Below are 53078 nucleotides of genomic sequence, written 5' to 3'. Positions count from 1 at the left end.
TCTGTCTCTCTCTCTCTGTCTCTCTGTCTCTCTCTCTGTCTCTCTGTCTCTCTCTCTGTATCTCTACTTGTCTCTTTGTCTCGATGAATGAGAAAAGGCTGATTATTAGGGGATTTTTAATTTGATGTGTATTTTCCTAAAATGCCTTACTGCTAAGGTGCGTTTTCTGCCCCAAACAAAAATTTGCCTAATTATGTGCTGGATGTCTATCTCAAGAGATGATGATGATGATAAAAAGACCAGCGAATCTGCTCATGCCCATGTTCATCCCTGATGTGTCTTATTTCATTGCTGTGGGAAGGAGACTGTCTGATATAGAATGACTTGCCTAGGATTTCAGTTGTTCATGGGAGAAGTGACAGCTGAAGACACCTCCCTCATACCATTTGTGATTTATTTAGTGAAAGAGAAGTTTTTTATCATCAAGTTAGGGTTGAAATATTATGTGAAAAGCAAATATTACTAAACAGCCAAAGCATGTCTGTGTTTTTGTTTCCACACATATTCTGTAGGTTAAGGTGAATAAGACATGAACTAGAAATCCTTTTATGAATTAGAGAGGCTGGAGAGACAGAGGACAGTAGTGCCAGCAAGGAGGGAAGAGAGGAAGCAGAAATGTGGATGAATGATCAGCTCAATTTCCTTCATAGCAAGGGAAACAGAACATCAGGAAACCCACGAAAACAGTGTAAACAGTGCTTTAGGGTCATAGGAAAAGAACTCCTTGTGAATCTTGCATAGGTTTTTATTTAGCACAGGTAATCATTTCATTGGAGAGAGAGGCCTCATTTCTAGAAAAGCACAGGAAATACCCCCTTACATATATAGTATATGTAGAGTTCGTTTTCCGGGTATTATAGCAATTTGGGAAGAAAAAGTCTCTTTAGAAACTTCCATAGTATTTGACTGTGCATAATTTAATGGTTCATGTTGATAATGAGGAGCAGAACATACATAGATTGACAGAGGACAGCCATATGTGTCAGATACCCAAGTATAGACAGAGTAGTGTAGAAAGCTTTAGAGAGAATAAGCACCGTATTTGTGGGAAAAATTTAGAAGGTCAGGGAAGTGTAATTTTGTCTGTGCCATTCTGTCTTTTTTGCAAATTGAGTGAAGGATTGAGACTCCAGTATGGAGAGGGAGTTCTCCTTGTCCTGCTGAGCAGTGTAGAGTTCTCCGCTTCTGGCCTGCCACCAATTGGTCAAATCTGAGAGTAAGTCAGTAAAGACATCTAGGATTACTGAAAGTAAGGAGGGAATAGAAGGAACAGAGGAAGCAGAGTATTAGCTGTGACCTCAGGTAGAGTTTCCTGAAAGAGTATTTTATTGAAATTCATACAAGATGTCAAGAGGTACTGTGGTAGGTGTACTGGGAAAAATTCTTCTACCTTGCATGCAACTGTTCCATATTTAATTTCCTGAACAGATTCAACTGTATTTCTGTGGTAAAATGAAAATACTACTTTTCATTTGGTTCTGGTCTGTTAGTTCACACTGGAGTACCAGAGCAAAGAGCTAGAGGGAACAGAGGAGCTGGAGATGGAGCTGTAGCTCAAATGGCAAACATGATCCTACATGAACACAGTCATGGTTTTAGTATGCAGCCTTGTCGAAAAGTTTCATTTCCTCTGTATGTTCCAAATCAATTGTTTGTGTCTTATTTTATTTTTTAGAGATAGCACAACGTTAACTGCAATTGCAGTTTGTGACCCAACCATTAACATTTGGTAAGTTGTATTATCTCTCATCTGAGTGTAAATTCATTTGTAGTGTGAATTTATTACACAATCTACATGACAGCTTCTTAGTGTCCTCCTGTAATCATTTTGTTTGTATTGAAAGTAAAAGAAAATGATAGAGTCAGTTAGCACATACTTGGTCATGGTCTGCTATGAAGTGAAAAGTAGCAAGCATATCTTTATTTACCTATTATCAGGGCCTTCATGCCACTTGCACTGAGCCAATGGAGGTAAGAATCCCAATCAGGAGCAATGAGGTAGTCTCGGTGTTTCTGAGGTGAAAAGAGCCGGTGGGCCTCTTTCATACTTCAGAAATGTGATATTTGGACTCTCAGTTCTGATGACAGTCCACGTGTGGACTCTCTTTTGGTGAGAAGCAGTTAAGAAAACAACAAGTTAATGTAAGTACGGAGGGGGTAGAGCAGACTTGGAAAGTTGAAAATCAGATTGCATAAAGGATTGAGTTCCTCTGTAGTGAGTTGTATGTACAATGAAAGTACATGATACCAATAAACATTGTGTTAGCTTTACTAAGAAAGGAAATTTCTTTACTTGTGCACTAAAGCTTTCTTTTGAAGAGATAAAAATGTAAGTTTCCACAGAAATTAATTTCCTTTCTGGGTAATAGTAGAATTCCTCTGTTTATTTAGCTAAGTATGGAAAAATTTAAATTCTACAAATTCACTAGTGTTTGGGTAACTTGCTACCTTGAGTAAGACTATGAATGTACATGGTATTTGACTGTATATAATTTAATTCTCTAGCTTGGATAAAAATGATTCAACAGAATTTGGGACAGAAGAATTCAAGCAAAGGTCAGATATCTATCAATAGAAAAACGTACATAAATATATATGTTATGAAACAGACTGATCATTTCTGGGTAGTTTCCAAATACTTTCAGTGTACTTCTGTCTGTCATATTACTCCTTTTCATTTTGATGAGTAAATGAGAAAGGTGTTGCACAAAGTGTTTTGCTATTTTAGGGAGCAGTGCAGGAAAACCCCCTAAACCCTGCACATTGCCAGTGTATGAGAACCTACTACAATTGGTTATGCTCCTTTTTTCTGACGGCAATGACATACAATTCTATGTATTTATTTCCTGCCATAACAATTTCTTCACAGGTGAAGAAATACAAGTGTCAGTTCAAAGTGGCTATACAACTTTGTTTGATCTGTTCCGTAGTTTTTGGGCTATGTCTGATTCTTTGATGGGTATTCCCTTTCCCTAGGTCTGGACCTTAATTTTTACATATACCTTTCATTGTGCACTTAATGCCAACTTTTAAATGCTGTGGTTCTAAGTTTTGTGTAACTATAAACACTGTCTGGGTACCATTTACATTGGATAATCAGATGACTCGGTGACATTATGACAAGGTCCTTACTACTCACATCTGTGAATACATGGTTCATGAATAAATGTACATTTTCAATGAAAGAACTATGACACAGAGAGTTAGAGAGAGAGAGTCCATACGTATGTGGCTGAAGGACGGTACTCTGATATCCCTTCAAGTCAGGGCTCCAGGAATGTTTTCCTTTCTTACTTATCACTGAGGCTCTGCTTCTTGATACACACGTGCAGCACACCATTTTGCTGATTCATTGGAGATGGCCTACCACAGAAAGGATTTTCTACCCTGGATGGCGTCATCTTGCCATCCTCTGGTGGTCTTCCCCCCACATCCACCACACCCCTGGAAAACAGAATCACATCTGTGAACAAAAGGCTTGCACATCCATCTCGAGTTCTGGTGAAAGACTAAGTGAAAGTGTCATTAAACAGGCAAGCCTAGGCATGAAGGCTCACCAGGCCATGACTAAAGGTGTAGCAAGGACAGGGATCTGAGTTGAGACTTCAGTACTGGATGAAGGTTTGGCAGAGACAGAAGAGCTAGAGACATAGTACATTTGACAGATGACCTGTGTAGCACACACAAGGACACAAGAAGCATCAGAAAAATGCATCACTTCTTCCTACATTGTCCGATTTAATTTCTGTATGTTTCAATATATCCACAGTGAGGACAGCAGCTTAACCAAAGTTGTTGTTCATTCAGATGAAGAAATCAAGAGGGGGTGGGTTGACTAATTTTAAATTTTATTTTATTTTTGATTGTTGGGGTAATGCATAGAGGGGTTACAATTATATCTGCCAGATAGTAGATGCATTACTTCTCACACAATGATACCCCTTCTCATGTTATTGTGCCCATGTGCCTTCCCCCTCCCAATCATCTTGTTTTTTCTACTTCCTTTTTCTATTTCAAACAAGGAAATAAACGTATATACTGTGTGCCAGGTTACAAAGCCAGATACAGTAACAATATGAGATTAAACATAAGGGGAAAAAAAGAGAAGAGAAATAACATAGTACATTAAGAACAGCAATCACACAAGATAAAGCTCTTGTTTCCATATCCTAGAGTTCCTTTCATTTAGTGTGAGTTGAGTTTTTGGTCGTCTAAATGATAAACCATTTTGGACAATGATGAATTTTCACAGTACACAGGACTACCTATCCATATCGCATGGAATCATGATACATTTTGAAACTAAGGAGAAATGATAGAGCAGATCATAAGACAGTGGCTCATGGAGTGCTGTGAAGTCAAGAACTAGCACCCAGAATCCTGAGATTATCACAGAGCCTATGAGCTACTCACCAGAAGCCCAGGGACCTGGCAATCCCTTTCTGAAACCTAAAGGTAGTCCCAGGTGTCTGAAGGGCACAAGAGGAAGAAGCAATTCACACTGAATGGGAGTCCTGCTTTTAGACTGCTCTCCCTTGTCCCTAACTGAGGGGCAGGAAATAGAGCTGGGAGTGGAAGGCAAGTGGCATGCGGAAATTAGATATAACTCTTGAGTCCCTTTGAATTGAGTTGGGTGCAAATAGGTGAGGCTGTTATCCACCAGGTTAGGAAGATTTATTTGTTTATAGTGTTATTAAACCTTGATAAAAATCATCTTTTGCAGGTGTAAACGTTTAATTTCTGCAAAAAGCCTCACTTCAGTTTCTTTGCATGTGTGGATACTGAAGATACCTAATAAGTAGAGAAATGTGGAGACAGATTTCTGATGTTCAGGGAGAGTTTTCCAGCACTAGAAAATGACATCAACCAAGTTTCTACCTCATCTCGATATTGTATGCCTGGGAATCTTTCTAATTTTATTTGGACAAAACAGAAATATATTAAGATATGTTTCATGTCCCCATTGTGATTGAGATCCTGCAAAAACACCAGCACAATCTAAAGGGCATTTCACAATCCTTGGACACACACTACCAAATCCCCACCATTGACTACTCTTCTGTCTTACATATCTAGAACATCAACTTGAGCTACCACATGAAAATTAGTGCATTTTGCAATAGAATCATTTATTTTTCTATTTGCTTGAAGTAATTTTTACTTTCTTTCTTGGTTTATCAGACCTCTGATTGATCAAGTACTTATCAATTTACTTTCATGTCTTATCAAAATCCCTAAAGTCTTTGGGATATTTGTAGCTCTGTCTTTATAAAAATAAAAGATACATAGAGCCTATAATCCTAGCTACTGAGGAGGCTGAGAACTGTGGATCGTGGTTCTGAGTCAGCCCTGGCACTAAAGACCTTGAGACTCCTACCTCCCATTAAGTACCAGAAAAAAACAGAAGCAGTGCTGGGGCTCAAGAAGTAGAGTGGTAGCTCTGAGCTGAAGAGCTCAGGGACAATGCCCAGGCTCAGAGTTCAAGCCCCTTGAATGAAAAAATATCAGATATACTTTTGATTTCATTTTTTCAGCTTCTTGAGATCTGGTTATTAGCATATAATCTTCTGATAGAATATATATTCTTCAGCTAGAGGAACAGGTGATGAAGAGAATTTTTTCTAGTCAGTATGTCAGCTGCACTTCACAAGATGTTACAAATGCAGTCAACCAAAGGATAGAATCCTTTCTGGAACAAAGAGGTGGAGGTCTAAATAGTAATATCGGTAGGAAACTCTATGAGATTCTTATCCAGTTAACTTCCTGAAACCCAGAAGTATGGCTCAAGTGGTAGAGTACCCGTCTTAATAGAGAAAGCTAAGGGGGAGCACCCAGGCCCTAAGAGGAAGCCCAATAGTACCTGCACATCAACACAGTAAGAAAGAGAAAGAAGGAAATCCACCTCCCTAGCAGAGAAAGTCACAGGCTTGTTGTGAATGGATGGAAAGAGATATTCCAAGAATGGCACCCAAAAGGAAGCAAATGTAAATGTACTCCTATCTGGCAAAGAAAACTTGAAAGTATTACAACATGAAAGTCATTTCATTTGGCTAAAGGCACTGCAATTATTAATAACAAAATCCTACTAAGACTCAATGCACCCAATTTGGCGCAACAGACAGTGCTGAACATAAATGAGTAGATGGATCCCAACCATGTTGGATCCTTTCCAAAGAATCCGCAAGAAACCAGATTCAACTGATTGCCAAGAGCCAAAGGCAGCACATATCTGCAGAATATTCCACACAACAGTCCCAGAATATGTATCATCCCAGCAACCCCCAAGCTTTCTCCAAAGGAAATAATATTTAGAGCCTGGAGGCAGCATTATTCTTTTTCCCTTTCCCTTTCTCTAATACTCCTCTACAGTAATTATTCAAAGAGATTTCTTGGCAGAAATCTTAACAATTGCACATAAGAAATGTCAATGTACTCTTTCCTATCATACAATGGTGGGATTCAACTGGAAATAGCAAGATAAACTGCAGAAAATATTGAAATAGATAGAAATCTAACCAAACACTGTGAATGGTTAATGGGTTATTAAAGAAAGAAAGAAGGGATTTGTAATCAAGTCTACAAAAACCATTAGAGAGTCTGACTATGACGTTTGGTTTCATTCTATAGGGACACCTCAACTTATACCACAACCAAACTTGACGAAACAAACAACAATGAAGGGTAAGGTCTAAATATACATATACTCTCATCTATGTGCATCTATGCATAATTAAATGTGTATAAGTACAGTCACACATGAAAGGATAGTCATTGAAATGAAAGTGTTTAGGATTACAGAACTTTATTTTAGGTATTGATGACACTGCAGGGCCTTTGTTATTTTTCTAAGATTCTTGGGCTGTAATATCTCTAGATCACTTTCTAAAATCTTAGGTGTTTTCAAGAAGAAATATCAACAATTCTTCTTGTTCCTAATTTAGTGTGGTGGCCAAAAGAAATTTAGTGTTTTGTTGTAAGATTCAGCAGGTTAATCGTTCTGGTGACTCCGTTGTTTCTAGTTAGAGGATAAAACAAGTTAAAGGTGGTCTGTCTGTAAGTCTGTCTGTCTGTCTGTCTGTCTATGTGTCTGGCTCGCTCTCTCTCTCTCTTTCTCACACACTGTCTCTCTCTGTCTCTCTGTCTCTCTCTGTCTCTGTCTGTCTGTCTGACTGTCTGTCTGTCTGTCTGTCTCTCTCTCTCTCTCTCTCTTTCTCTCTCTCTCTCTCAATGAATGAGTAAACGCTGATTATTAGGGGCTTTTTAATTTGTTATGTATTTTCCTAAAATGCTTACTGATAAGGTGCGTTTTTGGCCCCAATCAAAAATTTGCCTAATTATGTGCTGGATGTCTATCTCAAGAGATGATGATGATGATGAAAAGACCAGCAAATCTGTTCATGCCCATGTTCATCCTTGATGTGTCTCATTTCATTGCTGTGAGAAGGAGGCTGGCTAAAATAGAATGACTTACCTAGGTTTTCAGATGTTCATGGGAGACGTGACAGCTGAAGACAGCTCCTCATAGGATTTGTGATTTATTTAGTGAATGAGAAGTCTTTTACCATCAAGTAAGGGTTGGAATTTTATGTGAAAGGCAAATATTACTAAATAGCCAAAGCATGTCTGTGTGTTAGTTTCCACATATATTCTGTAGTTTAAGGTGAATAACTCATGAAGTACCAATCCTATTATGAATCAGAGAGGCTGGACAGACAGAGGAAGCAAGGAAGGGAGAGAGGAAGCAGAAATGTAGATGAATGATCAGCTCAATTTCCTTCATAGCAAGGGAAACGGAACATCAGGAAACCCACGAAAACAGTGTAAACAGTGCTTTAGGGTCATAGGAAAAGAACTCCTTGTGAATCTTGCATAAGTTTTTATTTAGCACAGGTAGTCATTTCATTGGAGAGAGAGGCCTCATTTCTAGGAAATACCCCTTTACATATATAGAGTATGTAGAGTTCGTTTTCTGGGTATTATAGCAATTTGAGAAGAAAAGTCTCTTTAGGAACTTCCATAGTATTTGACTGTGCATAAATTAATGGTTCATTTTGATAATGAGAAGCAGAATACACATAGATTGACAGATGAGAGCCATTTGTTGTCAGATACTCAAATGTAGACAGACTTGTGTAGAAAGCTGTACAGAGACTAAGTACCATGTTTGTGGGAACCCCTTGGAAGGTCAAGGAAGTGAAATTTTTCTGTGCCATTCCGTGTTTTCACAAATTGGGTAAAGAATTGAGGCTCCTGTAAGGAGAGGGAATTCTCAATGTCCTGGTGAACAATGAAGTGTTCTCTGTTTCTGGCCTGCCACCCCTTGGTCCAATCTGAGAGTAAGTCAGTAAAAACATCTAGGATTACTGAAAGTAAGGAGGGAATAGAAGGAACAGAGGAAGCAGAATATTAGCTGTGATCTCAGGTTGAGTTCCCTTGAAGTGTATTGTATTGAAATTCATACAAGATGTCAAGAGGTACTGTGGTAGGGGTACTGGGAAAAATTCTCTACCTTGCATGAAACCGGTCCATATTTAATTTCCTGAACAGATTCAACTGTATTTCTGTGGTAAAAGGAAAATACTGCTTTTCATTTGGTTCTGGTCTGTTAGTTCACACCGGAGTACCAGAGCAAAGAGCTAGAGGGAACAGAGGAGCTGGAGATGGAGCTGTAGCTGAAGTGGCAGAACCTGTTCCTAGGATGAACGCAGTTATGGTTTTAGTACCCAGCCTTGTAGAAAAGGTTTGATTTCCTCTACAGTTTCCAACTCAATTTTCTGTGTCTTTTTTTTTTTACTTCACTTTTTAGGGATGACACAACGTTAACCGCCATTGCGGTTTGTGAATCGAGCATTAACATTTGGTGAGTTATCTGTCATCTGAATGTAAATTCATTTGTAGTGTGAGTTTAGTACACAGTCTATATGACAGCTGATCGTTGTCTTCATTATTCCTCCTCCTGTATTGAAACTAAATAGAAAATGACAGCATCTGGCAGCAGATACTTGGTCATGGTCTACTGTGAATTCAAACATAGCAACCGTATCTTTCTTTACCTATTCTCTACCTTATTTACTTATTGCCTACATGCAACTTTTACTGAGCCAATGGAGGTAAGAATCACAGTCAGGCACATTGAGGTGGTCTCCGTGTTTCTGAGGTGAAAGAGCTGGTGGGCCTCTTTCATTCTCCAGAAATCTGATACTTGGACAGGCCCACTGACAGTTATGATGAGAGTCCAGCTTCTAGGCTGTTGTTCCTTGTCCTTTGGTGAGAAGCAGTTAAGAATACAGCCAAGTATGTGAAAAGAAGGAGGGAGAAGAGCAGACTTAGAAAGCTGAAAATCAGATTGTATAGTGGATTGATTTCTTCTGAAGTGAGTTACATGTACAAATGAACTAACACATACCAATAAACAGTGTGTTAGGTTTACTAAGAGAGAAAAATTATTTGTCCATGTATAAAAGCTTTCTTTTGTAGAGGTAAAAATATAAGTTCCTGCATACGAATTTCTTTCTAGGGAAAAAAATAGAAATACCTTGTTCATTTAGCTAAATATGTAAAAGTTTCAATTTCTTCAAATTTGTCAGTGTTAGATTAACTTACTACCTTGAGTAAAAAGGTAAAACTATTATTGCCATGGTATTTGACTGTATATAATTTAATTCTCTTTAGCTTGGATAAGAATGACCCAACAGAATTTGGGACAGCAGAATTCAAGCAAAGGTCAGATATCTATAAATAGAAAAACATACATAAATATATATGTTATGAAACAGACTGATCATTTCTGGGTAGTTTCCAAATATTGTCAGTGTACCTTCTGTCTGTCCTATTACTCCTTTTCATTTTGATGAGTAAATGAGAAATGAGTTGCACAAAATGTTTTGCTATTTTAGGGAGCAGTGAAGGAAAACTCCTAAACCCCCCCACCCACATTGCCAGTGTATGAGATCCTACTACAACTGGTTGTGTTCCTTTGGTTTGGTGGTAATGACATACAATCCTTTGCATTTATTTCGTACCATAACAGTTTCTTCACAGGTGAAGAAATACAAGTGTCAGATCAAAGTGACTACAAGTTTGTTCGTGTCTTTCCATATTTTGTTGACTATGTCCAGTTCTTTGATGGGTATACTCTTTCTCTATATCTATTCTTTTCATTGCGAACTTCATGCCAAGTTTTCAAAACTGTGGTTGTAAGGTTTGTGACACTGTGAATACTTTATGGACACCATTTATATTGTATAGACAGATGACTCCACGGCGTTATGACAAGCTCCTTACTGCTCACACCTGTGAATACAGGGTTTGTGAATAAATTTATGTTTGCAATGAAAGAGCTAGGAGACTAAGAGAGAGAGTGTGTGTCCACACGTGTGCGGTAGTGGGGCTCCAAATCAGGTTTCCAGGATTAATCTGTTTTCTTGCTTATCATTGGGCCTCTGCTTCTTGATCCACACATGAAGTGCACCCTTTTGTTGATTCCGTGGAGATGTACTTCTGCAGAAAGGAATACCCTGGATGGCTTTCTATTGCTATCCTGTCTTATTTGCCCCGTCTGTAAACCAAAGGTCTGCACATCTATCTAAAATTCTGTTGAAAGCCTAATGGGAAGGGTCATTGATCAGGCAAGCCTAGGCATGAAGGATCAACATGCCATGATCATGGGAGTAGCAAGGACAGTGCTCTGAGTTCTGACCTCAGGAAAAGAAGGGTTGACAGAGACAGAAGACCTAGACACATAGTACATTTGACAGACCACCTGTGTAGAAAAACAAGGCCACAGTTTTCTAATCAGGTAGTGTTAGAACATTGTATCATTTCCTCCCACATTTTCCCACTTAATTTTTTTATGTTTTGATATGTCCACAACAAGGACAGCAACTTAACAACTGTTATTGTTCCTTCAAATGAAGACATAAGTAGTGTGCGAGCTGATTTTTTTTTTTGGTCGTGACAAGGTATAGAGGGGTTACACTTACATTCGTCAGGTAATAGGAAGATTACTTGTCACAAACTGATTCCTCTTTTTCATATTTTTCCCCATTTCTTTTCCCCACCCCTCCCAATCATCTTGTCTTCCCTCCTTTCCTTTCCTATTTCAAATAACCAAATAAGAATATATACAATATACCAGATAATAAAGTCAGATACAGTCCCAATAGGAAATTAACCATAAAGAGGAAAAAGGAAAAGAGAAATAACATAGTACCTTGAAAACAACAATCACACAAAATAAAGCTCTTGGTTCCATTTTTTAAAGTTCCTTTCATTTAGTGTAAATTGATTTTTTTGTCATCAAGTGATAAATCAGAATTGGACAGTGGTCACTTTTGAGGATACAGAGGACTACCTATGAATATCATATGTAATCCAGGTGTGTTTTGAAACTAAGCAGGATATGAAGAGCAGATCAAAAGAGAGTGGTTCATGGAGTGCTGTGATGTCAAGAACTAGCACCTAGAATCCCTAGGTGCCTGTCAGCTACTCACAATGAGCCAAGGTCGCAGGGAATCCTTTTCGGAAACAAAAAGGTACTCTCATTTGTCTGTAGTTCCCAGGAGGTAAGACACTGATAAAACACCAGCACAATGCAAGGGACATTTCACAATCCCTCTACCCACACTGGCAACGCCTTATCTCTGACTACTATTCCATCTTACACATCTGGAATATCAGCTTTACTACCATATCAAAGTTAGTGTGTTTTGCAATAGTATCAATTTTTTCCCATTTCCTTTATGTAAGTTAAACTTTCTTTCTTGGTTTATCAGTCCTCTGATAGATCAATTACTTATCAGTTAACTTTCATATCTAATATAATCTCTAATACCTTTAGTATTTTTGTAGCTCTATGTCCTTAAATAAGATACACTGCTGCTGTCATTCTGGCCACTCAGCAGGCAGAGATCTGAGGATCACAGTTCAAAACCAGCCCTGGCCTGTGAGACTCTGTGAGTCTCTTACCTCCAATTAACCACTAGCAAAACCATAAGTGGTGCTGTGACTCTAGGGACAGGGTAGTAGTAGTCTTGAGCTGAAGAGCTCACGGAAAGAGCCCAGGCCTAGTGTTGAAGCCACATGAATTGAAAAAAGTAAGATACACTTTTGATTTCAATTTTGTTTTTCGATTTCTTCAGACTTCGTTAGTAGCTCAGCACATGAACTTCTGATAGAATATATATTCTTCAGCTAAAAGATGAAATGTTTTCAAGTGTCTTCTAAACAAATTTGGACTGTAGTAAACTTTGATATTTTTTGATTGATATTTTTTGTCTAACTGATCTTTCCTTACTAGCAATGGATAGAATACATCTAATGTCATTCAAGTGTATGTCTCCTTGAAGATTTCATGCTGTTGGTTTTATGGAAGAGCAGTTTCCTGCACTATATACCTATATTGTTACAATGACTATTCATGGTTGTTGTTTTTTTGTCGGTCCTGGGGCTTGAACTCAAGGCCTGGGCAATGTGCTTGGACTTTCTCAAGGCTAGAGCTCTTCCACTTAAACCATAACACCATTTCTGGCTTTTTTCTATGTACATGGTACAGAGGAATTGAAACCGAGTCTTCCTGCATGCTTGGCCAGCACTTTACCAGTAGGCTAACCTCCCTTCCCCCCCTTTTAATACACTTATTTGAAATAGAGAAGAGGAGGGGGAAAACAAGATGGGGTTTCTATTTTTGTTAGTTTTATATATTTTAACCTGAGTTCTCCATAAAGAAAGTCTAGAGACAAGAACTTATGACTAATTTCCTTCTTTGGGAATAACACCTCAGAAAAGCAGAAATCAGGAGATATCTATGCTGCCATGGTTGTTTATTTGATATAGTTCACAAAATTTCCTGCCAGTCTTGATACTTTTCCACTGTTTACTGCGCTTTTCTTTTAACTGTGTAAGAAGAATTTTCTGTCATTGCTTACATTTGATTGTTTTCCAGAAATAAATTCCTCCATTCCATACTCACTCATGAAATGCGTGTTTAGTGGGCAGTGTATCATTGAGTCAAGGTTAAATTCATTATATTTAAACCATTAAAACCATTGGCATCTTTCATTAAAGAGATTAGTCCGTATCACCCAAATTCTGCTTGATCATAAGGGACATATTGCTCACATTTCTTTTTCTTTACTGTATCCTTGTTTCTTTCCTCCTTTGTTGTTTGGAGAAAGTGTAGAGAAAGTTTTATTCTCTTCTTTGTGTATCTGGCCTATCAATTTACTCTTTACTACTGGCAGTAGTTAACTTAATGAGCAACAGGAAGCATATGGTTAAAAGACTTAATAATCAGTAAAATCTGTGTGGGTGCAGAATTTATACTCTAACTTTCCAAGTGATACATGCCTTCATGTGCATATATGGTAATACTAAGAAACTGTTGTTAAGTGAGGGACAGTTCCACTATTAGTAATCATTAACAACATACTTTCATTCGAATCAAACTGATGACCTAGCTTCATTTATCTACTGATTTTAATTACTTATATGAATACTGAAGTATGAAGTATCAGCGTTATAGCAGTAGAGAAAATTGATCACTTCATGTATAAAGTAGGTAGCTATTTGACTTAAAATGTATAGTATAGTTGTGCCTTATGACGAGACTTTCTTATCCTGGAAGAAGTGTCTGTAGAATGTTATGTGGGATCTAGCATTGAAATGTGAGTTCAAATCTAGGAAGACTCTCTGAATATATATATATATATATATATATATATATATATCCACACATATTTCTAAAGGCAGCATGAAGGAAAGAAATATATTTGTGCGTACACCAACAGATGTCAAAATGTGAAATAAGAAGTATGGGAAGCAAGTAAGACACAGGCATGACAGCCCAGCTACTGAGAGACAAATGCACATCTTTCTTCCTTCTTTATAACAACTAGGGTAAGAGAGGAATAGGTCATGAGGAGAATTTCTTCTAGTCATTATGTCAGCTACACTTCCCAAGATGTTACAAATGCAGTCAACCAAAGGATAGAATCCTTTCTGGAACAAAGCAGTGGCATTCTAAATAGGAATATCGGCAGGAAACCCTATGAGATTCTTATCCAGTTTACTTCCCGAAAGCCAGAAGTATGGCTCAAATGGTAGAGTATTCATCTTAATAGACAAAGCTATAGTAGAACACCCAGGCCCTAAGAGGAAACCCAATAGTACCTGCAGAGAAACATAATAAGAAAGAGAAAGAAGGAAGTCCACCTCCCTAGCAGAGACAGTCACATGCTTGATGTGAATGGATGGAAAGAGATATTCCAAGAATGGCACCCAAAAGGAAGCAAATGTAAATGTACTCCTATCTGGCAAAGAAAACTTGAAAGTATTACAACATGAAAGTCATTTCATTTTGCTAAAGACACTGTAATGATTAACAACAAAAAGGCAACTGATCCTCAATGCACCCAATTTGACACAACAGACATCGCTGAACATAAATGAGTTGATGGATCCCAACCATGTTCGATCCTTTCCAAAGAATCCGCAAGAAACCAGATTTAACTGAAGACCCAGAGCCAAAGGTAGCACATATCTGCAGAATATTCCATCCAGCAGTCCCAGAATAAGTATCATCCAGGCAACCCCAAGCTTTCCCCAAAGGAAATAATATTTAGAGCATAGAGGCAGCATTATTCTCTTTTTTCTTTTCCTTTCTCTAATACTCCTCCGTAGTAATTATTCAAAGAGGTTTCTTGGCAGAGTCTAAAGGAAGTCTTAACAGGACATATAAGAAAAGATAATATTACCATGTGCTATCATACTATGGTGGAATTCAACTAGAAATAGACATGGAAGTAAAGAATAGAAGAAATTAAAATACGTAGAAATGGAACATAAATCTGAATGTTTAATAGGTTATGGAAGAAAGAAAGGAGGGACATGTAATCAAATGTAGAAAATCATTGGAGCCTCTGACTATATATTTTGGTTTCATTCTTTAGCGATATTTTATCTGATACCTCAACTGAACTTGACAAAGGAACCAACAATGAAGGGAAAGGTCCAAATAAACATACAATGTCACCCATGTGTATTTATGCATATTTACATGTATGTAAGTACAGTCATCCATGAAAGGACAGTCACAGAAAAGAAAGTAATTGAGATTAGGGACCTGTAAGTATAGATGACAATTGGAGGTCTTTGATATTTTTCTAATTTACTTTGGCCATAATATCAGTAGTTCCTTTCTAAAATGTTAGCTATTTCTAAGAAGAAATATCAAGAATGTTTCTTGTTCCTAATCTATTTTAATGGCCAAAAACAATTTAATGTTTTGCTGTAAGATTTAGCAGGTTAAGAAACTTCTTTCTATTGAATTTGTTTTCTCTAGCTGGAGGATGGTTATCTCCATCTCCCTCTCTCTCTTCCTCCCTCTCTCCCTCCCTCCGTTCCTCCAGAATGAATGAGTAAAGGCTGGTCATTACTGGGTTTTAATTTAATATGCATTATCCAAAAATGCCTTACTTCTAAGTTCACGTTCAGGCCTAAACAAAAATTTGCACAGTTATGTGCTGGATGTCTATTTCAAGAGATGGTGATGAAAAGACCAGAGAATCTTTTCATGCCGTATTCATCCCTGATGTGTCTCCTTCAATTGCTGTGGGAAGGAGACTGGTTAAAATATAATGACTAGGATATCAGATGTTCATGGGAGACGTGACAGCTGAAGACACCTCCCTCATACCATTTGTGATTTATTTAGGGGATGAGAAGGCTTTTACCATCAAGTGAGGGTTAGAATTTTATGTGAATGTGAAATGCTACTAAATAGTAAAAGCATGTCTGTGCGATCATTCCAACATATATTCTGGATATTAATGCGAAAAACTCATGAAATACAAATCCTTTTTATCACTCAGAGAGGCTGGATGGATAGAGAACAATAGTGCCAGCATGGAGGGAAGAGAGAAAGCAGAAATGTAGGTGGTAGATCAGCTTGATTAATTCCATAGCAAGGGAAATGGAAGATAAGGAAACCCATAAAAACAGTGATACCAGTGGTTTAGGAAAAGAATATTTCAGTCTTGCATAAGTGGTTGTTTAGCACAGGTGAACATTTCATTGACATGAGAGGCCATATTTTTAGGAAAGCACACGAAATACACCCTTGCATATACAGTATATGTAGAGTTAGTTTTCAGGCAGTTATAGCTATTTGGGGAGAAAAAGTAGGTTTTGGAATTCTCACAGTATTTGACTGTGTGCAATTAAATTATTGATGTTGATAATAACTAGCAGGATTCACATGGATGCACACAAGACAGCCCTAAGTGGTCAGATACCCAAATGTCGACAGACTTCTGTAGAAAGCTGTACAGAGACTAAGCACCATATTTGTGGGAACCATTTGGAAGGTCAGGGAAGTGCAATTTTTTGTGCCATTCTTTCTTTTTGCAAATTGGGCAAAGGATTGAGACTCCAGATGAGAGGGAGTTCTCTCTTCCTGGTTAGCAGTGGAGAGTTCTCTGCTTCTGGCCTGCCACCCATTGGTACTCTCTGCAAGTAAGTCAGTAAAGACATCCACGATTGTTGAAAATAAGAAGGGAATAGAAGGAACAGAGGAAGCAGAATATTGGCTGTGACCTCCGGGTTGAGCTCCCTTGAATTGCATTGCATTGAAAGTCATACAAGATGGCATTAGGTACTGTGGTAGGGGGAACAATTCTTCTATCTTGTGTGAAAACTTTACTTTTCTAAGTTCCATGTTTAAGTTCCTGAAGAGATTCAAATCCATTCTAGTGTAAAATGGAAATACTGCTTTTCATTTAAATACAGGTCTCCTACTTCACACCATAGTACCAGAGCAAATAGCTAGAGGGAACAGAAGAGCTGGAGATGGCGATGTAGCTCAAGTGGCAGAGCATGTTCCTCAGATGAACACAGTTATGGTTTTAGTACACAGCCTTGTAGAAACAGTTTGATTTCTTCTAAATGTTCCAACTGATTTTCTGGGGCTGATTTTATATTATTTTATTTTTTAGAGATGACACAGCATTAACTGCCATTGCAGATTGTGACCCAAGCATTAACATTTGGTGAGTTGAATTTTCTGTCATCTGAGTGTAAATTCACTTCTAGGGTGAGGTTAGTACCCAATCTATATGACAGCTGATCAGTGTCCTCATGTATCCTTCTCTTGTATTGAAACTAAATTGAAAATGATAGCGTCAGGCAGCAGATACTTGGTCATGGTATACTGTGAAGTAAAACATAGTAACCGTATCCTTATTTACCTATTCTCTACCTTATTTACCTATTTCCTACATGCAACTTATACTGAGACAATGGAGGAGAGAGTCCCAGTCAGGAACAATGAGGTGGTCTCAGTGTTTCTGAGGTGAAAATGTTGGTGGGCCTCTTTCCTTCTCTAGAAATCTGGTACTTAGTAGACAGGCTCATTTTCAGGTCTGATGAGAGTCCAGCTTTTAGGCTGCAGTTTCTTGTCTTTTGGTGAGAAGCAGTTAAGAAATCAGCCAAGTTAGTGACAGGAAGGAGAGAGAAGAGCAGACTTAGAAACCTGAAAATCAGATTGTATAATGGATTGAGTTCTTCTGAAGTGAGTTGCATGTACAATTAAACTACATGATACCAATAATCAGTGTGTTAGGTTTAGTAAGAGAGAAAAATTCTTTGACCGTCCATAAAAGCTTTCTTTTGAAGTGATAAATATGTAAAAGTTTCCATTTCTACAAATTTGGTAGTGTTATGTTAACTTACTACCTTAAGTACAAAAGTAAAACTATGATTGCACTTGGTATTTGACTGTATATAATTTAATGCTCTTTAGCTTGGATAAAAATGATCCAGCAGAATTTGGGACAGAAGAATTCAAGCAAAGTTCAGATATAGACATATAGGTCAACGTGTATAAGTATATGTTAGGAAACATATTGATCATTTCTGGGAAATTTCCAAGTATTGTCAGTGTATCTTCTGTCTATCATATTATTCCTTTTTCATTTTGATGAATAAATGAGAAATGAGTTGCACAAAAGTGTTTTGCTATTGTAGGGAGCAGTGTATTAGGTTTACTAAGAGAGAAAAATTCTTTGACCATGCATAAAAGATTTCTTTTGAAATGATAAAATGTAACTCCCCTATGCCAAATTAAATTCCTTTGTTCATTTAGCTAAATATGTAAAAGTTTTGATTTCTACAAATTTGTTAGTCTTAGATTAACTTACTACACTGAGTGAAAACGTAAAACTATGATTGCACATGGTATTTGATTATCTATAATTTAATTCTCTTTAGCTTGGATAAAAATGACCCACCAGATCTTGGGATGGAAGAATTCAAGCAAAGGTCAGATATCTACAAGTAGATAAACATACATAAATATAAATGTTATGAAACAGATTGATCATTTCTGGGTAGTTTCCAAATATTGTCAGTGTACCTTCTGTCTGTCAGATTGCCCCTTTTCCATTTTGATGAGTAAATGAGAAATGAGTTGCACAAAAGTGTTTTGCTATTGTAGGGAGCAGTGAAGGGAAACTCCTAAAACCCCCCACATTGCCAGTGTATGGGATCCTACTACAACTGGTGGTGTTACTTTGGTCTGATGACAAAGACACAGAATCCTATGCATTTATTTCCTGCCATAACAATTTCTTCACAGGTGAAGAAATACAAGTGTCAGATCGAAGTGGCTACATGTTTGTTCGGTCCTTTCCATATTCTGTTGGCTATGTCCAGTTCTTTGATGGTTATAGACTTCCTGTAGGCCTAGACCTTAAATTATACATATTATTTTCATTGTGCACTAATGCCAACTTTTCAAAACTGTGGTTGTTAGGTTTGTGACAGTGCGAGTACTTTATGGGCACCATTTCTATTGGATAGACAGATGGCTCCACAGCATTATGTCAAGCTCCTTACTGCTCACATCTGTGAATACAGGGTTTGTGAATAAATTTATGTTTACAATGAAAGAGGTAGGAGACAGAGAGAGATAGATCAATCATGTCCACATGTGTGTGGCAGAGTGGCAATATTCGGATACTATGGCTTCAAGTCAGGGCTCCAGGAATATTTTACTTTCTTGTTTATCACTGTATCTCTTCTTCCTCATTCACACATGCAATGCATTTTGCTCATTCAGTGGAGATGGACTTCTGCCAGAAGGAATACTCTGGAAGGCTTCATATTGCTATCCTCTGCTCTTCACCCCACTGTAGACAGAATCACACCTGTGAACCCAAGTCTACACATCCATCTACCATTCTGGTGAAATCCTAAGGGGAAGTGTCATTGAACAGGCAAGCCTTAGGTAGGAGGGATCACCATGCCATCACCATAGGAGGTGCAAGGACAGGGCTCTGAGTTCAGAGTTCAGTACTGGAGAGAAGTTTTGGCAGAGACAGAGGAGATAGAGGCATAGTACATTTGACAGAGCATCTGTGTAGCATGCACAAGCTATAGTTTTCTAACCTAATATTGTTATAAATACAACATTCCTTCCCACATTGTCCTACTTAGTTTTTATATGTTTCAATTTGTCCACAGCAAAAACAGCAACTTAACCACGGTTGTTGTTCATTCAAACAAAGACATCAGTACTGCGTGAGTTAATTTTTTTTTTATTTTGGGGATGATGTATAGAGTGCTTACACTTATTTTCCCCAGAGAGTAGGTGAATTTCTTCTCACACATTGACAGGCCTATTTATGTTTTCATCCCATTTCCCTTCCCCTAGACCTTTCCAATCAACTTGCTTTATCCCCTCCCTCTCCTATTTCAAATAAACATATGTAATATTCCAGGTAACTTTTCAGATACAATAACAATATGAGATTAACAATTAAGGGGGAAAAGGAAAAGAGAAATAACATACTACATTAAGAACAACAATCACACAAGTTAAAGCTCTTGTTTCTGTATTCTAGAGTTTTTTTTCATTTACTGTAAGTTGATTCATTTTTCATCTAATTGATAAATCGTTTTGGAAAATGATGGCTTTTCAGAGCACATAGGACTGCCTGTTCATATCACACAAAATCATGACATGTTTTCAAACTAAGTAGAAAATGATAGAGCAGATCAAAAGACAGTGGTTCTCAGTGTGCTGTGAAGACAAATCCTAGCACCCAAAACCCTTAGATTAGCATTTCTCATTATAGACCCAAATTGTCACCATACCATGAGCAAAGGAGTAGCAAGGACAGGGCTCTGGGGTGAGATCTCAGTAGTGGCAGGAGTGGCAGGGACAAAAATGGTAGAGATGAAGCTCTGTTGGCAGCATTTTTGTGTTGCATTCACAAGACCTTAGTTTCCTAACTTAGTGTTCTGGAAAAAAATGCATGATTAATTCCCACATTTTCCCAGTTAATTATTGTGTGTTTTTAATATGTCCACAGTGAGGATAGTGGCTTAAGAGCTGTTATAGTTCATTCCAATGAAGACATCAGTAGTTGGTGAGTTGATTTTTTTTGTCATGTAAGTGATAACTCGTTTTGCACAATGATATCTTCAGGGTACATAAGCACTGCTTATCAATATTGAATGTAATCATGATGTGTTTTGAAACTCAATAGAAATGATAGAACCTGTCCAAAGACACTCGCTCATGGTGTGCTATGAAGGCAACGACTAGCACCCAAATTCTTAGATTATCACGGTGCCTGTCAGCTACTCCGAATGTGGCAAGGGACCTGGGAATCCTTTGCTGAAACCAAAAAGTAGGCCTAGCACCAGTAGCTAAGAGGTGATCCTTCCTTCTTTTGAATGCTTAAACCCTGAAAGGCCCACATTCATACTGAGGGGGAGCCTTACTTCTAGACTGCTTTTTCTTATTCCTATCTGAAGAGCAGGAGCAGCAGCAGGGAATATTAGATGATAATTAGATGATATGTAAGTCTTGAGTGCTTCTGAAGTGAGTTGAATGTGAACAAGAAGTCATTATCTATTAGAGTAGGTAGATTTGTTGGGTTATGGTATACTTTTCTTTCTCCCTCTCTCTCACTTTTTATTTTTTATTTTTTATTTTGGTAATTCATTGGCTTGAACTGGGTGCTGTCCCTAAGTTCTTACCTCAGGGCTATTAGTGCTCTACCGTTTGTGCCACAGCGCCACCTTGGGTTTTCTGGTGGTAAATTGGACAAAAGAGTCATGGATTTTCATGGCTGGGTTGGCTTTGAACCATGGTGCTCAGATCTCAGCCCCTGAGAGATTTGTGGATCACTTTCTTTTCTAATACCATTGAAGCGCTGGAGAAAGACTCAGTCATGACAATATGCTTCAAGTACATTGTTAACATTAGTAACATATTCCTCTAGAAAACATGATGTTTCCAACTTGTGAGTCTGTAATTGATTGGACCAAAGGAGCAGATCCTATGTGCAGAAAAGTAAAAGAAACAAAAATAGAGGCTACTGAGTCTGCACAGAACTGCATGTATAAGATCAAGATCATGCATGCATCCCTGATAGTTCAGAGCCCTGTCATTGTGAAATTAGTGTCTACAATGGCACTGTGTCTTGCTCTGCCACCATGCAAGACTTGTTCTTATCCAAGTCTGTTACACACTGAAAAGGCTAGACCTCGTGCCACACATAATATTAGAGCAAGGTAGATATTTATAATGATGGCAATAAAAAGTTGGCACAAGGAGTGGAGAACCTGGAACTTAACTAGGAAGAAAGAGGAAATTTGGACTGAGAAAACAGAGGGCCATTAGGGAGAAAACACAAAAAGCTAAGAGCACTGCTTTCACTTAGTTGTAAGTCATGAACATAAAGATTTTGTTCTATCTAATTGTCTCAGATTAAATTTTCCCTTCCCCTAATACTCACACTTATTTGCATGGAAAAGTGGTTGATAAGTTTCAAAGTGATGGATTGACATGGGAATAAATGTTCAATAGAGGGACTACACAAAAGTTCCTTGCTCAAAGTCACTCTGATGATTTCCCCAGCATGTGAATGGAGGACACTGAAGTTTTCAGATCAGAAATGAGTCTGTAGCTACTTTTTCTCATCTAACTGTAGTTACTTGGAAAAACTGGAGGTTTTGATTAGATGTGAGGAAGGTCATGGATAGTCGATGAGCCCGCCTTCCCCTTAGTGATTTGAGGCCAAATTTCTTTGGTGGCTTGGTGAGTAATGTGGTTGTTTTCTCTTTTGGAGATGACCTTGCACCTGTCCTCCTTAATGACACACTGAAGTAGAAACACACTCACTCCCAGAATGCCAGTCATGCTAACTGTCATTTTTGTGTCATCAAATGTATTTCTTCATGGTCTGAAACTGTAAGGTTGCATTTATTTCAAATCAACGTGAGAAGAGAACCAGTTATAGGGAAAACAGTGCATGAATGTAGGACCTGCATCAGAATTTGACCCAGAATTTGAACTCTTCCGTATTCATGTGATATGTTACCATAGGTGTTTTTGTTACTTTAGCACAACTGCATATGATCCTTGTCCAGCACCTGATGATGGCAATGTGACAGAAAGGTAAGATATAAACCAAGACAAGTGTAGAGGTGGAAGTTTATGTTCATATTATATATATATATATATATATATGTACAGACACATGTACTCATAAGTATGCACATACACATGGCTGGAGCTGAGCACTTGGACACAAAGAAACACCAACACCATGAAAGGACTGGTGGCAGGCGTGATGCAGCGCATGGCAGAAAGTAAAGATCCTGTGTTGGAACACCAATGCTGCTAGGAAAATGAAAGAAGCATACATCAGGAAGGGTCAGCCTGTCACACATGCCTCTCACATGGCTGTGTGGTGAGTGGAAGTTGGATGTGATCTCATTTAGAAGCCTGCTTGGGAAGGCACTTATCTCAAGCCGTATCATTTTTATTCTAATTAAATGGTGACCGAATTCACTTATCTTCTGATTTTAGCTACTAATATGTATGGTGTCATATGAAGTAGCAATATGACATGAGCAGTGAAAATCGATTGGTTCATATGTAATCAGTTTTTTGACTGAAAATTTATGCTAAAGAAAGAATCCTTTGTGGAGCAAAGTCGAGGATCACACATAAGCTCTTCTTTAACCAGTCCTAGGTCATCTTGTGAGCCTGTCTGCCTAATTCCACATTATGGTGAGATTTTTATGAATATGACGATACGTTTTCTTCCTATGGCATTTTGTCATCAGAGTCATGTAGTTTGGTTTCTCTTCAGATTGTATAAATCTTTCACTTTTTAATAAAGATACTTTTATAATACTATTTTCTGAGGTCCTCATTGCTAGCCTATAAAGTCCTATTGTAGTAAAAATAAGAAGTTCAACAATACATCTTTCGGCATTTTGCTGCTGTTGTTAATCCATGGTCTCAAGGTACTCTGAGCTCTCCTGGAATGATCTTTCTTCTCCTGCGTTCAGTGTGCATTGATTACAGGCATGCAGAACTATAACCAGGTTGAAATCTTCTGTCTTCACAGGCCTGATATGATCAATTAGAATCATTTTCTAGAACAGATGACATGGTAGATTGCTACGTGTAAAGTTTAGAAGATCAGCTTGCTAGTTAAACATTAATTATAACTAACTTGACCCAAACTGACATGGTTTCTTTTGCATTCCTTTCTATTCTTTAGCAAAACTGAAGTAGAACCCAAAAGAGTACCTACAAGTGGATTACCATTTAAAATGTAAGATAGAAAGTACAGTGTGTGTGTGTGTGTGTGTGTGTGTGTGTGTGTGTGTGTGTGTGTGTTTAAAGAAGCAAACACGGAGATCACTGTATTGGCATCCAAGTGTTCATAGATTTCTTTCAACACTGTTCTTAAAGTCTTCTCACAATTAAGATTTTTTTAAAGAATTATTCTTTATTTTTCAAAGAATTTTATTTTGAAAAGGTATACAGACTTGTTTGTTTGCCTCATATTCAGAACAAAAAGAGCCAGGGCCCCACCCACTGATGCTGGCTGAGATGGAAGTGTAGCATTCCTGCCATTCTTACTGGCCCACAGCAATGGGAGAAAAGCCTGCTGTCAGGAGCAATAGCTCCTTAGTGTTCTGAGGCATAGGCTTTCTCATGTTTTCTGGGGTTCTGTGTCTTCACACTTGGTTATTTTTAAATTAGCTGCACTGCTCCAGAAGCAATCAGAGGAACAATACTGGATCAAGTGTTGGGAATCCTCATCCAATCCATCTGCTCATCTGATTCGGGTTCTACAAAACTATGTTATTGCTGTTCTTTTACTCTCAGAAACACATATGAGTCTGGATCTAGTTTGGTAACTGCCCTCTAGAGGTCCACCTTCTGTAAGTTGGGAGGCATGTGCTTTAAGGTGACATTTTTAAGATAAATGTCCTTGTGAGCCATGTGCCCTTTGGTGAAGGGCAATTCCTCTGGAGAAAGGCTGCAAGGTTCTCCTTCAGGATCCTGTCTTCGCCTTCTCTAGAATGTAAGGGAAAAACTTCTCTATCATTGTGAGTCAATACTGCAAGCAGCTGCTAAGGACATAACGGATTCTCTCCATCTCCATTTGACGTATACTAACCTTCAGATCTCCCTTTTTGGCTCTTTTGAGATTTTCTTCCATGTGATCCAGCTGTTCTGTGACGCATTCTACAATTTCACACTTGCTTTCCAGAAGTTCAGGAGCAAAGTTTGCATCCTCCAGGCCTGCTCCAGCCTTTCCATGAGCTCTGCAAGAGTTAGGACCACCTCCTCACTGAGTCTTGCCCTATGAAATCCAGTTCCTCTGTCATCTTCTCTGAAACCAGGAGCCTCACCCCCCGCCATCCAACTCCCACACTCCTGCACCAAGATTTTGTTTTTAACTTTAGACTCTAGATATATTTATGGCTATTTTCCCCACATATTTTTTTTCTTTTTTCTTTTTTTTTAATTTTTAATTTTTTTATTGTAATTAGTAAAAGGGTTACATGATATTTTCCAGACAGAAGGTGCATTAATTCACATACATTGATACCCTTTCACATGTCTTGGTACCCGTATCCCTCCCCTCCCCCACACCCTCCACCCGTCTTGGTTTTCCCCCCTTCCCTATCAAATTTCAAATATCCAAATACAAATAAATTCAATAAATCAGATAACAAGGTGAGATACTATACCAATATGAGATAACCAAGGGACAGCAAAGGAGATGAGAGACAACATAGTACATTAAGGACAACAATCATTCATTATATGGCTTTTGTTTCACTATCCTGGAAGTCCTTTCAATTAGCTTCACATTATATGTTCTTATGTATCAAGATTTTGCTCTATTGCAAATCTCTGCTAGTAGAGCCCAAGGTTTCTACTGATTATGACGAATGATGGAAAACATTGAGCCTAAGTTCCTTTGAGTCTGGCTTACTTCACTTAATATGATTTTTTCTAAGTCTTTCCATTTCCTAACAAATGGGTTGATGTCATTTTTTCTGACAGCAGCATAGAATTCCATTGTGTACAAATACCACAACTTGTTGATCCACTCATCAACTGAGGGACATCTAGGTTGGTTCCATATCTTTGCTATGGTGAATAGTGCTGCAATGAACATGGTTGTGCTAGTGGGTTTAGTATGTCCTTGTTTCTGGGTGGTTGGGTAAATGCCAAGTAGTGGAATTGCTGGGTCATAGGGGAGTTCTATGTTTAGCCTTTTGAGGCACTGCCACACTGCTTTCCATAGTGGTTGAACGAGTTTGCACTCCCACCAACAGTGTAGTAGTGATCCCTCCTGGCCACATCCCCTCCAGCATCTGTTGTCATTCGTTTTCCTGATCTTGGCCATTCTAGCTGGAGTGAGGTGGAATCTTAGAGTTGTTTTGATTTGCATTTCTTTTATGACCAGAGATGTTGAGCGTTTCTTCATGTGTCTGAAGCACCTGTACCAACTAGAGTGGAGAAATAGAAGAAGAAAACGAAGTGACCAGATGCTGCCAGCAAACTGCCACTAGCGACACCTTACACTCAGTGTCGCTTGAAATAACTGAAGTTAGAGATAATTAAAGATTATCTTCTCATGGAAGAAGAATTTCTTAGAAATCATTAACAAAGGAAGCTATTAGAAGCAAAGCAAGAGGAGGAAAGATGGAAGGTGGATGACCTGGGGGGGACCCTGATGTCGGTAGGCACCTTGGAAGAGGATCACTGATGACATTTGTGCCATGGTGTCCACATCTGTGGGCTCTGAGCACTGTGTCAGCATCCTTTCCATCCTGGACAAGGCTGCTCAATCCTGCTCAATCACAAAGTGCATGCGGTGATAGAAATGCTAATGGATGACACGGTCCCCCTGGTCACAGTGATGAAGGTGGAGAGGCTCCCCAGGAGACATATGCAGATATGGGTGGCTTAGACAACCAAATCCAGTATATTAAGGAATCTGAGGAATTGCCTCTCACTCATCCTGAATATTATGAAGAGATTGGTATAAAACACCCATCATTCTCTATAGGCCACCTGGCACAGGTAAAACTGTTGGCTAAAGCAGTAGGAAATGAAACATTGGCCACTTTCTTGAGAGTGGTGGGCTCACAACTTATTCAAAAGCACCTAGGCAACGGGCCCCTACTTGTATGGGAATTGTTTCGAGTTGCAGAAGAACACAAACCATCCATTGTGTTTATTGATTAAATTGATGTCATTGGCACCAGAATGTAAGATTTGGACTCTGGAGGTGAGAGAGAAGTTCAGAGAACCATGTTGGTGCTGTTAAGCCACTTGAATCGTTTTGATTCAAGGGGGGATGTGAAAGTGATCATGGCCCCAAACCAGATAGAAACTTTGGATCCAGCACTGATCATACCAGGCTTCATTGACAGAAAGTTTGAGTTCCCCCTGCCAGATGAGAAAAAAAAAATAAGCTCACCTTCCACATTCATAAAAGCATGACTGTCCTGGCAGACAACGTGACTCTAGATGACTTGATCAGGGCAAAGATGATCTCTCTGGGGCCAACAATAAGGCAATCTGTACGGAAGCTGGGCTGATGGCCTTGAGGGAACACAGAATTAAAGTAACAAATGTAGACTTCAAAAAATCTAAAGAAAATCTTGTTTATTCAAAACAAGAAGGCACACCTGAGGGGCTCTATCTCTAGGAACCACAACTGCCTCAGGAAAGTGATGGGAGTTTTCCTGGCTCTCCACTGGGAAGCTATTAGTGCCTGCCCAGTGGAAACCATGGGTCAGATGATTTTACTAAAAATTCCCCTTTGTCTTAGGAAATGTGGCTTGTAGGTCTCACATCTGGCAATCTCTGTTGTCTATGCTGTGCAGCACTCTGCTTCCCAATAAAGTGCGTTTTTCAGAAAGAAAGATAGAAAGAAAAAAAGGAAGAAAGAAAGGAGGAAGGAAAGAAGGAAGGAAGGAAGGAAGGAAGGAAGGACAGAAAGGAAGAAAGGAAGGAAGAAAAGAAGAAAGAAAGAGAGAGAGAGAAAGAAGAAAGAAAGGAAGAAAGAAAGAAAGAAGGAAAGAAAGAAAGAAGGAAAGAGAGAAAGAAAAGATGCAAGAAACAAAGAACACATCAGCCTCCACCCTAGATCACTGAATTGGAAACTCTGGGATCTGTGAACCATGGTTGAAGCAGTTCTGCCAAATGAATCTTGTTGGACATGACCACACCTTTGTGTTTCTGAATGGAGGAGAAACACCAGCCAGTATGGTTGGGAAGTATTGCAACCTGTTCCCTGCCTGATATGCATGTACTAGCTGTAGGGAGCCTCTGTTACTAAAAGGAATAACACCAATGTACAAACAATCAAAGTTCATTTGGGGAAAAGATGAAAACCAAAATAGTCTATAAATCTGAATGAACTCGTTACTGTTTGTCCAGACAGTAATTTCTCAATCTTAGCATTACTGATATTTTGAGAAGATAGTTATTACTTGGGTAGGGAAGAGAGGACAAAAACATCCTATCATTCTTCCTAGATTCATATTTATTGTAGGGTGTTTAGTAGCAGTCCTAGATGTGATTAGCACCTGCATCCATTTGGTTGTGACCACCAAGTATGTCCATATGTTACCCAGTGTCCTCTGGGATGAGGGGTATAGCTGACTGACTGAGCACTAGAGCAGAACGTGGAGGCCATGGGGGTGGTGCAGAGCGATGTAACATATGTACACAGATTTAAACGTATGTATTGATGAACTCTTCTCTTTCTGAACTAAAAGTATGTATCTATAAATTTTTAGAATGATTGTATTCTTTCGGCTTCTGAGGCTGATAACACTTATGAGGATCTTTCACCTTGCAACTCAGAAAAGACATCTAGAAAAATTAATCAGAAGACTGGTGAGTGGCCAGAACATGTTTGCTTCCCATCCTGGTAAAAGTTTTAGGTAGCAATATCAAATTCTTTGTGGTTGACTTCTGTTTTACAGCTTCATCATTTTTGTTCCTCCCAGGTGTCTGGCAATAAGAGACGATATGCCAAGGATGGATTTGACCTAGATTTAACTTACATCACTGGTTTGTGAAACTTAACTGTTGATTGACTTCTCTTAATTATATTACTGTTTTTTGAAACTTGTCATGTGATTGACTTATGTTTAATCCACATTTTCCTTTGAAGTAAGAATATTCCCTTTGATTTTCCCAAACTACAATGTTTTTTATCTAAGGCACATTGGTTTATGCTTTTTGTTTTTGATTTGTTACTACGTTGGCTTCTTTGGTGGTTCTGGGAAAAGAACTCAGTCTCTTGCTTGCTTGGGAGGCTCTCTTACTTCTGTCGCACCACTAGCACTTTTTATGTAATTGTTATTTTCAAGGTAGGCTCTTGCTTTCTGTCCCAGCTTTTCTGAGCTCCATTTCTTCTACTTGTATGCCATTGTACCAAGCCATTTATGGAGATGAAGTCTTTGCATGTTCCTCAGATCTTTGCCTCCTGAATAGCTGATTTCCAAGATTGAGCCAAAAATGCTTAGCTTTTTTGCTTTCTCTCTCTTCTTTTTTGTTTCTCTTCTTTCTTCCTTTCTCTGTCTCGCTTACCTTCTCTTCTTTCTTCTTTCCTTCCTTCCTTTCCATACTCTCAAAGTATTTTTCTCAATGATTTCATAGGCTACTGTGTTATGGTAATATATTGGTAGATTACATCTGGGCACAGATAATCTCATTCATTTCAAACCAAGACTCCCTGGTGGTTAGACAGTAAATACGATGCAATTTCAAGTGGCTCCATTAAAATTTCACTTATTATTTATTCATTTTTGTTAGCTATCTAAGCATCCAAGGGAAAGAGACCTTAATCTTCTAAAATCCCAGAGAACAAGTTCATTATCCATGAGGTCAGGTTTGCTAAGGGAAGAGGGCTTCAAACACTAAGTTCCAGTTGAGCCTAAGGGTATTACGATATTGCATAGCTTATTTATTTACTTTTGTATTGTATTGTCAGTCCTGGGGCTTGAACTCAGAACTTGGGAACTGTCCTTGAGCTTCTTTTGCTCAAGGCTAGCACTTTACCAGTAGAGCCACACTGCCACTTCTGGTGTTTTCTGTTTATGTTGTCCTGAGGAATCCAACTCAGAGTGTTTTTGCATGCAAGTCAAACGCTCTGCCACAAAATCACCTCCCTAGACCTCTATTGCTTCATCTTAATGCATCATCTTGGTTATGTCACTATCATATCAACTCTTCTTGTACTCTGAGAAAAGAACCTGGATAGATGTACAAATAATTTTTGTTATTGTTGTTCACATCTGTACTGACTTTCCTAATAGGGATTCTTTTGCCAGGACAGTTCCTGGCACTGAATTCAAGCCCCAGGATTGGTAAAAATATATATATATATATATATATATATATATATATATATATAGTTTAAGAGAAAATATAGAACCTCACGCATCATCAGAAAAATACAGGTGGAAACCACAATGTGATATCACTGCAACATTCCAACAAGCATGGAAATTATTGAATAGATAAGAGGTAACACATGCTAGTAAACCTGTGGAGAAAGATGGCCCGTGACAAGCTATTGATGGGGATACCAATTAGCAGAGACATTCAAGAAAACAGTGTGAAGATTCTCAAACAAATCACACTTCAGTGATCCTGGGATCCAATCATACCTCTGCCGGGGCCAGCCGGCAGCAAACCAGGGTTCGCGGATTGGGATTCCTGAAATAGGGGCAAGGACTAGGAAAAAATAGAAGAGAGACAAACAGATGGAGTTCGGGAGGACTACAGCCCAAGTCAGCAGTCCAAGAAGACTGTGAGCTCCAGACTGCCGCCTAAGAGACTCTCTCGTTTATTTTAAGTTCCGACCTTAAATACTCTTCTTAAAACTAGGGAGTTGCCAGAGGCTACATTCATACAAAATAGTAAACAAATCACATATAGGATAAATGAGAAAGGATTAACATTGCTTAAAGTCATCATGATAAGAACTGATTGACATTGCTTAAAGTCATCATGATAAGAACTGATTGACATTGCTTAAAGTCATCATGATAAGAGTTACTTCCTTGTGTATACAGTTGTGTAGGTCCAAGGTCAGGTCCAAGGTCATTGACCCCACAGTCGGTCCCCAACATCTCCCCCGTCTTTCTTTTAAAAGATGCGACTTGCTTGTCTTAGGTTGGGTGGATCGCTGACTCTGCCTTACCCGTCATGGGGAACTTCTTCAGATCAAGCTGAAGGCCCTGTCTTAGGTTGGTCAGAGAGCGTCCCCTCTTATCCCATCCTTGACTGCGATTCCTCTCGGGGGGGAATTCATCCATCTGGGGCTTAGATCTGCGGAGTTGTTCGATTGGTGACTGTTGCAGATGTGACCATTGGACGGCTACTGGCCATAGGTGTTGATTTGTTCCCAACCATAGCTTTAGTTGTCACTTTACTTGGAGTAGAAACAACAGCAGTTGGCTTGATATTGGCTGTTGGTGGATCTGAAGTGCTGGCAATTCCTCATTCTTCAGAAACTGCAGTAGTTTTCAACGTGATCTATCTCTGCTGTTCTGGGACCTTACTAGTAGATTCTTGAGGCTCTTTTTTCGGCTCTAAGTGCCTCCCTTGATGCTCTCGGAGTTCTCTCTCCAATCTACTGATTCGACCTTCTAAATGGGACTTAAGAGCTGTCATACAAGCATCAAGTTCATTTTTTTTTGCTGATCTAACATTCCATTCTCCCCCCTCTTTAAAACAATGCAATAATTCAAACCTAAATGATTTTCTTGATTAAACCTTGAACATGTTCACTCACTCATTCACACACATTCATACTCAAAGATTTTAAAGTGCACAAAAAAATTAATATTGGCCATTCATTTTCCGGAAGTTTGTGTCAAGAGAGCTTTGCCAATTTTACTCTTGCAGGTGAGAACCAGGTTCAAAACAAAACTTTAGAAAAAACATAAGGATCCATATTTAAAACTGGTACCAATTTCAAAGACAAAACTGGACAAGAAAAAATATGTAACACGAACAAGACAAAGAAACAGAGACTTTTACACTTAACACAAAAACATGAATTCAGGTCTTTTCCGCATTACTGGATGCATTACTGGAGGGTTGGGGGTGAAGGTCCAGTGGGTCGCTGCTTGGATGACCACTGTCACTCTCCACAATGCAAACATAGCGTTCGGGCAGCCAGCGGGCATCATTTTCTTCCACAGGGGGGGGGTCCTTCACCTTGTCCCAGATTTTCAGGTCCCTGTTCGGGCGCCAGTTGCCGGGGCCAGCCGGCAGCAAACCAGGGTTCGCGGATTGGGATTCCTGAAATAGGGGCAAGGACTAGGAAAAAATAGAAGAGAGACAAACAGATGGAGTTCGGGAGGACTACAGCCCAAGTCAGCAGTCCAAGAAGACTGTGAGCTCCAGACTGCCGCCTAAGAGACTCTCTCGTTTATTTTAAGTTCCGACCTTAAATACTCTTCTTAAAACTAGGGAGTTGCCAGAGGCTACATTCATACAAAATAGTAAACAAATCACATATAGGATAAATGAGAAAGGATTAACATTGCTTAAAGTCATCATGATAAGAACTGATTGACATTGCTTAAAATCATCATGATAAGAACTGATTGACATTGCTTAAAGTCATCATGATAAGAGTTACTTCCTTGTGTATACAGTTGTGTAGGTCCAGGGTCAGGTCCAAGGTCATTGACCCCACAGTCGGTCCCCAACATACCTCGACTGGGTATTGATGCGACTTTAAGAGATCATTATGTGGCAGAGACGTATGCACCCGTGGTTAATAGCTCACTGCTCAGCAGTGAATAGCCAAGGGATGAAATGCACCACTTCAGTGTCCATCCAACGTGAATGGTGTGGCACCTCTAATGATAGCACATTGTTTACTCCTGCAAACAACTATCTTTGTCAACAACACAAAAGGAGAAGTTATATGTTAAAAAAATAAGCCAAATGGCAAGTATGGAATATGCGAAATAGCAAAGCATTGATTTCAAAGAAGGTGAGCCTAGACTAGTGAATACCAGAAACTTGGGTGAGTCAGAAGGAGGAAGGTTTGGAAAAAGGTTGATCAATGAGCAAGAGATTGTAATGACATAAGAGGTAACTTTTCACTCAGCTGTTGCACAGTAGATTGATTACATACAACAGCATTGTGTTATATATTAATGAAGAAGAAAGAATTTTAAAGTTTCACTATGATGTTATCTAATGCTTGACATAATAGTTGTATTTAACCTGATTTATGTACATGTATGTGTGTGTTTTTGTGTGTGTATATGTATATACATGTGTGTGTCTCAAAATCTCATGTGGTACTTATTAATATGCATGACATTTATTCTTCTGTATGTATCAATAAATAACAATAAGGTACCACATACCTAGAAAAAAGGCGGAAGTGGTAGTGAGGCTGAAGTGGTAGAGCTCTAGCCTTGAGAAAGTACTAGGACAGTGCTCAGTCCCTGAGCTCAATCCCAGGACTGGCAAAAAACAACAACAACAACAATAAAACAATGGGTGCTTAATTGAAAAACCATCATTATGTAATGCATGCTTATATAAATAAACCTTTACTGATGCAGACTCCACATTGCCCTCATCTTACATTTGTCTATTAATGCAATTATGTATGAGGGTGTGCAATGAACACAACTGTCAAATTGTTGACAATGTTCTGGCATTTATAATCACTTTCCAAACACTGAAAGTGTTCTTTTGAGTATTGATTACCATAGACCAGTTTTAATGTTTCTTGAGTTTATCATAGCAGAATCATATGGTAGCTCTTTTGTAACTGTGTTTCTATCAGCAAAATAAATTCTAGGTTTGTGCCCTGGTTGTTCTTTTAAAAATAGGATTAATATTTATAGATCTGTGGAAAATGCACACACAGAAAATATAGTGTTATATACTGCTCCAAAGAGTCATGAAATGCATTATATTCTGCAAATCCACTTGGTAGAAAGGAAAATGTGCAAATATGACAAAATAAACCTAGAGGAAGTGTAAATTTGGCAGCTGGAAGTTTTTGAGGGGACATTTTATAGCTCATATGACTTTAAATATTTGAGTTTGAAAACAATAAGGGTAAACATTGTACTTTGTGTTGATCTGTACATCATAAACATAACACTGAACAAACTTGATTCCTGAGGAGGCTAAGCAGGTCATATGCTCCTCCTTGTCCTTCAAAGGGAAGAAGGTTTCAGCATTGTATTTTGAACAACACTGAATATAGAAAGAAAAGGGTCAGAGTGCAGATGTGTGGGACACAGCCACAGTTACTAGAGAAACAAACACAGTGAGGAAGCATCAACAAGTCTGGCCACTTCTGTATGCAGTCAGACCATGTCCCTTTGCCTCTAAGTAAAGTAAAAGCTACTTTTGCTAGAAAATACAATGTGTTCTTGATCTTAGCCATTCTCTCTTGCAGTCACTTCATAGATATCTAGGGATCCAGGAAGAACAGGATTTATAAAACTGCAAAAGGCAGACTGCTTTCCAAACACAATGCCTTTTCTTGTCATCTTGAAGAGAAAAATCCAGAACTATAAACACTGGCCAGGCCTCCAGAGACAAAGGCTAAGGGCAGGTCATTCAGACTGAGACTTGGACAGATTTAACACGCCTACCTTAATGCCTCCAGCACCTTCCTGTTTAATATGAGGGCCTATCTGGAGATAGACAAGAATTAGAAGGCATGAATGTTTGGCTGCTTTGTCCTTCAGAACAAGGGGGGAGCTAGTGTATACTCTTAGGTCAAAAGAAGCATTTTGCAGACTTGAAGAAGAAGAAAATCAGAAGATTAAAGCTGTGACAAAAGCGTTTTCAAAAGTAGACAGCATGTTTTACTAGTATCTTTAAGTAGTTGTACAAAGGAGCCGCCTTCAACAATATAGTTTAGGAATGTATTTATCCTTTTTAGGAAGTGGCTCCTTTCTTCAACACCAGACCTTATTTTGTATACAACCTTTGTAGTATGTATATCACTTTAATATATTTGCTACTGTAGATATGTAAGAAAGTCACCTTGGGTATCTTTCATTTCATTGTAAATATTACATAGTAAGAAGTCAGATCAGAAATCTCTATAATGTGCTGGTGCTGTGTGGTAGGAAAAGTGAGCTTGGCAGCACAACATTCCCTAAGAGAGAGATGGGCCAGTGAGAGCAAAGAGGCAGACTTACAGAGGAAGTGCTCAGGAAAGATCTGCTCGTGCTCTTATGCTCAATCAACTCTTCCAGCCTTTCATGCCAGATTGTATCACAGACAATTCAGCAAGTATGTTCCATGATCCACCAGAAAGGGTTGGTGATGAGAACAAGGCACGTGATGAGAAACGACAAAAGAAAACAGAAGAAAGAGAAGAATGTGCCCCCAGTTTCTCTGCTGTGTCTGTCTTCAGTTTTTCTCCTGTCTAGACACTAACACCTGTCTAGATTTTTTTATGGTGGTGTGGGGTTTTTGTACTTTATTTAGGGTTAATGTATAGAGGGGTTACAGTTAGATTTTTTTAGGTAATGGTTACATTACTTCTCAAACCGTGATACCCCTTCTCATGTTTTTGTCCTCTGTTCACTGTCCCCTGATTTCCCAATCATGATTTTTAAGTACATTTTTATTGCATTTTATTGTCAGAATAAACATTTAATGATGTTTTCAGGGACTGAGCATTTAGACAGCACCATTAACCTCTGCTTAGTGGTACCTATGTAGTATTGTAGAATAAGCAGTCTAGAAAATAAAATAAGCAGAATGCAGGATGATAGGATATACAGTCTAGAAAATAGAATTAGCACTCTGTTAGAAGGTTGAAGGTAAGGAATATGAAGCATGAGCTGATTTTAGATTACTTGGGATGAAAAAGTCTTTAAGGACAAGAATCTGTCCCTAACGTCCTTCATGTCTCTTTGGTTCTTTGGTCCACTGGTCTTCCTGCGTTACTCTCAGGGAACTTTGTGCTGGTGATGTTAAAAACCCTTTTAGAACAATTGAAAGGAGATAAGAATTCCTATAAATATAAATACACATGTGTATAAAGATATGTAGAGACCAAGGAGCTATTTTCAAAGTCATAGCAGTGCAGCTGTTGTGAATGAATGAGAAACAGTGAACAGACACTTCTCAGAGGAAGAGGTAAGAATGACAAAGAAAAAGAGGATGTGCAATCCACCATCCCTAGCCATAAAGGAAATGCAAATCAAAATGTCTCTAAGATTCCATCTTATTCCAGTTACATTGCCCAACATTAGGAGTTAGAACAACAAATGCTGGGGGGATTTGAGGGAAAAGGACTCCTATTTCACTGTAAACTAATACAACCGCTTTGGACAGCAGTCTAGAGGTTCCTCAAAAAATCCCTTAACTGTGACCTAGCCATATCATTTCAGGGCATCTATCCAGAAAAACACAAGCCAGAACACTGTAAATACAGTTGCACCTCTATGTTCATTTCTGTAATATTCATAATAGCCCAGTTATGGGAACAGTCCAGATGGCCTACAATGGTGAGTGGATCCAAGTGATGCAATACTGATACACAATGTAGTTTTACACTGCCATTAAAAATTATGTAATTTGGGGTATGGGTGTTTGGCCTAGTGGTAGAATGCTTGCCCAGGATGCACAAAAACCTGGGTTCAATTCGTTGGTACTACATATATGGAAAAGCCAGAAGTGGTGCTATGGCTCAAGTGGTAGAGCACTATCTTTCAATAAAAGCCAAAGGACAATGCTCAGGCCCTGCATTCAAACACAGGACTGACCAAAAAATAAAATAAAAGAATGTAATTTGGGAGCCTGTAGTGTGGCCTAGTGGTAGAGTGTTCACCTACCATGTACGAAGCCCTGAGTTCAATTCCTTAGTATCTCATATTAGAAAAAAGCTGGAAGTGGTGCTGTGGCTGTAGTGGTAGCGTGCTAGCCTCAAAAATCCCAAGGACACTGCCCAGGCTCTGAACTGAAGCTCCAGGAATGGTAAAAAAAAATCTGTCATTTGCGAGTTAATGGATGGGCCCAGATCATATTAAGTGAAGATAAGTCAAGTTCAGAAAGACAAATGACACATAGGCAGAGAATAAATCTAAAATACATGGTGACATGATAAGTCATAGAGGACTCTGGTCAATCATAGATCGTTAGACCAAAGCAGGCACTCTTGGAGGAGGAACAAAGAGCCTCTCTGCTTCTGTCTATGGGGAGGATAAGGGAGGTACACAAAAGTGGAAGGACAGAGAGTGAACAAATGAAGTAGTGATATTCAGTAGAAATCATGTAGAAAATGAACTATATAACTCGTGGAAGGGAACAGAGGTGAAATATGGGAGAGAATAAAGGAGGGGATGTCATTATCTAAAGACAAATATATTCATTACCTGACTGGTGATATGGTAACCCCTGTGTATATCACCTATATAATAAAAAGAAAAGTGCAAAAGCAGCAAGAAAGCACAACACAAAAAGCTGCCACTCTAAACACTTAAACAGAAAGGTTCCATTGTTGAACTGATGTTGCAAAACTAAATGGGTCTATCACAAATCTGTCAAACACAAAGACATAGAAAAATGATGAAAAAATTATAAACAACTACTTTATATGAGAACAAATCGCACTAATCATTTAGCTGTAGAGAAATACTAACCAGAATGTATGATCTAGGAAGTCATATAATGTCAAGAGTCATATGTACTTTTTAATTACATAACAATATTGCATTCTTATATTTTTGAATGGGATAGATTGGATAGTAATATTCACAAAAGACATGTGGAAAATAATGATGGGCAAGTAGAAATCCATACTACATGTAAAGAGGCTTGTGTGTGTATAAGCATGTGTACATGCACATGTATATATGTTTATATGTATATATATACGTATATATGTGTATATATGTAGGCAAGTATGTCTGTGGCCCACTGAATACACACAAAGAAAGCCAGAAGTTGGCATGTAGGAAGATCATAATGAGGACTAATCTTACACAGAGTGTCACTGTCTATATTTCTGCATAGTCATATTGTAGTATATGCTTGCACTATTGTATCTTTAGGAGTTCTCTGAAAAAAAGTGTAAAAGGTTATTAGTCAAATCTTTACTTTTCCCAGTAAAATGAAAGGTTGCAGATAAATGAGCACCTAATATGCATAGATACAAGGGGGTTAATACTAATTTATTGTAATCACATATATATGAAATATGTGTGGACATATGTATCTTGGTGTTTTTCTTTGGATATGTATGTACATTTTCATACATGAGCCTCTATCTATGTATATATTATACATATTATACCCACAACACAGATTACAGTATTATATAAGATATGCTATATGTAATACCTAATATAAACCAGATTTACTATATATACGGTACATATAAGCATATGTAGTATATATTCACACACAAAATACTCAGAATGTGGAATTTGCATTGGGGAAGTTCATATATAAAAACTGCAGTACAGATATCACTGTCACCATTTTTGCATGTTCATTGTAGCATGAGATGTACCTTTCTGATTTATTTGGATAAATGTATAACATGTTAAAAGAGAGCATTGTCTTTCTTTTAGTTTTTTAGCTACATTATGCTTTTTGACCATTGCAAATTAAGTGTAGTGATCTGAATGTATCGTTGGCATTTCTATGTGAGCTTAGTCACATGTCACTGATTGCTATTAAAAAAACATTCAGAATTATACCTACTTTCTGTTTCAAAATTATCTGATTAGTTCAAATAAGTTGCCTTACTTCTACTTCATTATTTTGTGGAAGCTGCTTTAAAGCATTAAGGGCTATTGCATCTGACGCAGCTTCCACAGAAAGTTAAACTATTTCAATTTCCAATATACTTATGGGGTCAAGAAACACAAAAATGTATCTTTTCTAATTGTACCTTTGTGCTTATATTAGCACTATTCAAAAGAGCTGAAGCTGGGCACTGGTGACTCAAGCCTGCCATGCTAGCTACTCAGGAGACTGAGATCTGAGGATCACGATGCAAAGCCAGCCTAGGCAGGAAATCCATGAGACTCTGATCTCCAATTAATCACCAGAAAAACGGAAGTGGCACTGAAACTCAAAGTGTTAGAGCCCTAGCCTTGAGCAGAACAGCTCAGGGAAAGAGCCCAGGCCCAGAGTTAAAACCCCATGACCCACAAAAAAACAAAAGCTACCTATTCACCAATGAGTACATATAAAACTGCTGTGTGTGGACAAAATGAGGAACGAGTCTGCTCTCAAAATGGAATGATATCATTATCAGGAAAATGGATAGGAGAACTCAGCATGCTAAGCCAAATACATCAAACTGAGAGCTAAATGTCACATTTTTCTCTCCATTTTGTAAATTTAGATTTAAAGATGAATAATGGGAAAGTACAAGAGGACCTTTTGGGGGAAGGACAGCAGTGGGGAGTGAGGACATGACAGGAGAAGGTATGGGACATATATAAAATGCTCTTCAGTATACTATCTGATAAAGTCAGAGCAACGGTTGAAATTATTCCGAGAGTGGAGAGCACATGTATGGAGGATACTGGAAGCACCACTGTAAACAACAAAGGTATTCCAATAAAAACAACCCCAAATCTGTAGACGTTCAGAATGAGAGCTTGAAGTTTAAAAAAAATACCCAGATCTCCAATTCTATTATGAACACTGAATGATAGCAATATTAACTGAACACAAGGCAGTCAAACAAGTCAGGATGTCAAAAAATGAAGCGTAATCATTCAAACTTTGCAAACCAGTGGAACATATTGAAATGCAACTGACCCTGCTCAGGTACTACTGGTCCAGGCTCTCAACTGAAGTGTATGCATTTGAGGAAGAAGTCACATGGTTTTCTCCAGGAGGGAAACTTCCCTTCAATTCTTCATCATGTGGAAGTTTTTTAATAGAAGACCCCTCGCTGGTAGGATTTGTGTCAGGAGTATGGGCAAGAGACTGAGAGTGTGCAATCACCAAGGAAATTCCTTCAATGGCCTCCTTCATGCTGTCCACAGTACTGTGAAGTTTGCCAAGGACAAATACCAGCATTTTCTTAGTCAATAAAGAACTCCTTAGAGGTATTCAGTGGTATTTTACATGGAGAAATACTCATCATGAGGCAAGGCAGACTCCTCTGAGACCAATTCAGACAACTGAGAGAAGACATTAGAATCATCTGCTCCATTTATTTGATGTGTGATCTATAAATTAAATAACAGTATTTCAAAATGTATATGTATTTCAGAAAATACCTTCAATCCCATACATCAAATATACAAATGAGATAATTATTCATTACCAGACCTGGAGTTCTTTTTGCTTCTTAAAGGTTAGAGGAAAAATTAAAAACAAATGCATAAGATAACGACGTAAAGATCCTATTTCAGCTATAATTCATGGCTACTATTCCTTAATTAGTATTCAAAATTAATTAAGTAAAAATGTTTGATTTCGTAAAAAATTAATTTTGTTGTTTTCAGTGTCTTTATCACTGAGCTCTTTTCTTCTGATTTTCATGTGAAAGCACTGTTGTTGTGGCCATGGTTGTTGTCAGGTCATTGTTCATGTCATTCAAGCATGTGACTATAGAAAAACCTTACAGATATACAGAAGTACGGCTGGTGAGAATATTTCAGCAAGCAATTAACTCAAGAACACAGAAAGCAACCTTGCACATCCCATAATCTTTGGAGAATAGGGTATCAAATACATATTTTTTAAAGTACTAATATTTTCACTAGGATAGTAATAAAATACAGAAACACTTTCCAGGAGAGAATTTGCTTATGTATCAAAAGATGATATTTGTATGATAAGAAGGATCCTAATACTGAATTAAGCAAAAGAAAAGGTAATGGTCAGCTGGGCTCTACTAGCTTGCATCTGTAATCTTAACTTCTCAGGAGGCTGAGATCTCAGAATCCATATTTGAAATCTGCTTAGGAATCAAAGTCTAACAGACTTATCTCTAATAAACCTTCAAATATTCAGTAGTGGAGCTGTGGCTCAAATGGGTGAGTGGTAACCAAGAGCAAAAACACCTCAGTGGGCCAGAAGCATGGCCTAGTGGTAGAGTGTTTGTCCAGCATGCACGAAACCCTGGGTTCAATTCCTAGGTACCACATACATAGAAAAAGCTAAAAGTGGTACTGTGCCTTAAGTGGTAGAGCACTAGCCTGTGAAAATGCAAGGACAATGCCTCTTTCTTTCTTTCTTTCTTTCTTTCTTTCTTTCTTTCTTTCTTTCTTTCTCTCTCTTTTTTTTTGCTAGTCTTGGGGCCTGAGCTCGGGGCCCCAGTTATGAATACAAGCCTTGGAACTGGCACAGAAAAAAAGAAAGAAGAAAAAAAAAAGAAAAACATCTCAGTGCCCAGGCCCTCAATTGAAGTCCTAGGATAAACAGCAATAGAAAAAGAAAGAGTATTTTCCTAGATGCACAAGGACACAAGAGTATATTGATCTATGTGTTAAGAAAAAGCATTCACTAACAAGAAAACTCAATGGAATTATATTCAGTGTGTTAGTTTTAAATACTGAAAGTTTTACCACAATGTAAAATTCCTCTTAGGAAGAAAAAAGTATAATAAGCTTAAAGAAATTAAAAGGACAATTTCTTACTGCTTGTGCGCTCCACCCCCCCCTCTCTCCCCCTCTCTCTCTCGATTTCAGATTCTGACCATGTCAACTTTTAAACTTAGGGCTTCTCTTAACTCTTGCTCAACTTTCTACACCATGTCTGGCTTCAACCTCATCTCATAAGGCACACTGCCTGCCTCCTTTAATGCTACTTATTGTGAACAGGGAGTCTCCCAGAATTTCATGATGTGTTGGCTTTGAACGTGGACCTACCAAATCCCAGGCTTTTGATTACCTAAAGGAGAAGTTTCTGGTAAGAAGAGCTATTTCCTTTTTTTCATATACTTTTAGTGTAATTATTAGAAATGTTACATTTTATTCACCAGATAGAAGGTGCATTACTTCACAAACATTGATACCCTTTCTTATGTCTTGGTCCCCATTTCCCTCCCTCCACTCTGCCCCTCATCTTGTTTTTCCCCCTTTCTTAGCAGTAATGGGACAGGAAAATGTGAGAAACATGTATATGACATGAAAGATCATGAATACAGGGGCTGATACACAACTTGTATGGCCAGTATGTCTTTTTAAGATGTAGAGCCATTGACCAGGAATCCAAACTCCTATGTCCAGTCACAATTTCCTGACACACAGAGTGATAGCTAGGGTGCATATTTCCAACAGGATTTTATTGGGAATAAAAGCAGGAGGACAAGTCCTGAGTTCAAGCCCCAATTCCAATACCAGGAAGTACATAAATGACAGATAGAAAAGACAGACTTATACATGATAGATTGTATAATCATATCTGCACATAGGTACTTGTATTCAGGGAGGAATTATCTGAACATATTAATATCCAAAGACATCAGCAAACTAACTGGTTATGGAAGTCTAGGAGATAATTTTGAAACTTTTTGTGTGGTGACAGTTTCTATGACTAGTTTTTATCTTTATATTCATCACTATTCATCGCTTCAGAATTTTTCTGTGAAATGCTGTGTAACAATTAAAAGAAACAATAAATAGTTGACCTTTCTAACCCAGAGTCTATAAAACTAGCCTCATGTATCTTCAGCTAATCACAGTCTTTTTACTTATGATATTCAAATATCTATTGCTGAAGAAAGCACATAACCCTACATTCCTATACATGTTCTTTCTCATGATCTTTCCTTTTGTTCCAATTAATAGCACTGCTGAGAACTAGTCTCTTCACTAATAACACTTTTCTATGTTTTTAAATCTGCTTACTTAAGGCGAAAAAGCAGATTACATTGAAATGCAAACTGGCCTTCTCCTGTTTTCTAACACAGTACTAGAGCTTAAACATAGGGCCTAAATGTTATCCTTTCCCTTTTTTCAGTCAAGGCTAACGTTCTACCACTTGAGTCATAGCTCCACTTCTGATTCTTTGCTGCCACTACTGGCTTCAATCTGATCCTCAGATCTCAGCTTCCTGAGTAGCTAGGATTCCAGGCATGAGTCCCTGGTGCCTAGCTCAAAGAAAATCTTTATACATATGTCTTGCCATCGAGCAAAAGATCAACACAGAAAAAAACAACTAGACTGAGCTTTTTACCTCAGTATCATAGTCCCAGTAATGTTCATAAATATATTAGATGGTGTAATTACATCTCTGCTGCCAAGGGCATTTTGTGCACCATCTGCACCTGTGGAAAAAATGGCAATGTAAACGTATTATTGGTATAAAAATGCTATTTTTCTTTTTGTCTTTAATTTGACGCTGAAGACCTGAAGGCAAAGGCTTCATACACACTATGTACATGATGAAGCTACATTTCTTTTGTCAAGGAGTAATCCTTAATTCAAATGCTATATCATTTACAATCTTTTGGACAGACTAATTCCCTGCTCCTACCTAGGAAAGCATTCTGCTCTCTGGATTTTCAGTTCTGAATATTTCATACTTTTTCGTTTCAGATTTTATGAACAAACTACTAACCCAATAGCTCCATGTAATATTCATAATATAATTACTATATATACAGGGCTTCATATGACTTGAATTTTGATGAAGCCCCGGAGGAAGTGTAGAATAAATGTACATCATCAACAATTAAAATGAAAGGTCAAAACCACTACACTGTTAGCCTGAGAAATTAAATTTAAGAAGCCCAAAACACATGGGATCATCAAGGATACAGAACAATTTTTACACTTCTACATTATTTTAGATACATTATTGGGGAAAATTCTGACATTTTCATACAATTTACACTTACGTTTTATGAGCTAGCACTTATATTCCAGACATTTCCCTCAGAAAAATAAATGCATCTGAAGAAAGACTTCCATAGAATGTGTAGCCCAGGCTCAGTGGCTCACACCTCTAATTCTAGCGACTCAGGAGACTGGAATTGATAATATCATTGTCCAGGGCCAGACTAAGCCAAGTACTCACAATCCCTCATCTCAACAATAAAAAGCTGGATGTGGTGATTCATGCTGTCATCCCAGTTCTGTGAGAAGCATAAATAGGGGGATAGAAGTCCAGGACAGCCTGAGGTAAAGGAAGGCCCTATTCAGACAATCACAAGCACAAAGCTAACAAGGGGTATGGATCAATGGTTAAAATAAAATCAACCCCAAACTACCTGGCAAGCACAAGCCCCTGAGTTCAAACTTCACTAAGTGTAACAAGGAAAAAAATACAAACCAAGAAAATAATGCAGAGTGTTTATGTAATAAATGTAAGTATCTCAGAACGAAACAAATTTTACATGAAATGGTGCGTTCTGCAGTGTTCCTAAAAAATGCAAAAACTATACTATGGTAGGAAACAATAATATGTCAGCTATGGTGAAGCTTATGTGTAATAAGAGCTCCCAGAGGGCTGAGACAGAAAGATCTGGAATTCAAGGCCAACTAGGCTCTCCTTGTCTCAGACCTTGTCCCAAAAGAAGCAGCACAGTAAATGGAAGGAAGGAAGAAGGACAAGAAGGAGAAACTGGGTGTGATGGTACATGCTTTTAATCTCAGCTACTCTGGAGGCAGAAGGATCATGAGTGTGACATTCCTATAGTAAGCAGATGCCATACAATTTGTATTTTATGGTGGCCTTTTTGGGGACTGTACTGGCACAGACACAACCTCAGTCTCTAAGTCTGCCTTGTAGCTTTTAGCTTAAAGGTTGTGCTTTACCATTTGAGCCACTCTCCTCCACTTTTCACTGGTTAACTATGGACGTTCCTGTGTGGCCTGGCTTCAAACCACCATCCTCAGCTCTTAGTCTACTGACTAGCTAGAATTACAGGAATGAGGTGCCCAAGTACAGAGCTTAAATGCAAATGTTAATATTCTATACCTAAAACTGTAACAAACAAGGCTTGACTATCTTGAAAACATGGATAAATTTTCATCTTATCCAGCAATTTTAAACTTTTATGAGAGGAAAAGGTGATATATAAATTTCAGTGGTGACCTCTTCATCAAGTTAACTTACAATTGCCAAATCAATATTCTCTGTACTTCCTAACAACTTTTTGTAAGTTATTATTTGAGTGAAACTGGAATATATGGAAAATGACAATACTATTATTAAGAAAACTTTTAGTTGGTTGTTAGTGGCAAACATCTTTCACCGTAGCTACTCAGCAGGCTGAGATCTCAGGATGACCGTTTGGAGCCAACCTAGACAGGGAAGTCCAGGAGACTCTTATCTCCAATTTACCACCAGAAAGCCCTAAGTAGTGTGGCTCAAATGGTACAGCACTAACCGTGAGCAAGAAACCCAGACCTTTCCCCACCCCAGTTCAGGACCCACTCCCCACGAAATAAACGAACAACTTCTTAATGATAAGTAAACTACATATAAATAAACATCTAAATTATAACTGCAGTACCTATTTTAAGGTAAAGTCAATGTACGAGCAAACTCCAGATGCTCCTTTAGTAGGTCTACCAAGAGCCCCTGTCCGTTGGCCTCCACTGTGCTTTCCACAGGGATTCCAGGCAAGCAGCTCCCATGGTCCTCTGGGCAGGAGGGGCGTGTCTAAGCGCGGGTGGGTGGGGCCGCGGGGCGGGGCTTGGATGGACTGCAGTCCACCTGCAGGCTGCCAGCCCAGCTGCTAGGGGCACCCTCACTGAGCTCTGAGGAAAGGTCAGTTGAGCAAGAGCCAGCCGAACTCTGCTAAACCATCTGGAAGAAGATGGGTGAAAACCAGCTGGTTGCCACGAAATAGCTCTTGCAGCTGCAGCACTGATCTCTCAAACTTGGCCAGGATTTCTGTTCTTTTTGGTTCTTTCCATCTTCTTGTTAACTGAAGATAAGAGCTTCATACCCTTTGCAAACCAAGCTCAATTTGCACTGCAATCCTCAGTTCTCAGCCTTCTGGGCAGATAGAATTACAAGTCAGAGCCAACAATGCCCTGCTTAAACCTCTCTTGATTTAGACATTCATTCTCAGGTTTTTGGTTCATGAGTGGAAAATGGACTCAAAATATCTAGCATTAGAACACCATGTGTTGACCTAGTAAGACATGTATCAAGCACTAAAAAGCTTTCACAGATTTACCTAGCCAATTCCAAGAAACTAGTGCCTGCCTATCACATATTTATATTGTCCTAATACTTGTGCATGTGTGCCAGTGCTGAGACTTGAACTCAGGTCCTGGGCATTGTCCATGAGCTTTTTGCACAAGGCTAGTACATGATCACATTAGCTATTGTTCCACATCCAGCTCTTAGATAGTTACTTGCAGATAAGAGTCTCTCAGACTTTCTTGCCATTATGGCTTTGAACCATTGATGCACAGATCTCAGTTTCCTGAGTAGCTAGGGTAAGAAGCCTGACCTACTAGTACACAGCTAGTAGTTTTGAACCTAAAGGCTAAAAGCAAATTATCCTCAAAATGCAGAATGTGATTTTATTTTTCTATTTCAAACAAATGAGATCAGATACATTCTTGGGGTTAATGATGACCAATAATAGTTTATGATCATTTTTGGAAAAAGTAGGACTATAACTCTCAGTTAATTATAAAACACAATCATTTATAGAGTTTTAGAGCCTCACAACTGTAATCCTAAATACTCTGAAGGGTGAGTTCTGAGGATAGTAGTTCAAAGCCAACCTCAGCAGAAAAATGTAGCAGATTCCCGAATCCCAGCAGGAAAAAAACAGAAATAAGGGGGGGTCCTCAAGGGGCAGACAACCAATATTGAGTGAAAAAGCCAAACAAAAGGGCCAGGCCTTAAATGATGCTATCATAAATAATTAGAAGAGAAGGATGGAGAAAGCAGAAGGAGGAAGAGGAATGGGAGAAGAGGAGAAAAGAAAGGAGAGAGAGAGAGAGAGAGAGAGAGAGAGAGAGAGAGAGAGAGAGAGAGAGAGAGAGACAGAAAGAGGTTGCTTTACCCAAATCTCCTTTCATGCTGAAATATTTCAGAAAAAGAGCAAGAGGCCTCTGCTGTGACTCAGCATTGTCCAGAGAAATAGTCCTTGCCATCTTCATGGACTTTGGATACAATCTTTATATTCTCACTTGTATTTTGGTGCAGTCCTGGGATGAAGGCACGGCCTTGGCACTGTCCCTGAGCCATTTCACTTTCAAGGCTAGAGCTCTACCACTTGAGCCACAGTGTCTTTGTGAGTTTTTCTGAGTAGTTTTTTGGATATAAGATTTCAAAGTGACTATTTTTCCCAAGCTGGCTTTGAACAATAATCCTCAAACTATCCTACAACCTGCTCATATGTGTAAAGTTTCTCACTTGTATTTTGCACATTCAGTGGTAAATTTTGATCATATCTAAAAAAAGACACTACTATAAAGTGTCTAAATGCCAGTCTCACATCTATTTAAACTATTAAACTATGCACACTAAGGATATATAATTAACTTGTAAAATACAAAGAGGATTGGGTGTTACAAGCTGTACCCCTACAATTAAACACTCTAAAGGCAGCATATGTAGGCAAAGACAGCTGTCTCTAAAGAATATCTATAGTGGAAGTGGGACTGTGGCACAAGGGAAAGGGCAGTAACCTTGACCTGAAGAGCTCAGGGACAACACCCATGCTCAGAGTTCAAGCTCCATGACCTACCAAGAAAATGTCTATAGTAAGGGAATAACTCATTGAGGTCAAGACATCACATTATACATTTTATAGCAGAGAAGTAGTCATAGATGTAGTAATGATAACTAACAGCTATTTAAGTAGTATGTGTGTGTGTGTATGTATGTGTGAGTATATGTATGTGTGTGTGTGTGTGTATGTGTGTGTGAGTATATGTATGGGTGTGTGTGTGTCTTCCATGCTACAGTTCAGAGCAAGTCCTTATACTTGCTTACACGTGGATATACCTAGATTTCTACTCATGAGTTATTTTGGGAGGTGGTAGTGCTGGCACTTGAATTCAGGGCCTTTCCCACGTTCTTGCCTGTTTTGCTCAAGGCTGACACACTCTAAGCGCAGCACACCTCCATTTCCAGCTTCTTTTCTGATTAATTGAAGAGAATGATGGCATTCCTGCCTGGGCTGACTTCCATGCATGATACACAAAAGTCAGCCTCCTGAGTAGCTAGGATTACAGACCTGAGCACCAGTACCTGACCACTTAATGCATTTCCTGAAGTCAATAAAAATACCATATGCAGCACAAATGATACCCCCAACTGAAAACAAAACTTAAAAATCAAGAGGGAGGGATCCAAGTTGTGAGCAGAAAAGGAGGTAAAAAGTAAAAGGGAAGAAAATGTGACCCGGTGTGACTATCATGTAGTGAGTTCTTACTGGAAGAGGTATGATTGGGGCGCTTCTTTTGTGTGTGAGACACAGAAGCTTTGTCTTTGCATCATGTCACTGAAGTATAAACATCAGTACCTGCTGGCTTCATGAATGAATAAACGAGACACCAGAAGTTTGTTTCTCATCTTTATGAAGTATAGAAAATTTAAAGTTTAGCCCAGTAGCTCATGCCTGCCATCTCAGCTCCATGAGAAACTGAGATTGAGAGGATGGTTGTAGACCATAGGCCATGCAAGTTACTGAGGCTCCATCTCAACAGAGAAATCCAGCCATGGCGCCATGCTCCTATCATCTGTGGCAGAGTATGAAATAGGAGAGTCATTGTCCACATACACCTTGGGCAAAAACCAAAACCCTGTCTTAAAATAACTGGTGCAATTAAATACATGTAGCAGTAGAAAATAAAGTACAAAATACAACTGAAGTTTCAGTGAACGATAGAACAATATATATATATATATATATAATATATTAGATTTTAAAATACAGGCTTTCTGCAAAAATTTAGAAATTCTAACATTTCCTCATTAGAAAAATTTGTTTTCTTTTCTTTTTGTTGTGCATTGTGAGTCATGGGGCTTGAAGTTGGCTTGGGCACTGCCCCTGAGCTCTTCAGCTCAAGGCTACCGCCCTACCCTTGGGCCAAGCCTCACTTCCCCTTATTTAGAAGTTAATTTGAGATAGAGTCTTAGGTCCTTTTGTGCCCAGGCTGGCTTTGAACCTGATCCTCAGATCTCAGCCTCCTGACTAGCTAGTATTCCAGCCATGAGCCACTCTGCCTGGCTTAGAAAACTTTTCTGAAGTTCAGGATGATCTTTTGGGAATGCTCTTTCCAATTTCATTTGTCTACCTACTGTTCAAAGAAAATAAAATAGAGATAAATTGAGCATCAGACATGCACACTTTAATTCCATTTCTGCTCTCATACCAACTCTCCATTCTTTGAATTATATTCAGTTTTGAAAGTATCATCATTTTCATTCATGTAGATTGAATACTTTTCCTGTACTTTTGTTTTTTAATTCCTCAATGTGGTAAATATTAGCATTTTCTTCACACTCCATCTACCTCAAAAGGGGCTGAGATTAAAAGCATGTGCCAACATACCCAACTAACTTCCTTCCTTCCTTCCTTCCTCCATCTCTCACTACCTCTCTTTCTTCTTTCCTTCCCTCCTGTTCACCTTCCTTCCTCTTCCCCTCCCCTACTCTCTGCTTCATCTTTTTTCTTTTGAGACCAGGTCTGAGGGATAGCCTAGTTGGCCTTGAATTCCAGATCCTTCTGTCTCATCCTCCTAGGAGCTGCTGACAGATAAGCTTCACCATACCTGAGCTATACTTACTCTTTCCTACCATAGTTTAGTTTTATTCCTTTTTCTAGAACTTCATATAAATGTAACAATGCACAAAGCACTGTTCCCTATGAAACTTCTTTCATTCTGAAAAAAATACATTTAAACTATTACATGAACCCTTTGCATTCTTTTTGTCTTTTGGAATAGTACCTCATTACATTTTATTCATTCATTCTATTCATTGACATCAGGTGTGTTTGTACTTTTGGGCTGTGAAACCTACAACTGTTACAGATATTCTCTCTTTTTCCTGTTTACGGTTGTGTCTTCTTTTTGGTATGCTTAGAGTGAGTGAACTCAGAGGCTTGTGCTTGCCAGGGAAGGTTTAGGGTTGATTAATTTTTAACCAGTTGAAACATACCTCTGACTAGCTTTGGTTATTGTTCAGATAGGTCCTTCCTTTATCCCAGGCCATCCTGGACCTCTAGCCCCCTACTTTGGCTTCTTCCAGAACTGGGATGACAGGCATGAGTCACCATGCCCAGCTATTTATTGTTGAGATGAGGGCTTGAAGCACTTGGCTTGCTCTGGACCTGGACAGAGATACTCTCAATTCCAGCCTCCGGAGTAGCTAGAATTAGAGGTGTGAGCCACTGAGCCTGGGCTACACATTCCATAGAAGTCTTGGTTTAGAATAATACTTGCATTTTCTCAGGGAAATATTCTGGAAAATCATTACTAGCTCATAACACATAAATGTTAATTTTATGAAAATGTCAGATTTTCCCAACATTACATCCAAAGTGATGTATGATGTTCCAATTGCTCTATTCCTTGGTGATCCCATGTGGTTTTGGCTTTTTAAATTTTATCTCTCCTACTAGAAGTGTAGTGATTTGGGTATCACATTTTAATTGATGATGGCATACATTTATTTTACACTTAATACTGAGCTTCATCAAAATGGAGGCAATCCAATGAAGCCAAGTACATATAGCATATACAGTATGAATATGATATAAAGCTAATTAGGCTTAGTAGTGTGGGGAATCTGGTAACATCTGTATGTGTGTGTCTGTGTAGAGTAAGCCTAGAAATCTGAGGCTCAAATGCTTGGCATTTGATTAGGACTGGTTTTGTATCACTGCACTTGAGCCTCCACTTTCTTGCTTTTTACTGGTTAAGTATTTACCTGTCTCGGGTAGCTATGAACCCTAAACCTCTGAGTCTCCTGTGTATCTAGGATTATACCTATGAGCTACTGGCATCCAGGTCTATCCGCATGTGATTTCTTTCTTTTATTAACTTCACCCCAATGTCAAAGGAAAATGTATCCCTTACAGTTAGGACTACTCAGATAAGACACAGGAGGTTAACACATGGGTAACTTTAGTAATTCTTATCAACCTTCTCTATGATTTATATCATTTATATGAGTACTACATAATTTGCTCCTTTTAGCTCTAATTTTGGAAACGTTTTAGTCACTTATAAACAAATTGATTCCCACTCTTAGGATTTGTGTTTGTTTATTTTGTTTGGCTTTGCTGTTTTGTTTTTTGTTTTTGTTTTTGTTTTTTGCCAGTCATGGGGCTTGAACATGATGGCTTTCTCAAAGCTGTCTCTCCACCACTTAAGCCACAATACCACTTCCGGCTTTTACTATGTATGTGGTACCTATGAATCAAACCCAGGCCTTCGTGCATGGCGGGCAAGCACTCTACCACTAGGCCAAACTTCCGGATCTCTTTCTCTTGGTTTTATAAATTGTTAGCTATTTCAGGACAGGGTTTATTGAGGGTTAATTCTCCCCTGCTTACGGAAAACCTTTCTGATGTCCTCTGTTTTGTAAGGTTATCACTCACCTGCAGTATGTGTGAATAACAGGTAGTTTCCTGTCGTGTCTTCGTGTATTTCTACCTCAATGCCAAGCCCTTTTCTGAACACATTTGAGTCCACATATGCTAGGCATAAATTGGTAAACTACCCTAGGCAGCTGGTCCTTTAAAGAATGAGCAAATGCCAGTGCTACAGCTGAAGGACCTTAAGAATGAGTTCCTCCTAAAAATATAAGTTGGGTTCCTTCCCTTCCTCACTGCCTCTCTATCCACTACCCACGTGGGATATGCATCTGTCCTCATTGGATACACAGCCTTGGGCTCTGACCCTGCAGCCTCCAGAACCATATGACAGACTTTTACTTTTCAAATACAGTTTTCTCACTCAGGTCTACTATTATAGCAATGCAATTATCAAGACAACCACCATTTCCCCTCATGTTCCCACTATTCCCTAGCTCGGTAAATTCAATTGATTGGAACAAGTGGAGAATTACCATTTTGAAAAATGCATACAAGTATAATATTCATTTGATTTTCAACAGTCTGAATGAGTCTGTAATATGACAATATGATATTTAGAGGAAACTACCTTAAACATCACGTAATAATACAATTTTACTAATGGTTCTTAAGATCATCATTTGGGACTTAGTGACAGTTATTTTTTATTGTAATTAATAGAAGGGTTACTGGAGAAAGTAATGTAACTATTAGATACTTTTTGAGATTATTTCCAATAGTCTAAATTGAATAAGTTTGTATTTTGTCCAATTCTTTAGTTGACCTTCTATGATAAGAGAAATGTTCTATACTGTACACCCTAGAAGTCTCATGTGACTTTGGGTTCTAGGAGTGTGGCTAGTGGTAACTTTTCATTTGATCGCATCTGAACCAATTGAAATGTACTATGACACAGATATCTGTGTCTGGTGGCTATCATGTTAAATAACACAGATTATTCCCTTTTCTGCATCTACCCGGGTAGCTCTTATTATCTTATGTATTTGTGACATGTCTTTGACAAATGAATGTGTAGAAAGATGGATGTTGGAGAAATGGATGAATGGTTGAGTGACATGGAAGGATAGGTGGAGGGATGGTTATGTGGGATGGATGGATGGGTGAACACATGAATGAACATGTTCATTAACCTCAAATATACTTAACAAAACAGTAAGTGCCAAAATTAACATACAGTTTGCCTTTGGTTTTTTAGTTCCGTTTTATTTTCATTTTTATCATCGGGTAATGTATAGAGGGGTTACATAGTTCCGTTTTTGGCAGTGCTGAGGACATACCAGGGCCTGTGTATGCTGGGTGGTCTTTACCACACATCTCTGCCTCAGCCCATAGCACTGCTTCTTACCATCTTATATCCAGCGCACCCTTAGGAGGCTGTGGCCTGAGCACCCTTAGGAGCTGGGGCCTGGGCCTTAGCTGGCATTGCAGCTGGAGTCTGGGCCTTGGATTGTGCCCTAGCCAAGGCCTGGGCCCTGGCCTTGGGCCAGGTGAGCCTAAGACCTTTGGAAATGTAGGAATGGATGCGATTCCCAAGCCTGGGGTGGGCGATGTAGACAAGTTGCTGGAGCTTGCTGGTAGCCTGCTGTGGAACTTGTGTTTGTTGCTTTGGGCTTCTCCAGGGTCTGATGGCCTTGGGCCATGTTCTCATGGCCTTGACATCGTTGGCCTTCATCTTCTTAAAGCCCTTCTTGTTGTGCTTTTTAGCAACACGCATGTTCCTCAGGAACTTGGGGTCCTCCCTTCAGAGATGCGTATCTTTGTGATCTGGGTGTCCTGACGCCATTTCTGTGCCATTTCCTGGACTGTTGTGTGCAGTGTGGTTCTTGGACGTGGCCATGTCTATCTGAACCGCTAACCCGCCGGAGCTGATGCACCTGGACTCAGGAGGGAAAATTTGTTGTTTAAAATTAAATTTTGTACAAGTTTCTCGTCAGGTGAAAAGACAACAATAGTAATTTATACAGCAGCCCAAAGAACTGAGCTGAGGGACACGAGAATATATCATGATTCCTGGCTGCTGCTCAGCGGGCTCAGCTATGAAGACCACAGTGGATAGCCAGCCCGGAGAGACAACCCTGAGAGCCTGACTGCCAATAAACCATGAAAGGGCGATAGGAAAGCTGTGACTCACGTCGTACAGCACCAGCATTGAGCAAAAACAGCTAAAGGAAAATACATTCATCCAGTACCAGCACAAACACACACAAAAACTTA

At 38.8% G+C, this 53078-nt stretch overlaps 3 long non-coding RNA genes and 1 pseudogene across 3 annotated transcripts; 3 read left to right on the top strand and 1 right to left on the bottom strand.

Moving 5' to 3' along the window:
* The first annotated feature begins 6634 nt into the window (after positions 1 to 6634).
* On the top strand, positions 6635 to 15002 carry LOC150039834 (uncharacterized). Its single transcript, XR_016534213.1, has 3 exons — positions 6635 to 6681; positions 8807 to 8860; positions 14949 to 15002. It is a non-coding gene; the product is annotated as an uncharacterized LOC150039834 (long non-coding RNA).
* Positions 15003 to 19513: 4511 nt separating this feature from the next.
* On the top strand, positions 19514 to 23636 carry LOC150039833 (uncharacterized). The gene is made up of 4 exons (XR_016534214.1): positions 19514 to 19575; positions 20370 to 20426; positions 22412 to 22465; positions 23583 to 23636. It is a non-coding gene; the product is annotated as an uncharacterized LOC150039833 (long non-coding RNA).
* A 2328-nt stretch (positions 23637 to 25964) lies between these two features.
* LOC150039832 (26S proteasome regulatory subunit 4 pseudogene) lies at positions 25965 to 27044 on the top strand (annotated as a pseudogene).
* A 12034-nt stretch (positions 27045 to 39078) lies between these two features.
* On the bottom strand, positions 39079 to 44896 carry LOC150039831 (uncharacterized). The gene is made up of 3 exons (XR_016534207.1): positions 44802 to 44896; positions 42518 to 42608; positions 39079 to 39561 (listed from the first exon to the last, which is right to left on the bottom strand). It is a non-coding gene; the product is annotated as an uncharacterized LOC150039831 (long non-coding RNA).
* Positions 44897 to 53078: the final 8182 nt, after the last annotated feature.

The sequence above is a fragment of the Megascapheus bottae genome, unplaced genomic scaffold (assembly GCF_031878675.1).
Source record: "Megascapheus bottae isolate mThoBot1 unplaced genomic scaffold, mThoBot2.hap1 HAP1_SCAFFOLD_79, whole genome shotgun sequence".
NCBI lineage: Eukaryota > Metazoa > Chordata > Mammalia > Rodentia > Geomyidae > Megascapheus > Megascapheus bottae.
Note: the sequence above shows the minus strand (reverse complement) of the source record. Positions and strands in the feature narration are given on the sequence as shown.